Source organism: Bufo bufo, chromosome 3 (genome assembly GCF_905171765.1).
Source record: "Bufo bufo chromosome 3, aBufBuf1.1, whole genome shotgun sequence".
NCBI lineage: Eukaryota > Metazoa > Chordata > Amphibia > Anura > Bufonidae > Bufo > Bufo bufo.
Genome location: NC_053391.1, coordinates 233,776,443 through 233,848,531, shown reverse-complemented (window position 1 = coordinate 233,848,531; position 72,089 = coordinate 233,776,443). Strand labels below are relative to the sequence as shown.

Here is a 72,089-nt window from a genome sequence, read left to right as displayed (position 1 = left end):
TAATTCGGACAGGCCTCGCCGGAATTGGCTTCTCTGTGCCGCTGGGTTCCAGGTGGTGTCCGTGACCCAACGGCGAAACTCGGCGGTGTATTCGGCGACGGAGGGTCTCCCTTGCCGCAGACCATGTAGTCGCGCCTCGGCTGTCGCACAGCTGTTGGGGTCATCGAAGACTTGGCTCATGGCGGTGATGAAGTTGTTTAGGTTGTCCAGGAGCTGACTGTTAGTCTCCACGTATGGTGATGCCCATGCTAATGCTTCATCCTTCAGGAGATTGACCAAGAATAGCACCTTCTTTTTCTCGATGGTGAAGGGGGCCGGGTACATCTGAAAATTGATGCGGCATTGGTTTAGAAACCCCCGATACTGGCGTCTATCGCCGCTGAATCTTGATGGGAGTGGCATGCGGGTGTCTGCGGCGCCGTGGACGTCCAGGAGTTGCCTCTGTAGTTCAATAATCTCCCTCTGTTGGCTTTGGACTATGCCTTGGAGCTGGGCAAATTTCTCCTGATATGTAGTACCAAATTCTTGAAGTTCGGAGACCTGCTTACGCAGAGTGGCCATTGCGGACTCCATAGTGAGGCTGATTATTCTGTAACAGTCCTACAGGCTCACCTGAGTCAGAGGACCGCTGGCTGGAGGTAGGAGTGGAGCCCAGTGGCAAGGACCGCAGGCAGGTAGTAGGTGCAGGAAGTCTGGCAGAGGCGTAGTCGGTAGGCAGGTGGTGGGTCCGGGCAGGCGGCAGTAAGCGTGGTCAGACAATCCAGATGGCAACGGTGGTAGCAGTTCAGTAGGTAGGGACAAAGCAGAAGAGTAGTCGGTAGGCAGGCGGTGGGTCAGGGCAGGCGGCAGTAAGCGTGGTCAGACAATCCGGATGGCAACGGTGGTAGCAGTTCAGTAGGTAGGGACAAAGCAGAAGAGTAGTCGGTAGGCAATTCCTGGTCAGCAGTGGACTTCCAGTAGCAAGAGCAGCAGATGAGGAGAAGCTTGATCAAGGCTCAGGAGCTCAATAATCAGCAAGCTGGAGTGCAAGGGGCTGGACTTATATAGGGAAGTACCAGTTGTGGGGAATCAAGGGTGATGAGCAAGGCTTGGCAAGACTGAGGTTACATAATAGGTTTCAGGGAGGAATGTCCAGAGAGGACGGTAGCCTAGTAAGCAGGGCTACCGCCTGGGATGTGGCTGGTCACGGGTTCGAATACCGACAGTGAGCCCTATAAAAGCCCTAGAGCTCTCCCTGACTGCTCAGCCCATGCAAAGATCTCTATGATAGAAAGTTGCATGTCCACGTACCTAGACTGAGTGACACCTGAAAACCCTATAATAGTGAGGGGACACGACCACCGTCTCCCTGCACTGAATACGGAGGGAGTCAGGGTCACCTAGGATCAAGCCAACAGGAAAACACAAATAAAGGAATATACTTATCTGAGGAACCAGCAGTTGCAACTTCTAGCAGTGAGCACAATCCAGGAAGTAGTATAAACCGCAAAGTGAGGCAGTATGGGAGGGGATATAAAGGGAGGCAATCACTGCTAATAGATGACAACTGGGAGAGGGAGAAGAGATGTCAAAGCGAAACCAAAACAAAAGCACATCATGCAGGAGGTACTGAAGAACGTCTGTCAGAACTTCTTAGAGATCTGGCGGTGACAGTACCCCTCCCTCTACGAGTGGACTCCGGTCACTCAGAGCCCACCTTCTCAGGATGGGACCTATGGAATGCCCTGATAAGACGAGAGGCCTTAATGTCCGCCACTGGGACCCACATCCTCTCCTCAGGACCATAACCCTCCCAATGAACGAGGTTGCGAGAACTGCGGATAATATGAGAATCCACAATCCTAGAGAGCTGAAATTCCAGATTACCATCAACCTCAATCGGAGGAGGGTACAGTGGGTTGGACATAAGGTTTTAATAAGGACTTGTGAAAAACAAGGCAACGGGATTGATGACGGACAAGACGGAAGGCAACGGGATTGATGACGGACAAGATTTTGTAAGGCCTGTGGGGATTCGCTCTGGTAGGCAGGGTAAGCGGACGCAGTACAGAGGCAAAAACAAGGTTGTAAACCAAAGTTCAGTGTTTATTCTCACACAGAAAGGAAACAAGCCAAAAGTAAGTGTTCATTTTTTGGTGCCTGTTCACACCACACAAAGTTCACAGTGCAAAAAGACTTCACCTGGTCAGCAGATGATTTTCACCCACAGTCCGCAGCAGGCTTTAGAGGCCTGTTTCCCCAGCCTATGGCTCTCACAAATAAATGTCTCAGTGTCTCAAACCACAGACTCCTCAGCTCCTCTGCCATGGAGGATAATCCACACCCAGCTGAGCTGCTGGCTGGGTTTTTAAACCCCAGCCCAAAACCTGGCCTGGACGTGGGGAACAGCCACCCACCCTGCTCTTTGGCTGCTCCCAATAAGAACCGGCCCGGATCGGCTTTTCAGCCACACTAAGAATAAACAGTGTCAGCAAGCACTAGCTGCGGCTGACACATAAAATAACCGGTTCTTATCTCACCGAGGCCAGGAACCTCGGTGACACGTACCTTCCGTCAATGACGGACCCTTGCGCCTTCCTACAGGCCCAATAAACTTAGGACCCAACTTCCAGGAGGGAACCTTCGATTTGATATTCTTAGTAGCCCTGATGGTGAACCACACCAGATCACCATCATTCAGGTCCGGACCAGGCACGCGTCTCTTATTCGCCACACGCTTATATCTCTCACTCATGCTCTTTAGATTATCCTGAATCTTTTGCCAAATAGATGACAAAGACGAGGAGAATCTCTCCTCATCAGGTAAACCAGAAGACCCCTCTCCAGAGAATGTCCCAAACTGCGGATGAAACCCATATGCACCAAAAAATGGTGACTTATCAGAGGACTCCTGACGACGGTTATTTAAAGCAAACTCAGCAAGGGACAAAAAAGAACACCAATCCTCCTGATTCTCCGCCACAAAACAGCGCAGATATGTCTCCAGATTCTGATTGACGCGCTCTGTCTGGCCATTCGACTGCGGGTGGAAAGCAGAAGAGAATGATAACCGAACCCCCAAGCGAGAACAGAAAGCCTTCCAGAATCTGGAAACAAACTGCGTGCCTCTATCAGAGACTATGTCTGAAGGAATGCCATGCAATTTGACAATGTGATCAACAAATGCTTGCGCCAGCGTTTTAGCATTGGGCAACCCAGGAAAAGGAATGAAATGCGGCATTTTGCTAAAACGGTCCACCACCACCAGAATCACAGTCTTCCCCGAGGAACGAGGCAGGTCCGTAATGAAGTCCATGGACAGATGTGTCCATGGACGGGAAGGAATGGGTAATGGGAGGAGAGGACCTGATGGCTGTGAATGAGGGACTTTGGCACGAGCGCAGGTCTCGCAGGCTGCCTCAAAACCCTCAACCGACTTACGAAGAGCCGGCCACCAGAATCTCAGAGCAATGAGATCCACTGTGGCTCTACCCCCCGGGTGCCCAGCAAGGACAGTATTGTGGTGCTCCTTAAAAACCTTGTGTCGTAAGGCGAGAGGCACAAACAACCTCCCAGGAGACAACCACCCCTTCAGCCAAAATGGGACCCGGGTCTTCAAAGTTCCCCCCTCCCGGAAAACAACGTGACAGGGCATCCGCCTTCACATTCTTAACCCCAGGGCGGAACGTGACAACAAAATTAAACCTTGAAAAGAACAAAGACCATCTGGCCTGTCTCGGATTCAGACGCTTGGCTGACTCCAAGTAGGCCAGATTCTTATGGTCGGTAAACACGGTAATAGGGCGTCTGGCTCCCTCTAGCCAATGGCACCATTCCTCAAAAGCTGTAGAGAAGTGAGGAACCGCACTCTGTTCAAGTTGTATCACCGCTGCCGATCAAGGGCTTATTAGGCCGTATCCAAGTGATAAAAATTTGAGGCACTCAGTCTGGAAGTTTTACAATTCAAATGTATTTTTTATTTTTTCATTTTTCTGCATCATCCATATGCCCGTGGTAAATTAAGGAATAACAGATTATTTCTGACCAGATGTTTCGGTCACGGTGGACCTTCATCAGTGGTCATGTTATCTGGAACAGTATTAAATACATATTTAGAGTGTTTTTATATGGATGGCAGAGCATGAAGTCACATAAATAATAATATAACATAACAAGACAATAAATAATTTACAAGCAAAATTTTATAAATTCATGGAAAAATTCATATATTCATAGTAGTCGAATGTAGTTTGTCAAACAGGATTATTTGAATGTGAACCAGAGGAATTATAATGGAGGGCAAATGATGAAAGAGGGGAAAAAAAACATGATTCTATGGGAATTTGAAACATGATTATACAGATCGTTGTTGTATCGTCTATGTTAATTGCACTAAAAAGCATCTCATCTGTGTCAGATGTGGCAATATTCGTGAAGATTTGCTTGCTCAAACTGCGTATATTTAGTTCCATGCCCATGGATGCTTGTGCAATTTGCATAGACGGTTAATCGAACATAGTATTTATATCCAATGTGGAGAAGCATGTTGGGAGGACGTCCCAGAAAAAACAACATACTGAGAAAACATACTGAAAAAATAGGCTATAGATCCCATGGGGGATGTCATATAAACATGTGGATATTCACAGCTATAACATATGGAGAGAACAGGCTATAGACCCCATGGGGAATGTTATGTAGACATGTGGATATTCACAGATATAAAGTACTGAAAAAACAGGCTATACATTCCATGGGGGATGTCATATAAGCATGTGGACATTCACAGTTATAACATACTGAGAGAATAGGCTGTAGATCCCATGGGGAATGTCATACAAACACAGGTATAGAAGTAAACATGATAACACAGTGGCAGCATAATAAGTCAATGTAGTTTGAAGATGAAACTTCATAGAGGCTACCTGTGGAAAAAGGATTAGAAGTAGTTAGCTACCTGTGAACTGGATAAAGGTTTGCCTGGGCGCTGGATGCAGGAGTGTTAGTAGTCTAAAACGCTGTTTAAATAGCGGGTTATCTGGTGATTACGCATGTGGAAGTCATGCGCTGCGTGGAACGCACGTGTGCGTTCCATAGGGCGGAAGTCTCAGCTAAAGCTGTGGGGCACGATGATTCCGGTCACATGACCGGATGTAGCAAAGTGTGGAGTTATTCATGCGTTCCATGTGGTGTCATATGGGCGGAGTTAGTATAATTATGCGTTCCACTGCGGATAGAGCTAGATAAACGTTATATCCCACCGTATGTGATTCGATCTATATAGTATGGGGTAGTGGAATATGATAGGAGGGGAATGGGATGCGATCTGCAAGCGGAATGACGTTAGTCTAGAATGAAGGTTGTTGGGGAAGAATAGAGTGTAATAATATAGAATGAGGATGGATTGCTTTGGAGGTTGTTAGGAAAGGTGACACTAGCCTTTTCTAAGGATATTAGATAGGGAGGGGAGGTAGGGTGGTGGGTGGCCTCGTGGGTGTGGGATTAGGTTACACGCATGGTATATTAATATCAGAGTATTCTGTTATTAATATACCAGGAAGCTCCCAATCAAGCACAGCGCGGATCTTCTCGGGGTCCATGCGAAAACCAGAAGCGGAGAGAAGAAAACTGAAATTGAATTTCTGGAACCGCAAACACACATTTTTCCAGTTTAGTGTACAATTTATTCTCCCCCAGAATGAGCAAGACCTGACGTAGGTGGTCCATATGAGTTTTGAAATCAGGAGAAAAAATCGAAATGTCCTCTAGATACACCAGTACAAATTTCCCCATTAAATGATAAAAAATGCTGTTCGCAAAATGTTGGAAGACGGCTGGAGCATTCATCAAACCAAAAGGCATAACCAAATTCTCAAAATGGCCCTCAGGGGTATTGAAGGCCGTCTTCCATTCATCCCCTTCCCTGACCCTGACTAGGTTGTATGCCCCTCTTAAATCCAACTTAGAAAAAACTTTAGCCCCAACAATCTGGTTAAACAGGTCCGGGATCAGAGGAAGCGGATAAGGGTCACGAATTGTGATACTGTTCAGCTCCCTGAAATCCAGACAAGGTCTTAAAGAAGCATCTTTTTTCTTAACAAAAAAAAAAACAGCGGCAACAGGTGACTTCGAGGGTCGTATGTGTCCCTTTCTCAGCCTCTCAGAGATATAAGTACGCATAGCGACCCTTTCAGGTTGTGAGAGATTGTATAAACGAGATTTAGGCAGTTTGGCGCCTGGGATGAGATTAATAGGGCAATCGTACTCCCGGTGAGGGGGCAGCTCCTGAACACCACTCTCAGAAAACACATCCGAAAATTCAGAGAGAAAAGGTGGTACAGTCTTAGTAGAAACCTCTGAAAGAGACGTCGAGAGGCAATTCTCTCTGCAAAAGTCACTCCAACCATTTATTTGCCTCGCCTGCCAATCAATGGTGGGGTAATGTTTAGTGAGCCAGGGTAGCCCCAACACCAGAGGAGTAGGTAATCCGCTTAGGACGAAACATGACACATCCTCAACATGAGCATCACCCACAGTAAAATGGATATGGTGAACTATGCCCTTTAACGATTTTTGAGAAAGTGGAGCGGAATCAATAGCAAAAACAGGTATGTCCTTTCCCAAAGTGCATACCTGGAAACCATGTGTTATAGCAAATTGATTATCAATGAGATTGACAGCTGCTCCACTATCTACAAAAATCTCACAAAAAATGTTCTTGCTCTCTAGCGCCACCCTGGCAGGTAGGACAAAATGGGAACTACAAGCAAACGGAAAACCTTCAATTTCCGCATCAACCTTGCCAATAGTAACAGAACGTTTTTAGAGGATTTTTTTCTTTTTGTTTCTTTATTACCCTAAAAAAACTCCCTGAATCTCCTAGAGGGACAAACATTTGCCAAATGATTTATACCTCCACAACAGAAACAAACCCTCCTCTGAGAGCTGAATCCTCTATTGTTAGAGGCAAGCAAACCCAGCTGCATGGGCTCCTGCTCAGAGGGGATTGAGATAGACTGAGGCTCCTGCGCACTGAATGAGACCACCCCACTTTCCTTGGACTGAGTATGACAGGAAGGAGTGATCTCTCCTCTCTCTCTAATACGCCTGTCAATACGAACAGCCCGAGACATGGCAGTCTCCAAGGAGGTAGGTCTCTCATAAAAGGCAAATGCATCTTTCAATTCCTCTGAAAGACCATGGCAAAATTGACTTCGGAGTGCAGCATCATTCCAACCAGTATCAGCTGCCCATCTCCAAAATTCTGAACAGTATATCTCTGAGGACTGTTTACCCTGGCATAAAAGACACAGTTTAGATTCAGCCAGAGCAATACGATCCGGATCATCATATATCTGACCCAGGGCTACAAAAAATTCATCCACTGATCGGAGGGGCCGTGCCCCCACTGGCAGCGACAAGGCCCAGGACTGAGCGTTATCCCTGAGCAGCGAGATGATGATCCCCACCCTCTGCTCCTCATCACCAGAGGAATGGGGAAGCAGGCAAAAATGGAGTTTGCAAGCCTCTCTATAACGAACAAAATTCTCACTACCCCGGCGAACGGGATCCATGCTTAAGACTGTTTTGGCGGTTTATAATGTCACGGATAGTGTTGCAGAAAACAAGAAGTAACAAATAAAGATCCGACTGACTTGATCCCAAACTAAGGAACATATGGGTGAGCCCTATAAAAGCCCTAGAGCTCTCCCTGACTGCTCAGCCCATGCAAAGATCTCTATGATAGAAAGTTGCATGTCCACGTACCTAGACTGAGTGACACCTGAAAACTCTATAATTGTGAGGGGACACGACCACTGGCTCCCTGCACTGAATATGGAGGGAGTCAGGGTCACCTAGGATCAAGCCAACAGGAAAACACAAATGAAGGAATAGACTTATCTGAGGAACCAGCAGTTGCAACTTCTAGCAGTGAGCACAATCCAGGAAGTAGTATAAACCGCAAAGTGAGGCAGTATGGGAGGGGATATAAAGGGAGGCAATCACTGCTAATAGATGACAGCTGGGAGAGGGAGAAGAGATGTCAAAGTGAAACCAAAACAAAAGAACATCATGCAGGAGGTACTGAAGAATGTCTGTCAGAACTTCTCAGAGATCTGGCGGTGACATATACTTTTATAGGAACTTAGTTTCTCAGGAGGCAGACTCTTCTCCTGGAGCAACTTCTGAGCTTCTTTTGCTCAGGACCCTCAGGCAGGCTAGACTGTACTCACTAACCTCCTGGAATATACTGCACTAACTCCTTCCTGTCTGGGCCTAACTATATATACTAGAGGGTTCCCTAGCTCCCTCTACAGCTCGGGAGGAGAAACTACACCCCTGACAGGCCTGGTACACAGGAATTAACATGGCATTACAATGCAATACAAAATACCATTCTCCCACAGGAGGTGGGAGCAACATAACCCTTAGTAGTGCCCACTGTTACGTAGTGGGACACTACATAAATAACTGCCTTTTTTTCTGAAAAGGCAGTGTTTACATTAAAAAGCTTGCAGAGACATGCTATAGACACCAGAACTACTACGTTTTGGTTCTGGTGACTATAGTGTCCTTTAAGGCCTCATGCACATGGCCGTTGTTTTGGTCCGCATCTGAGCCGCAGTTTTGGCGGCTCGGATGCGTACCTATTCACTTCAATGGGGTCGCAAAAGATGCGGACAGACTTCCGTGTGCTGTCCGCATCCATTGCTCCGTTCTGTGGCCCCGCAAAAAAAATATAACATTTTCTATTCTTGTCTTGCGGACAAGAATAGGCAGTTATATTAAAGGCTGTCCGTCCCGTTCCGCAAATTGCGGAATGCGCACGGACGTCATCCGTGTTTTGCGGATCCGCGATTTGTGGACTGCAAAAAACACACCACGGTCGTGTGCATGAGGCCTAATATAGAGGGGAAAAAAATAATCAGCACAACAGTATCAAATAAAATGGCTGCATCATATTCTAAAATTTGAAAAAGCACAACTTCTGACACAAATATATAGTATTTTGCAGATTACTTTTTTTTACAATGTGCAGATAGTACTGCACTACTAACCCCTCCATCCACCCCTACATACAGGGTACTACAGCGCCACATACCTCTTAGGCTGGGTTCACACGGGCGTGACGGATTGGCTCAGGATGCGTTCAGGGTGCGTTCAGTGAAACTCGCACTATTTTGCAAGCAAGTTCAGTCAGTTTTGTCTGCGATTGCGTTTAGTTGTTCAGTTTTTTCCGCGCGGGTGCAATGCGTTTTGATGCGTTTTTCACGCGCGTGATAAAAAACTGAAGGTTTACAAACAACATCTCTTAGCAACCATCAGTGAAAAACGCATCGCACCCGCACTTGCTTGCGGATGCAGTGCGTTTTTCACGCAGCCCCATTCACTTCTATGGGGCCTGTCCTGCGTTACAAACGCAGAATATAGAACATGCTGCGATTTTAAAGCATTGCAGAAGTGATGCGTGAAAAAAAACGCTCATGTACACAGATCCATTGAAATGAATGGTGCCGGATTCAGTGCGGGTGCAATACGTTCACCTACCGCATTGCACCCGCGCGGAAATCTCGCCCGTGTGAACTCAGCCTTACATCCAGTGACGTCTCTGTGATGTAGATTTTCTCTTTCCTTATCTTCTCCTCTCAGACCTTCAGACCAGACCACAATTTTTCAGCCATTTCTCGTCTCTGCAGTTTGACAAACAAAATCTTAGTTTACTACTTTTCCATCATCCTCCCATCTTCTGGACAAATCATCCTACCACCCCCAATACTATGCCGCTGTGCTCCCCAATACTATACTGCAGAAACAGATAAACCCCCTGATAATAGTAGTACCATGCAGATAGTACCCTTCAATAATTATTAGCACACAGTGCCTTAAAATAACTGCGCCCAGCAAATTATGCCCCTGACACTAATAGTGTAAACATAACATCCCCCCCAAAATTAATTGTGGTAAGCTGATACTGTGCCAAGGTGCCCCCACAGTAATAGTGCTCCCAAAAGTCCCACCAATAGGAATAATTCTCTGCTAGAGCACACATGGTAGTAATAGTGCTCCTACAGTGCCCCCAACATGTCCCCACTGTGCCCCAGAAGTAATAATGCTCCCATAGTGCCCATACTAGTAATCATGTTCCCCATAGACCCCCAGTAGTAATAAAGCCCATCATAATGCCCCCCAGTAGCAATAATTCTTCTTATAATGTGCCAGTGCAAAAAAATACCCCCTTTCAATGCCCCCAGTTGAGCTAATGTCCCCATAGTGCCCCCATAATGTGCCAGTATAAAAATACCCCTATATAGTGTCCCCAGTAAATGCCCCCATAGTGCTCCTCTCCCCCCTTCTTCCTAGTGCCCCCCATAATGTACCAATATGAAATGCCCCATATATAGTGCCCCAGTAGATGCCCTCAGTGTCCCCTATAGTTTGCAAGTATAAAATACCCCTTCTTAGTGCCCCCCATAGATAAGACCGTAGTACTCCTCTCTCCCCTTCCCCATAGTAGCCACCATAAGGCTGGGTTCACACGAGCGTGTCCGGATTAGTTCCGGATGCGTCCCGGTGTGTTTTGCGGCAAACCCGCGCGAGTAGGAATGCAATTGCAGTCAGTTTTGACTGCGATTGCGTTCCGATGTTCAGTTTTTATCGTGCGTGTGCAATGTGTTTTGCACGCGCGTGATAAAAAACCGACTGTGGTACCCAGACCCGAACTTCTTCACAGAAGTTCAGGTTTGGGTTCGGTGTTGTGTAGATGTTATTATTTTCCCTTATAACATGGTTATAAGGGAAAATAATAGCATTCTGAATACAGAATGCTTAGTAGGTGATCAGTTGAGGGTTAAAAAAAATTAAAAAAATTAACTCACCTTCTCCGTTTGTTCGCGTAAGTCCCGGTCTCTTCTTTACTTCTCAAAAGATGAACTATGGGCTAAAGGACCTTTGATGACGTCAGATCACATGCTCCAATCACAGGGTCCATCACCGCGGTGATGGACCATGTGATTGGAGCATGTGATCTTACGTCATCAGAGGTCCTTTAGCCCATAGTTCATCTTTTGAGAAGTAAAGAAGAGACCGGGACTTACGCGAACAAACGGAGAAGGTGAGTTAATTTTTTTTATTTTTTTTAACCCTCAACTGATCACCTACTAAGCATTCTGTATTCAGAATGCTATTATTTTCCCTTATAACCATGTTATAAGGGAAAATAATACAGTGTATAGACAGTCACCTAGCAACCGTGCGTGAAAATCGCACCGCATCCGCACTTGCTTGCGGATGCATGCGATTTTCACGCAACCCCATTCACTTCTATGGGGCCTGCGTTGCGTGAAAAACGCAGAATATAGAGCATGCTGCGATTTTCACGCAACGCATAAGTGATGCGTGAAAATCATCGCTCATCTGAACAGCCCCATTGAAATGAATGGGTCCAGATTCAGTGCGGGTGCAATGCGTTCACCTACCGCATTGCACCCGCGGCGGAAATCTCGCCCGTGTGAACGCAGCCTTAAGGTGCCCCAGTATAAAATGCTCCTATACAGAGCCCTCCATATAAAATACCCCTTCATTGTGGCCTCAGTAGAAGCTCCCATAGTGTTCCTTCCCCCACTTCCCCCATATAAAATACCCCTTCTTTGTGGCCTAAGTAGATGCCCCCATAATGCCCCCAATAATGTGCCAGTAAGAAGTGCCCCCATAGTTCCCCCATAGTGCCACCCAATAATGTGCCAGTAAAAAGTGTCGCCAATAATGTGCCAGTAAGAAGTGCCCCCATAGATGCCCCCACAGTGCTCCCCAATAATGTGTCAGTAAGATGTGCCCCCATAGATGCCCCCCAATAATGTGCCAGTAATAAGTACCCCCAGATATGCCCCCCAATCATGTGCCAATAACAAGTGCCCCCATAGATGCCCCCAATCATGTGCCAGTAACAAGTGCCCCATGGATGCCCTCAATCATGTGCCAGTAACAAGTGCCCCCATAGATGCCCCCCAATCATGTGCCAATAACAAGTGCCCCCATAGATGCCCCCCAATCATGTGCCAGTAACAAGTGCCCCCATGGATGCCCCCCAATCATTTGCCAGTAACAAGTGTCCCCATAGATGCCCTTCAATCATGTGCCAGGAACAAGTGCCCCCATAGATGCCCCCCAATCTTGTACCAGTAACAAGTGCCCCCATAGATGCCCCCCAATCATGTGCCAGTAACAATTACCCCCATATATGCCCCCCAATCATGTGCCAGTAACAAGTACCCCCATAAATGCCCCCTAATCATGAATCATGTGCCAGTAAGTAGTACCATATAAAAAAATAAACACTTGTACTTACCTCCATTAGGCTGGCAGCGATGTGATGCAGGCCTATTCCGGCCTGTGTCCCACGCTGTACGGCTCAGGCGGCGCAATGACGTCTGCACCGGCCTGCAGCCTATCAGAGGAACGGGGAAGGGAGATGCCTCTCCCTCCCCTGCCCCGCCGCAGCACATCTATCTGTATCGTTGTCCTGAGGACGGCGATACAGATGACTATGGAGATGAGCGCTTCCATTGTGGAAGCGCTCACCTCCCTGTGCCCTGCCGCCGACCCCCACTTGTCACCAGGGCTGCGCCGCCTGGGGCCATCGACTCACTTAGCCTAATTGGCCGTGCGGCCCTGCTAGCGCCCCCTGAAATTTTGAGCCCGGGGCAACGCTCCTTCCCAATGCTACGCCACTGGCCAGCATGGCTCAAGAGTCAGCTGCCTTGGGCCCCCCAGGAGCATCTGGGCCCGGGGCAGCTGCCCCTTTTGCCCCGCATTAAAGACAGCCCTGGTGAACTCACCTTAGGACTCATACACACAAGCATACTTGCTCAGTGCCCATCTCGCGGACAGCAAATTGCGGTCCGCAATGCACGGGCACAGGCCACGTGAACTCTGCTTACAGATGCACTGACTTGATTGGGTCCGTGATTCTCAACATACGGCCAAAGATAGAACATGTTCTATCTTTTTACGGTGTGGAAGCCAGGATTAGAAGCCCACGGAAGCGATTCGTAGTGCTCCCATGGGCCTCCGATCCGTGCCTCTGCACCGCAAAAAGATAGCACTTCACCTATCTTCAATCGTATCTGCATGATGCGGACCCATTCAGGTCAATGGGTCCGCATCCGTGATACAGAGTGCACACACAAGTACGCTTGTGTGCATGAACCCTTGAAGCGGTACTCCTTCCATTTCAAGGGGGCTCCACGTAGTATGGGGCCCAGCAGTAGGACCCCCACCGAATCTAATAGTTATTCCCTATCCTACATATAGGCGATAATTTCAACCAACCGGAATACCCCTTTAAGGCCATATTCACATGATCAGTATCCTGACCCATAGATTTCTGTCACGGATGTGCCGCAGTTCGCACTGCGGTTGCAGAGACCCAGTTCACATGCATGTGATGCAGACTGTATACGGATTTCACATTAGTTTTGGCGCAGTGTCCATGACAATTCCATGGTGTGAACATTTCTTGACATAACTTCAGCTCTAGTTTAAAAATATCTTGGAATATGTGCAGGGAGGAGAGCTGTAATGTAATACACCACCTGTGAATTTTAGGTAGACAGTAAAGTCCACCTAACGTACCGTATCCCACCACCTCACGTTCATGTGTGTGCTGAACTAGTGGAGTGAAGGCGTCTTTATTAGGAGATTGTGGAAATGCTCAGTAACTGCAACGCTTCCTTGAACAGTATTTTAAGCAAGGATCTTCAGTGGCCTATTAAATCTGGGCTGCAATGAGTTAACACCGTGCGGCATTCCTGATGTACCTGCACATGTAGCAGGTCCAGGCTGGAGTCCTTTGATTGGCTGCAGGAACCTGTCTGGCCGCCCCTTCCATGACCAGGCACTGGGAGAGCGAGCAGGTTATGGAGGGAGGGACAGACAGGTGAGTTTTAACCTGTGTTGTTGAGTTAGGAAGATCTCAGAGAGAACAGCCGGAGTTATAAGAAAGGATTAGATCTCCTGAGGATCCTGTGAAGGAACTTGAAGCCCTTTCTGGTTGAGGTTTTGTGGCTGTGGTAAGTTAATAAGCAACACTCTATCTGGAACCTGTAGGCACAGAATATGGGGGAGACCTTGGATTCTCCTCAGAGTTGTCCAGTCTGACTTCTTGGAGAGGAAGATACCAGATTGCTTAATTTCTTAGCAGCGAAAAAACTTTTCCGAGAAGTGAAAATACAACGTCTCAGCATTTTATACTTCTACTTGAAGGAAGGAGAAAAAGTTCCTCCTGTCTATAGGGCAGACTAAGCTTGTGAGAGCAGTCAGGGAGTTAACCATATCTGTCCTGGAGCAACACTTCAGGTAAGATTTCAGACGGCGTAAAACTTGATCCCGCTTTCTGTACTTTAGTTCATGTCTACAGTGGAAGCCTAAAGTCCATCTCTCTAGATGACTGTAATCTATCGATCTCAGGAAGCAGCCATTTCCATCTGGGGAAAGCCTCGTAGTCTTCATTACTGACAGAAAGCTCAGAAAAGTGTCTCCAGCTGAGGAAACTCTACATTTTTATATGTCTTATTATGAATGTTATCTTTTTATAAGCGTATCAGTTTGCGGTTTCTGTTCCTTTTAATCATATTTCACTATAAATATCCCATTACACCTACAGCATTACAATTCTAGGCTATGGTGTCCTTGTAGTCCACTGACGTATGTCGGTGGGAATACACCCTTTCCATTAGAATTCAGAATGCCGTCCTGGAATGACTTGGAAACCTGTAGGTAGATATTGTGTAACCATATGGCAATAAGATAAATAAGGCGGGCCGCTGGATCCTTATCTTCCAGTAGGCTTGCCCACCAGGTGACTTTATAATGCCAAGCACGTTTTCTTGAAACTTGATCACCCATTATATTGTTAGAGGAGTACGCGAAAATGGTGTAATTATATGGGGAGCCTCTCAGCTACACATTACCGTACTAAAATATATATATAGTTTACATTCCTCAATTTTCAGCCACCTGACACGTAATGCGCAGATTTACTAAGGCCTTGTTCACGTTTCCGTGCTCGTTTGACATCTGTGTTTGGTCAGTGTGTCCATTTTTTTGCCCTCTGTGTGTCCTCCCCATTCCATGGACACTGCTCACCCTGCTGACCCACCGTCCGTAACAAAAATACTGAGATGTGAACAGACCTTTTAAAACCAATGGGTACGTGTTTCTGTAGACCGTGTTGATGTAGATCTGTCACAGTGGCTCTTCCTGAGTGATACATTTGGTGTATGCTTAGAAACTCTTGTCTATACCACCCATTGTTGGCCTAGACCAGGGATCAGCAACCTCCGGCACTCCAGCTTTTCTGAAACTACAACTCCCAGAATCCTCCTTTCACTTCTGTGGGAGTTACAAGAACAGCCAAGTAAGTTTGCATGCTGAGAGTTGTAGTTTCACAGCAGCTGGAGTGCCAAAGGTTGCTGATCCTAGGCCTAGTTGACACTTCAGTGATTTGGTCAGTGGATTTCCATCAGTGTGAGCCAAAATCAGGAGTGAAGCCCACACACAGATAAGGTAAAATGGAAAGATCTGCTCCTGTATTGTGAGCCAAAACCTGATCTATACAATCGCCTATGAAAATCACTGACCACAACAGTGGGAACTAGGCCTTAGGGCTCATGCACACAACAGTATTTTGCGTTCAGTACACTGGCCGTTTTTTGAGTTCAGTATGCTGTACATATACTGAACCATTCATTTCAATGGTTCAGCAAAAAAAACTGAAGTGTCTCCATGTGCATTCTGTTTCGATATTTCTGTACCGTGAAAAGATAGAACATGTCCTATTCTTGTCCGAAAATCAGGGTGCTTGGCTCCATTCAAGTCAATGAGTCCACAAAAAAAACGGAACACATACGGAAATGCATCCGTATGTCTTCCGTATCCATTCTGTTTTTGCTGAACCATCTATTGAAAATGTTATGCCCAGCCCACTTTTTTCTATGTAATTACTGTATGTGGCAAACGGAAACACAACAGAAACGGAACAACGAATCCGTAAAAAAAGCCATACGGTTGTGTACATGAGCCCTTACTTTGAGCCAGAATTCTGTGCCTCCCTTCTGCTAAGCCACACCTCCTTTGATGATCAATTGATTTTGCCAAAAGCTAGATGTGTCAAATTTTGGAAATGACATTAGTAAATGAGGGCCAGTGTTTCTATAGATCCTGCTGGGCAGGGTCACAAAGTCCACATTCCATGCAGCTCATTCAGTTTTGCTACCACTGTACTTATTGGGCCTGAGCTATTTTAAGGCTGTAATGCGTTATGATCTACTTATTTGCCATTGTCATGCTCTGACTGCTAGGAGTACCTGCTGTATGGCTTTTATACTACATGTATGTACTTTGTATGTTCTTGTCAGCAGGTATCGTCAAATGCTTATCAGAGTTGTCACAAGGCTTTCAGGCCGTCTGCTTGTGCACAGGCCACGTCACTTGTGGCGCTCTTCTTCATGTTCAGTTTATCACTGGGCTTAGCACTAAGCAAACTTACAGGTGGGGAACATAGAAAGGTCATTAAGCCCTAAAGGAGCTGAGGAGTTAATAACCCTTTTACTTAAAGAGGTTATGCTATGATTAATGTAAAAAATGAAAATCGGACATCATATAGTCCATGAGTATCTCTTTCTAACAAAGCTGGAGCCAGCCCTGTACCTCACATGGATCCAGAGATCTTACATTCATTGCTCCATTGCTCTGGTAGATTTTTGTGTGGTGGTTTTTAGTTTTATTTTTTTAAACTGACCACTCAGGGGGTGTGTCCTTTTCTGCTGCAGCTCTCTTCCTATCACAGCTCAGACGGGTGTGTCCTTTTCTGCTGCAGCTCTCTTCCTATCACAGCTCAGAGAGGTGTGTCCTTTCTGCTGCAGCTCACTCCCTGGGAAAGCTTCTAACAGTAGATAGGGCTGGTAGAAGGTGAAGGGTGGAACTGTGGATGTGTCCTTCTCAGCTATGGTGCTGAGGTGGATGGAGAATATGGAAAAGAAAAAAACAGCAGGTGGTGCTATACAGATTGTATGGAATAACTGAAACATTTTTAATTACATGCAGTTAGAAAAGTATTCAGATCCAAAGTAGAATGTTTTCCATGGCACAACCCCTTTTAAGGGTCCATTCACACGTCCGCAAAATGGGTCCGCATCCGTTCCGCAATTTTGCGGAACAGGTGCGGACACATTCATTTTCAATGGGGCCGGAATGTAATGTCCGGATCCGCACTTCCATTCTGCAAAAAAATAGAATATGTCCTATTCTTGTCCGCAATTGTGGACAAGAAAAGGCACTTTCTATGAGAGTGGCGGTGATGTTAGGTCCGCAAAATACAAATAGCACATTGCCGGTGTCCGTGTTTTGTGGATCCGCAAAACACATACAAACGTGTGAATGGACCCTAATACTACAAGAAAATTTAGACTAGCACATTCATATTCATAGTCACAGGTGCATATCCATCAAGCAAACATGGCTTATAATAAAATGGCTGCACAACATTTCACATACAAACAACAGAGCTGAGAAATGGGGATCATTCTAAATGATTATTGTTTGTATGTGAAATGTTGTGCAGCCATTTTATTAACAACCCCTTTAATATTAAGGGGCTGAGAATGCAATGGATTTTTTATTTATTTTTATTCATTGTTTGTTGCTATGGGCACAGCCTTCACTACTCCTTTCCACTGATTCTCATGGATATCCCTCAAACATTGCTTTCATGCAGCCCAGAGGCATAACATGGCGGTAACGGCAAGATTTGTTAAGTGCTTCCACCTACAAGGTGCCATTCATAATTCTGATGTGTTCTCATAAGGCCTCTTGCACGCGACCGTATGGTTTTAAACAGATCGTTTTTTATTAATTTTTTATTATTTTTTGTAGTGTTTCCGTTTTTTGTTTTGCCATTCCGTTTTTTTTTTTTTGTTTTTTTTTTTCATTTGGTTTCCGTTTGTGATCCATTTTTTGCGGATCGGAAATGGAAGCATACAATAATGTTTAAACGGTAAGTACATAAAAAAATTGGGCTGGGCGTAACATTTTCAATAGATGGTTCTGCAAAAATGGTACGGATACAGAATACATACTTATGTATGTATGTATGTATTTATTTATTTTTTTGCGGAACCATTGAAATGAATAATTCCGCAAAAACAGAATGGAAATGGAAAAAATTAAAGTTTGTGTGCAAGAGGCCTAAGGCCTAGTTCACACGAACGTATGGCTTTTATAGTTTTTTGCGGTCCATTTTTCACGGATCCGTTGTTCCATTTTTGAGTTCCGTTCCGTTTTTCAGTATGGCATATACAGTAATTATATAGAAAAATTGGGCTGGGCATAACATTTTCAATAGATGGTTCCGCAAAAACGGAACGGATACGGAAGACATACGGATGCATTTCCGTATGTGTTCAGTTTTTTTTGCGGACCCATTGACTTGAATGGAGCCACGGAACGTGATTTGCGGGCAATAATAGGACATGTTCTATCTTTCAACGGAACGGAAAAATGGAAACGGAATGCTTACGGAACACATTCCGTTTTTAATGCGGAACCATTGAAATGAATGGTTCCGTATACGGAACACAAAAAAACCGCCCGTACACTTGCAAAAAAAACTATCGTGTGAACTAGGCCTAAGGCAGAGGGAACTTTGGGCCCCCTTAGGCACTGCCACCCGTCTCAGTTTTTGCAAGCACAATTTACTTTTTTTGTTTTTGATGCTTTATGCTATTGTCACCACTTGGCTAAAAGTGGATGGGAAGTTGTATAGCCTTATGAATTTAAAGGGGTTTTCCAAGATGTTAATTCTGATGACATATTCTCTGAACAGTGGGGGTCCGACACCTGGGACCTGCACTAATCGGCTTTTTGAGAAGGCACCAGCACCTTCTCACAGCTTTTTCTAGGCCAAGTAATGACACATGGCCTAGGTGCATCACGGTATCCTAGAAGTGAATGGGGCTGAGCTGCTGCAGCGTACTCAAGTTGTGTGTAGTAGGTGTTTCTGGGTGATGTAGTGCAATATACACTAACCTGGTACAGCTGACTCTCTGCAAGGGCAGGTATAGGTAGGAATAGTTCGTGACGCCAGTGCCAAGTAAACGGTGGCACGCCGTTTGCGGATGCAGGAAATAATTTGAGGAAACGCGGTGTTAAACAGAACTTCAACTTTAGTAGGTTGCAGGCAGAGACAATATTGGAAACGCAGTTCCTCAGCATACAGTCGATTTTGCAATTCGGTCGATGCAGGCAATTCAGTACAGCAGGGTAATTACAGAGTGTAAAACGCAGGATTCTCAGCACAGGAGCTAGCACTCTAATTCTGTCTGATCCTGGAATGTAGCAATTCTTCACCAAGGCCCATTAACCTAATACTGGCTTTATATCCTTGATTATGGCTTTCATAAGTACCTCCTCTGTTTCCTCAATACCTCTGGCTCCTCTGATATTTGCCTCAGTCTCTCCTAGCTTCTGAATGGTTCCTCAGGCTAAGGTATTCCTGCTTCTGCATGTAGGAATTCAGGAGGGAATCTTCTCCTGAACAGCAGGCTTCAGGCCTGGACTGGTCTCAGACATTATCTAATCTCCATCTGTAGATTACAGACACTAGACTCCGTCTCCCTTGCACTTCCCTGTCTGGCCTTATATAAACTAGGGCTCTCTAGCTCCCTCTATGGACTAGAACCTGTAATAACACCCCTAGCAGGCCTGTGCATGCAAGTTTCAGTGACAGGGAAATACACACATTACATTGCATTTTACAAAACTGACATACAACAACTTTCCATAATTAAGAAGGGACAACAGCACACCAAGTGACCTTTGGTAGTAACGGGTATTACAACTCCCGTATACTACATACCCCACTGCTTTAAGCTGAGTACGCCCTCGTACTCCATCATGGGTCGCCCAACTGGAATCTCTACCTGAAATAGAAAAAGAGACATGCAGGCATACATACATGCAATTCAACTGCATTTACATCAGGTCCAATTGGCAAAGGTGCAGGGTAGTGACAAGGGGCGTCGTTCTCTTCTCTCAGGATAATGAATGGAACGGGGGCGCTGACCTGGCACAGCGTAACAATATAACCAGGATAGTCCATGACAATGAATAAGTCCATGATAAAACAGTAGAAAACGGTATAAAAGTTCTTGGAGGCTCAAATAACAAACATGAGTCCGTACCCAGGTTATTTCCATATTAAATCACAGAGGCTCTCATGCGGTGGAGTCCATCTCTGGGCACAATACTTTAAAAGAGTAAGAATCTCAGAGGCTCAGGTATCTTTTGAGTCTGTCTCCGGGCACGGTTCCTTAGTAACAGGTTGCACAATAAAATGGACAGCAAAGACAAGTGCTGTAATACCCCTGATCAACCTGAAAAGGGGGTGAAGGGTAAAAGGTGCAACAAAGGAACAGGCACAACTTGGTGTGGGGTAACAAAAGCAGGCAGGAGGTCCTGGAAACAAACGTGGCCTTGCTGACTTTATGATTTCAGTGGTCAACACCTACCACTGGGCCGTGGACAAACTGGCAGCTGCAACAAAGGGCCAGCAACATAGGACTCCTGTCCTGGAAGGGTTAACATCACCTTCTGAAGAAATAAATCAAGGGCCTAGCAGGCTGACTACAGTGGCACATTGTAGCTACTTGGCTCTGCAGGGAGGTATCTTCTGTAGTATTCCTCTACAGGAGGATGGGCCCACATGACTGTATCAGGGGGTAGCTGCAGGGTAAAGGGGCCCCTAATAGGTATTGGCCCCATAGGCCTAGGGGTGAACCCTCTGGTGGGCCGTGCCGGCCCTGGCATGATCACTGCAGGGTGTGACATACTTGGTACCGCCGCAGCAAGCGGTCCGGTGCTCTGGGTGCAGCAATTCACAGCAATCGCGGGTCCGGTCTGGGGCACTGACGGAGCGGTGACAACAGAAGGCGGTCGGCGGGTGGTGACAGGCACCCTTACCTCATCCTTCCTCGGCGGCGTCTGGATCCTGGCGGTGTAGGTCTTACGCAACTCCCGCAACTTCTCCTCCAGCCGGACGATCTGCTCACCAATACTCTCGGTGTCGGAGTCGCTGTTCTCTGCTGGCGCCGCCGGCGCAGGTACAGTCACCGCTGATGCAGACTCGGCCTCTTCAGGTTCTGGACTTGCCTCAGGTCTCCGTCCCATCCGGATGTTCTGGAAGGTAGCACTCAATCCTCTTTGCTGCTCCAGCTCAGATAGTGTCTTCTCCCGACGTGGCAGCTCGGGGGAAGGGTAGGGACTCACCCATTTCTCCAACACGGTTGGCTGCCAGAAGACGTTCGGCCCGATGAAGGAGCTCCGCTCCTGAAAGGCGTGATGGGCCGGCTCTGGAGAGCGTTCCGGTTCTCGCTCGCAGCCAGAGTGGTCTTCTTCTTCTGCCTCCCAATCCTCAGGTCCTCGCTTCGGACGGGTCACAGCAGTCGCATAGGGGCCTCGCAGGCCCTCGGCAGGGGTGTACTCCACTTCCTCTCCCTCGCGGAGGCTGTGCTGGTACGAAGGGAGGTAGTCTCTCTTGACAGACCTTCGATTGACATAGAGGTCTCTGCCAGTAAGATAGTCCTGAATAAACCCGTAGCCACGGGATTTGTCAAACGACAGCACCACTCCCTTTCTCCTTTCCAGGCGGGGTTGGGTGTGCGTGTGTCTTTCATGTATGGTCTTGGTTAGCTCCTCATACACGATCTTTGTCTTGGTATTCCGCTTGATAGCGGCCTCCCGAATCTCCGCCATCAGGGACGACCATTTAAACGATGGCTGAAAAAAGTCCCTCCATGAGCCATAGTAGGGCTCGGGTTCTTTCTCCCTGGTGCGGCAGGCAGGTTGCTCCGGTCCCGGAGCGTAGGCCGGTGGAGCCTCCTCTGGCTCTACACCGGTGTCGGTCATTTTTCCAATCATAGGTGCGGACGCTGCAGCAACACTCTGCTCACAATCCAACATGCTCGATCCTACTGAGGAGAGCGATAGGGTCGCGTCAATTAGAGTAGCCAGCTCCTCCCATTGCACTGGGGAGCCGCCCCCCAGGTATCTCAATATAGGGAAGGCGGTGTCCATGCTGGCAGACATGCAAATGTCCAGATAAGCCGTGGCGCCTGCCCTTGACCTTCTTCCCGCCTTTTCCTCAGAAAGGCGCCAATTTTTCCCGCCTTTTCGGGATGAAGGTGACGCAGCAGTAAATTCAGCCAGCTCAGCGGCCATCTTTAGGTACAAACGCTGTCTGTTCACTGACAGCAAGCAGGAATGTTTAAAGTCCACAAAACCACAATCCAATGCGGCGATTTTCTTCCTCTGGGTAGCGCAACCCTGCACAGCGCTTTTTAGAGGTTTTTGGAACACTTTGGGTACTATTTTCAGTCCACAAAGTCCACTTTCATTAAACAGGAAAATTGTCACTTTGGTCACAGGGCACTTGTATAAGGCACAAAGTACACGCTTCTTGCACTAGAAAGCGTGCGTATCCTGTTCGGGGACGCCAAAAGAGAGGTGCAGTGTACTCAAGTTGTGCGTAGTAGGTGTTTCTGAGTGTAGTAGTGCAATATACACTAACCTGGTACAGCTGACTCTCTGCAAGGGCAGGTATAGGTAGGAATAGTTCGTGACGCCAGTGCCAAGTAAACGGTGGCACGCCGTTTGCGGATGCAGGAAATAATTTGAGGAAACGCGGTGTTAAACAGAACTTCAACTTTAGTAGGTTGCAGGCAGAGACAATATTGGAAACGCAGTTCCTCAGCATACAGTCGATTTTGCAATTCGGTCGATGCAGGCAATTCAGTACAGCAGGGTAATTACAGAGTGTAAAACGCAGGATTCTCAGCACAGGAGCTAGCACTCTAATTCTGTCTGATCCTGGAATGTAGCAATTCTTCACCAAGGCCCATTAACCTAATACTGGCTTTATATCCTTGATTATGGCTTTCATAAGTACCTCCTCTGTTTCCTCAATACCTCTGGCTCCTCTGATATTTGCCTCAGTCTCTCCTAGCTTCTGAATGGTTCCTCAGGCTAAGGTATTCCTGCTTCTGCATGTAGGAATTCAGGAGGGAATCTTCTCCTGAACAGCAGGCTTCAGGCCTGGACTGGTCTCAGACATTATCTAATCTCCATCTGTAGATTACAGACACTAGACTCCGTCTCCCTTGCACTTCCCTGTCTGGCCTTATATAAACTAGGGCTCTCTAGCTCCCTCTATGGACTAGAACCTGTAATAACACCCCTAGCAGGCCTGTGCATGCAAGTTTCAGTGACAGGGAAATACACACATTACATTGCATTTTACAAAACTGACATACAACAACTTTCCATAATTAAGAAGGGACAACAGCACACCAAGTGACCTTTGGTAGTAACGGGTATTACAACTCCCGTATACTACACTGCGATACCAAGCACAGCCACTGTACAGCACTGCTTGTTGAGCTGCAAGGCCACGGCCCTCCCAGGAGCGCCAGTGCCTTCTCCAATAGCTGATTGGATGGTGTCAGACTCCCACCAACCAGATACCGATGACCGTTTTAATGTTACTTGTGTCTGAAAACCGGATTAAATGACACCGTTTTGCGGACAACAATAGGCAGTTATATCAATGGCTGTCTGTGCCGGTCCGCAAATTGCGCAACGCACGCGGAATGCAAAACACACAACAGTCGTGTGCATGTAGCCTTAGACGGTAGACTACTGCAAAATTGCAATCTGCTTTTAGGCTCAGAAGGAATTTATTGCTGGTGTTCTGGGGCGAGTAGGAAACAGGAGGAAGAGGGAGGTCCTGTTTTACAGGGTAGGTCACTTTCTCTGAATGTGCGGTTGGAACGTGTAGCACCCAGCTGCACATTCAGTTGCACAACTACCGTGACCCTCGGTTTTGTAGCCTTACTATTTTGTGACTGGATAAGGCGCAACGGCCTTGGTACGTCCATTACCTAGAGTTGTTGAGTAGAGCGCGCCGTCCAGTGTGGGGGTACAGTCATGTGTTCTGTTGAGTCACAGATAAGGTGCCACACAGTTTATTCCTCTCGATGGGTCTGTAGCTGAAGGGACTGGGCCTCTTCCACAAAATATTATATTTCTGCCTTCATCTAAGAATAATCCACCAGCTAGGCCTTGTAAAAGCTGTTTCATTCAACCTTCACAAAGTAAACCTTTTGTTATCGGGCTATATTTTTCCAAGTACTGTATCTCTAAGTTTGAAAGCACATGTAGGTATTTTGTTCAGTTTTTTTTTCAGCATGCGGTTTTTGGGGCAAAAACACCAGTGTAAACTGAAAGTGGCAGGGCAGAAATTTTTTTATTTTTTTGCCTAGTGGTTTGTGTGTGTGTAAAATATATTTTAAAAAAATGTAATTTTTGTTTCTAGAATTTACTTAAAAAGAATGCATCATCCACATTTGTTATGCAAAAAAAAAAAAAAGCGTAAAAGGAAAATAAGCGTGAGGGGTGGAAAAAATGCAAACTACATCTAAGGTGTGTGTTTTTTTTTTTTTTGTTTTTTTTTTTTTTAGTTGAGGAAAAACAGTAGACCAAAATCATGTTTGTAGGGGCCCTAAAACTCTTGCTATTTTCCAAATGACCGTGCTATATACAGGTGAACCCTGTCAGCAAAAGATAAGATACTGACTTTAGGAATGTCATGTGGGCACCACTGTTGGCTCCTCATAGTTGTATTGGGCTACTTTAACACTTGCATTTTGGGCGGATCCGTCATGGATCTGCAAAAAACGGATCAATTACTTTAATACAACCGCATGCATCCGTCATGAATGGATCCGTTTGTATTATCTGTAACATAGCCAAGACGGATCTGTCATGAACTCCATTGAAAGTCAATGGGAGACGGATCAGTTTTCTATTGTGCCAGATTGTATCAGGAAAAACGTATCCGTCCCCATTGACTTCTGTGTGCCAGGACGGATACGTTTGGCTCAGTTTCGTCAAGCGGACAGCAAAACGCTGCAGGCAGCCTGCAGAGCAGAATGGAGACTGATCGGAGGCAAACTGATGCATTCTGAGCGGATCCTTTTCCCTTTAGAATGCATTAGGGCAAAACTGATCCGTTTTGGACCGCTTGTGAGAGCCCATGACGGATCTCACAAACGGAAAGCCAAAACGCGAGTGTTAAAGTAGCCTTAGCTGTTAAGACCATGTGGGCACCACTGTTGATTCCTCATAGTTGGCAAAGTTAAGACTCCTCCACCCTAAGCAAGCTTTCACATACTGTGTACCTAGTTTGTGTCCTCTGCTGAACTGCAGCTGGTATTAAACCTGAACTATAGATCGAAGATCTCTGATGGGCTTTCCACTGTTCATTCATAGTACACTGTAACTGTTTGATACTCTATCCTCCTCCTTGGATCCCCTGCCCCTAATATCAAGGTTGTGCAGTATCTGGAGGTGCACAAATTCCCTGCCCAATAGTTTTGGCAATATGCTGTTACTTGTACGTGGAGGAAATATGTCACCAGGCTGCCCTCCCATCATTGATTGACAGATTTCTCCCAGCGTGGGTGACGTGTATACCCTGCTTATCTAACATCTGACTGCTATATTGAGCTGTATTACCACATTGTACCATTATTGCTGAGAAGGAGTGGTATATCCTGATTAGTTTGTGGAGCTTAGTATCTGGGTAGTAGACCCCATATCCTGTTCTACAGAGTTCTGACCCTTCTAAGGTCAGAGGAAGGTGGTGGATAGAGAAGCTCCAGTGAGCCTGAAACCTGTAGACCACCAGATAGTGAAGGCTTCTGTCAACTGGAGCGAGACAGGACCAAGATTGTAAGGAAGTAGTACACTACCTCCCCACTGTGACAACATTGGTCTAGGGCCTGTGAGACCAAGGCAGTGACCCCAGCCATCGCAGCCACCATCTTGGAGCCTAGTCACTGCCCTGGGTCACTGCATTCCTATGCACAGTAATGGGGAGAAGCTGCCAATCGGTGGGAGGGCAGCTTATCAGTACAATAGTGCACTGCAACTATTGGGGTACACATAGCGGTAATGCAGTTGTAGAAAAGCAGATAAGCTTTAATCCATCTCATGCTGCATAAAGAATCCATGGCAGAAACCGACGACATACCGTCAAACTGAATTGTCAATTTTATCTGCGGATTTTGCCCTTTGATGCATGATATAAAATCCAGAGCAGAATGTGCGCCTACAGGTTATCCTAGACATGCTGCTACAATCGGGGCGTCTGTCACTACTTCGTGCTGCCCTCACATACAGCAGCATAAACCTGGCAATGGTTGCCACAGAGAATGAGAAAGGCTTAGTTTTTTTTATTACTGTGGTCTAACCTGATTTGACTGCTACTTGGAAATAGCAGGTCATTCTGCGACCAGATGTGACCCCATTGCTTCTCTATGCATTTATGGATCATGTTTATTTTGCAGAAATTCTCCATAGTTTAGACACCATAAGGCTCCATTCACACGTCCGCAAAATGTGTCCGCATCCTTTACGCAATTTTGCGGAAAGGGTGCGGAATGGTTGCGGACAGCACACAGTGTGCTGTCTGCAGCCGCAATTGCGGAGCGCGGCCCCGATTTTGGGTCCGCAGCTCCGCAAAAAGATAGAGCATGTCCTATTCTTGTCCGCAACTTGCGGACAAGAATAGGCATTTCTATGGGGGTGACGGGCTGGTGTGTTGCGGACCCGCAATTTGCGGGTCCGCAACACATCACAGACGTGTGAATAGAGCCTAAGGGTCCATTCACACGTCCGCAAAATGGGTTAATTTTGCGGAACGGGTGCGGAACCATTTCTTTTCAATGGGGCCGCAAAAGATGCGGACAGCGCACAGTGTGCTGTCCACATCTGCACTTCCCTTCCGCGGCCCGCAAAAAAATAGAACATGTCCTATTCTTGTCCGCAGACACGGACAAGAAAAGGCATTTCTATTATAGTGCCAGTCATGTGCGGTCCGCAAAATGCGGAACGCACATAGCCATTGTCCGTGTTTTGCGGACCACAAAACAGTTGCAGACGTGTGAATGGACCCTAAATGTAAATTGTCCAGCAGAAGGAACAGTGTCTGTTTTCTTTGTCTGCTATTGTAGCTCGTCTCTATTTGACTGAATGTTGCTGAGCCGCAGTACTAGACACAAGCCATGGACGGATGTGGCGCTGTTCCTGGGAGGCGGTCTATTCTAGTGTTGGGCGCGAATATTCAAATAGCGAATATTAATCGCGAATATCGGCACTTTGAGAATTCGCCAATATTTAGAATATAGTGATATATGTTCGTAATTTCGAACAGTCTAGATTATTATATATTTTTTTTTCATCAGTAACCTCCCTTCTTGCTTGTGGGCCAATGAGAAGGCTGCAATGTCTTTGTCTGAGCTTAGCAACATCCCTAGCAACCAATAGGAAAGTTGCCTACCCCTTCACTATATAAGCAGCCCTTGTATGCAGTATTTTGCAGATCTGAGAGACAGCAGTGTCATTTCTGTGCTTTCCTGTGTCATTACATTTACGTTAGTTAGTGTATGTGTGTGTGTATATGTGTGTGTATATATATATATATATATATATATATATATATATATATATATTATATAAATTACAGATAGTTAGTGGGAGATAGTCAGTGTAGGTTAGATAGTGATATAGTGTAGCTGATAGGTTCTGCTGTCTATACATACATGCTACATACATAGTGCTGTGATATCACAAGTTCACAACAATACTTAGTGCACCAATCACTAATAAGTAGTCAAACCTGTAAAATGTGAAGTTGCACGTATTGCGCGAAAATATTCGCATCATTAGTGCCGATTTCACAATCGCGAATATATTGGAGCACTCTATCTGCATTTAAGGCTATTGTAATGTTCTGCCGTGCCAACCATTTTCTCCACTCAGGAAACTTCTAGCAGCTTGAAAAATTTAGCTATATTGACCCACGCCTTTTATTTTGCGGACATTACGCAAATATTACATTGTTGATCTTTCGCGATCAAGAAAATAATCTCGAATTTGTGAATACATGACGAATATTCTACCAAATATTTGCGAAATATCGCGAATTCGAATATTTCCCCTGCCGATCACCACTAGCATCCTTGCAAAAGTCTTGTCCATAAAATGACTGCTGATGGCGGGACATGTGACCAGGCAAATCACCTCCATGTGACGCCTCCTCCATTCAGATACACTGCACCAGCTACCTGCACTTGTTCTGTTTGGAGTTTAGTGCAAGTGCGGTGTATTTGAATGGAGGAGACATCACATGGAGGTGATTTACCTGGGCACATGACCCTCCATTAGCCGCCATTTTATGGACAAGAACTCTGTATGGACAGTGCAACATTGTCATATAATCATCTTATATACACATTGGTCAACAATAATCAGAGAGGAACCAACCCCTTAGGGACACATGACGTACCGGTACGGCATGTTTCCCGAGTCCTTAAGGACACATGACGTACCGGTATGTCATGTGTTGTTCCGATCACCGCCGCCTGGTGAAGAGCCTGTGAAGTCCAGCCCCCTGGATCTCACAGGCCCCGGAAGCTGTATGAGTAATACACACAGTATTACTCATACAGCCAATGCATTCCAATACAGAAGCTATTTCTTGTTATCTTGCCTCACAAAAAGTGTAATATAGAGCAACCAAAAATCATATGTACCCAAAACTAGTACCAACAATACTGCCACCCTATCCCGTAGTTTCTAAAATGGGGCCACTTTTTTTGAGTTTCTACTCTAGGGGTGCATCAGGGGGGCTTCAAGTGGGACATGGTGTAAAAAAAAAAACAGTCCAGCAAAATCTGCCTTCCAAAAACCGTATGGCATTCCTTTCCTTCTGCACCCTGCCGTGTGCCCGTACAGCTGTTTACGACCACATATGGGGTGTTTCTGTAAACTACAGAATCAGGGCCATAAATATTGTTTTGTTTGGCTGTTAACCCTTGCTTTGTTACTGGGAAAAATGGATTAAAATGGAAAATTTGCCCAAAAATATAAATTCTGAAATTGTATCTCCATTTGCCAATAACTCTTGTGGAACACCTAAAGGGTTAACGACGTTTGTAAAATCTGTTTTGAATACCTTAAGGGGTGTAGATTATACAATGGGGTCATTTTTGGGTGGTTTCTATTATGTAAGCCTTGCAAAGTGGTCCCTAAAAATTTCTGAAAAATTTCAAGATTTGCTTCAATTTCTAAGCCTTGTAACATCCCCAAAAAATAAAATATCATTCCCAAAATGATCCAAACATGAAGTAGACATATGGGGAATGTAAAGTAATAACTATTTTTGGAGGTATTACTATGTATTATAGAAGTAGAGAAATTTAAACTTGGAAACTTGCAATTTTTTTTAGTTTTCAAGTTTTTGGTAATATTTTTTTATTTTTATTTTTTTATAAATAAAAATTTTATTTTTTTGACTTCATTTTACCAGTGTCATGAAGTACAATATGTGACAAAAAAACTATCTCAGAATGGCCTGGATAAGTCAAAGCGTTTTAAAGTTATCAGCACTTAAAGTGACACTGGTCAGATTTGCAAAAAATGGCCTGGTCCTTAAGGGGTTAATGCTATATCCACATGATGTATATTATGCACAGCTTTTCCGCATGTGTTTTCGTGTCAAAAATCCACAGCGTAATACATCTTAGGCTACTTTCACACTACCGTTCAGAACGGATCCGTCCAGACTTTACATTGAAAGTCAATGGGGGACGGATCAGTTTGAAGATTGAGCCATATGGTGTCATCTTCAAACGGATCCGTCCCCATTGACTTACATTGTAAGTCTGGACGGATCCGCTTGCCTCCGCACGGCCAGGCGGACACCCGAACGCTACAAGCAGCGTTCAGGTGTCCGCGAGCGGAGCGGAGGCTGAACGCTGCCAGACTGATGCATTCTGAGCGGATCCGCGTCCACTCAGAATGCATTTGGGCAGTACGGATGCGTTCGGGGCCGCTTGTGAGCCCCTTCAAACGGAGCTCACGAGCGGACACCCGAACGCTAGTGTGAAAGTAGCCTAAGTAGATGAGATTTTCAAAATCTACACGGTGCAGAAATTGAGCCGTGGTGTGGATTTTGCATATCAATAGTTTTCAGTTCATATATCACCCTTTGCAATGCCGATACGGTTCCATACTGTGGTCCCTGCAGTCATGTGCTTAAGACCTTAGCCATGCAATGTATGCATAAAATGTCTTATGATATGAGGAATGTCACTCCATGTATGCTAGCTATTACTATTTATTAGACCTACATGCTATAAGGTTTAGGAAATGTGTTGTGCCTATGACACCCAATGAATAACGGCTCCTGTCATGCGTCCTGTCATAGGTGACAGAACAACGTACAGAATGTCCCAAATTGCTTTACAGAGATGGCAAGAGAAGCCTATATGTCTTGATAGACCATCAGACTGTACAGGCTGTTTTTGGGGTTGAGTTTATTATAACGGGGTTGTCTGGGTCTTTCCAAATATTTGCGTAGCGACATGCAATGTCCTAAAATAAAAAATAACCATTATGTGCTTGCTAAAATCCCTGCAGCTTCAGTGGTCGCCTTGATGCAGCAGTGACATGCTGTTCGTTCCTATGACCACTGCAGCCAATCAATGGACTCAGCAGTGATGTATCTATGGCACAAGACCACTGAGGCCAGTGATTGGTTACATTGGTCACAGTTAGGGCTCATGCACACGATCCGCTTTTTTGGCGAGCCCGTTCAGTGATTGTGGGCTAAAACCAGGTGTGGGAAGAAACACAGAACAGGGGCAGATCTTTCCCTTACACCTTATGTCTGTGGAGGCTCCAATCCTGGTTCTGGCTCACAACCACTGATGGAAATCGCTGACCAAAACACTGACGTGTGAACTAGGTCTTAACTGAATTATGTTCTTTGTCATCTAGAAAGAATTGTCGTTCCGTGCTCCTATCTACTGAGCCAATCCTAATGCACTTTCCAGGAGGAAAATACATTACTTGAATCCTGTGCGTTAAATGCTCTGACCATTTGGTGTGTTTGTATAACTGCTGCTTCGGTTACGTTCCGGTTAGATATTACCAGGATACTGTGGTGATTCGGTGTTATATGAAAGCACTGCAGTAACCGACTCCGTCCACTACAGAATAGACCAGGGGTCCGCAACCTCTGGCACTCCAGCTGTTGTAAAACTATAACTCCCAGCATGCTCCATTTACCTCTATGGGGATTCTGAGGACAGTCAAGCAAGTGTGCATGCTGGGAGTCAGTTTCACCACACCTGGAGTGCCAAAGACTGCATATCCCTGGAACAGACAGGACCAAAGGGGTACAGGTGAATCAGCCGGTGGGCCCCTAGTCTCCCACCCCCTGCACAAGTAGCACATAACATAGTAGACTTACTGCACCCATATAGTCAATATACAGCACCTCAACCAGCCTATGTTCATATAAAAAACCTAAAAGATTTTTAAAGAAACTGCCCAAATTATTATTATACACCCTTTCAGAGCTGAGATAGCTTCTAGGTATAGAGGAAAGCTACCAGTGTCCTCTTCTCCCCAGGACCTACCTTCTCAAAGCTGCTGCAGGGACCCCCATATTCAATCATCTGGTGGAATCTTGCTGCTGTGTGAGCAGGTAATATTTGAATGTATCCGCCCCCCAAAATAAATTTTACTGGTGGGCACCAGGCATCCCAGTCCGACACTGGACAGGACTGTGTGTAGATCCGGTGCCAGAGCTACTTTGAAACAACTGATCGTTGGGGCTGGGGAGTGACTGTTCTCCCACTGATCGGCTATTGATATCCTATCCTGAGAATAGGCCATCAAAATACAATACTGGAAAATCCCATTTGAGAAATTACCTCCTATACACCTCCTGTAGATGCATATATCAAACTGAGAATATTTTCCACTTAAGGGGTTGTCAGTTTTTTTATTCATTTTTTAAAGGCAGGGATGCTATTAGAATGATGATGATAATAATAATAAAAAAAACTTACTTTTACACACCATCCCAAATCCCCTCTTTTCCAAGGTTGCTGCTTTGTCCTCTCTGCCGGGCTTTGTTTTCCTGACTCCATATTAATGTGACCACTGCAGCTGTCACTGGCCTCAGTGGTCTTGAGCCATATACCACTGAGGCCAGTGATTGGCTGCAGTGGTCACGTGAGGTATATGCAGCCAAAACATGACATCAAGGCTGTAGCAGTTGTTCTGGACAGGATGAGATTCTGAATAGCGAGTAGAAGCTTTATTATTCAATTAGCATCCCTGCCTTTTTGAAAAAAAAATAATAATAATAATAATTCAGACAACCCATTATAAGTTCCAAACTTGACATCTGTTTGCCATTTCTACTCTTTCAAATGTTGGGTTTTCCGAGTCTCAATCTCCTGCTGGGGAGTGGGGTTTCTGTGGGTGAATCACTTGTCTTCCTAATATATACTGTACTGTATATCCTGTGCTTGGACAAGCAAGGAAAGTTCATAAGGTGGTTGTCACTGAGAGCTCTGCAGGATGAGTAATAGATACACGTGACTGTCAATTGTACATTGAGCTCTTGGAAATACAGTAACTGGTATTTTCCATCGGTCGCATTACTAGGGTATTGTAGAGTACTTGGACACACAGTCCAAGTTCCCCCTACCCCAAAATAAAACACTAGGTGCTATGTGATGACGGCCTCTTTCTAACATGGAAAAATAAATATAACTTTTCCATTCATATCATCAAAACAGATGAATACCATGATCATTTTATGCCATGAGAAGGATTGCCTAAAATATCCCCAGTCACACTATGCAGCTCAGTGGTCACAGATTGACTAGGCCCTGGTTTGTTTAGAACATGTTCCACATGTTGCTGGTTCAAGCTCAACAGAGGGAATGAAGGCTCCTCGTATCCTGTAACTGTCTTCTTCTCCCCAATGTTACCATCAGCTTAGTTCCTGCCAAGTAGACCATTTCCTTCCCCTCCAGATAGCCACTTTTGTTTTAAATTAACCCCTTAACTGTCTTCCCACTCCAACCCCTGCCATCTCAGGCCTCCATCAGCTGTGCCTGTTTCCTTTTGACAAGTTAGGTTTGTTGATCTTTTGTAAAACTATTGTGAGTGATGCATCCAAAGATGTCATTGCATCTTCAGTTTGTGTTTTTTAATAAAATTTAAGTTTTACAATTTTGATGCACCTTCTGAAGTTTCAAGGGGTTCTATACTTAAGTAAACAGTGTACTCTCTGTTGCATGTCCTATGTAGGTCCCGTATAGAGAACAGTGACCCTTCCACCAACCTTACCCCCTTCACATCCATTGAAGGTTCATTCATACTAATTAGGGAAGCAAAAACAGAAAGGAGACCCTTATTATATTGTGATCATTAGGCTCTTTACAAGCCTGTGCCATTTAGTAACCTAGCCTACTTTCACACCTGCGGCATGGATTCTGGCAGGCTGTTTAGGATGCAACCTTAATTTCCGCTAGCCCCATTAACTGTAATGGGGTCCGGCAGAGATCCAGCCGCAATCCGGCAAATATGCCAAGAATTGGCCGGATACAAACTGCTGCAGGCTGCGGTTTGTGTCTGGTCGATTCCTGGCATTCTGTCGGAACCGGCAGCTGAATCGTAGTGCCGCAGATGTGAAAGTAGGCTGACGGTTTATAAGGCTGAAAAAAGATATCCGTCCATCAGGTTCAGCCTGTTATCCTGCAAGTTGATCCAGAGGAAGGCAAAAAAAACACATAAGGTGGAAGCTAATTTTAGGGGAATAAATTCCTTCCCAACTCCAATCAGGCAATCAGAATAACTCCCTGGATCAGTGACATATCTCCATAAATCTAATAACTTGAACCTGTAATATTATTACACTCCAGAAATACATCCAGGCCCCTCTTTAATTCCTTTATTGTGCTCACCATCACCACCTCCTCAGGCAGAGCGTTCCATTGTCTCACTGCTCTTACCGTAAAGAATCCTCTTCTATGTTTGTGTACAAACCTTCTTTCCTCCAGACGCAGAGGATGTCCCCTCGTCACAGTCACAGTCCTGGGGATAAATAGATGATGGGAGAGATCTCTGTACTGACCCCTGATATATTTATACATAGTAATTATATCTCCCCTCAGTCGTATTTTTTTCTAAAATGAATAACCCTAATGCTGATAATATTTCTGGGTACTGTAGTCCACCCATTCCAGTCATTACTTTAGTTGCCCTCCTCTGATCCCTCCCCAGCTCTGCTATGTCTGCCTTGTTCACAGGAGCCCAGAACTGTACTCCATGTGTGGTCTGACTAGTGATTTATAAAGTGGCAGGACTATGTTCTCATTACGGGCATCTATGCCCCTTTTGATGCAACCTGTAATCTTATTGGCCTTGGCAGCTGCTGCCTGACACTAGTTTCTACAGTTGTGGATTCTAGGATACATCAAATTTAAGTCCTTATCCATGTCCGTGTTACCCAGTGTTTTACCATTTAGTATGTACTGGTGACTTGCATTATTCCTTCCCATGTGCATAACCTTACATTTGTCAGTGTTAAACCTCATCTGCCACTTCTCTGCCCAAGCCTCCAATCTATCCAGATCCATCTGTAGCAGTACCATATTTTTCGCCCCATAGGACGCAAAAGTGGGGGAAAATGCACCTGCGTCTTATGGGGCGAATGCTGCCATTTTATATCGCAGTCTGCAATGCTGCAGCATCGCAGACTGCGATGTATTAGTGGGAGGGAGGAGGGGCCGGTGTCGTGCAAATGCGGCGGGGCCGGTGTGGTCACTGTACTCCGGCCCCGCTGCTCACTCACTGCTTTATTGCCTAAACCTTTTATAATAATACCTTTTTAATTGAAGTTCCGATCCCCAGCCCCATCTGTACTACTTACTAAATGTCCTGTAGCAGGCAGAGCAGGTCGGGCGGGTTTAGGCAATAAAGCAGTGAGTGAGCGGCGGGGTCGGAGTACAGTGACCGCACCGGCCCCGCCGCATTTGCATGACACCGGCCCCTCCTCCCTCCCCCAGGTTTAGCTAGGGCATCTGTGGATGCCACTATTATGGGGTGGGGGATATGTGGATGGCACTGTTATGGGGTGAGGGATCTGTGGGTGACACATATATAACAGTGCCCTCCACAGATCCCCCCCCCCCCCCCAATAACAGTGCCCTCCACAGATCCCCCCCCATAACAGTGCCCTCCACAGATCCCCCCCCCATAACAGTGCCATCCACAGACCCCCCCCATAACAGTGCCATCCACAGACCCCCCCCATAACAGTGCCATCCACAGACCCCCCCCCCCATAACAGTGCCATCCACAGACCCCCCCCCCATAACAGTGCCATCCACAGATCCCCCCCCCATAACAGTGCCATCCACAGATCCCCCCCATAACAGTGCCATCCACAGATCCCCCCCATAACAGTGCCATCCACAGATCCCCCCCCATAACAGTGCCATCCACAGATCCCCCCCCCATAACAGTGCCATCCACAGATCCCCCCCCCATAACAGTGCCATCCACAGATCCCCCCCCCCCATAACAGTGCCATCCACAGATCCCCCCCCATAACAGTGCCATCCACAGATCCCCCCCCATAACAGTGCCATCCACAGATCCCCCCCATAACAGTGCCATCCACAGACCCCCCCCCCCCCATAACAGTGGCATCCACAGCCCCCCCCCCCATAACAGTGGCATCCACAGACCCCCCCCCCATAACAGTGCCATCCACAGATCCCCCCCATAACAGTGCCATCCACAGATCCCCCCCATAACAGTGCCATCCACAGATCCCCCCCATAACAGTGCCATCCACAGATCCCCCCCATAACAGTGCCATCCACAGATCCCCCCCATAACAGTGCCATCCACAGATCCCCCCCATAACAGTGCCATCCACAGATCCCCCCCATAACAGTGCCATCCACAGATCCCCCCCATAACAGTGCCATCCACAGATCCCCCCCATAACAGTGCCATCCACAGATCCCCCCCATAACAGTGCCATCCACAGATCCCCCCCCATAACAGTGCCATCCACAGATCCCCCCCATAACAGTGCCATCCACAGATCCCCCCCATAACAGTGCCATCCACAGATCCCCCCCCCATAAGTGCCATCCACAGATCCCCCCCCCATAAGTGCCATCCACAGATCCCCCCCCATAACAGTGCCATCCACAGATCCCCCCCATAACAGTGCCATCCACAGATCCCCCCCATAACAGTGCCATCCACAGATCCCCCCCCATAACAGTGCCATCCACAGATCCCCCCCCATAACAGTGCCATCCACAGATCCCCCCCATAACAGTGCCATCCACAGATCCCCCCCCCCACATAACAGTGCCATCCACAGATCCCCCCCCCCCATAACAGTGCCATCCACAGATCCCCCCCCCCCATAACAGTGCCATCCACAGATCCCCCCCCATAACAGTGCCATCCACAGATCCCCCCCATAACAGTGCCATCCACAGATCCCCCCCCATAACAGTGCCATCCACAGATCCCCCCCACCCCCATAACAGTGCCATCCACAGACCCCACTCCCATAACAGTGCCATCCACGTATCCCCCTCACCCCCATAACAGTGCCATCCACAGATCCCCCTCACCCCCATAACAGTGCCATCCACAGATCCCCCTCACCCCCATAACAGTGCCATCCACAGATCCCCCTCACCCCCATAACAGTGCCATCCACAGATCCCCCCCACCCCATAACAGTGCCATCCACAGATCCCCCCCCATAACAGTGCCATCCACAGATCCCCCCCATAACAGTGCCATCCACAGATCCCCCCCCATAACAGTGCCATCCACAGATCCCCCCCACCCCCATAACAGTGCCATCCACAGACCCCACTCCCATAACAGTGCCATCCACGTATCCCCCTCACCCCCATAACAGTGCCATCCACAGATCCCCCTCACCCCCATAACAGTGCCATCCACAGATCCCCCTCACCCCCATAACAGTGCCATCCACAGATCCCCCCCACCCCATAACAGTGCCATCCACAGATCCCCTATAGTAGTGTCATGCACAGACCACAATTAGTTCAAAAGCACACCTTTTGGTTTAAAAATATTTTTTTTCTAATTTTCCTCCTCAAAAACCTAGGTGCGTCTTATAGATATTGTCCTCTTTCATGTTAATTACTTTACACAGTTTAGTGTCATCTGCAAAAATTGACATTTTACTGTGCAAGCCTTCTATAATTTACTTATACGTGTATTTCCATTTTGCATAGTCTACACACTGGCTATGATATTAACTAACATGAGGGAACCTAGACCTTGTAAATTGTTTTTAGAAAAATTCAACTACTCCTAGTTCAATGAAGGGGTATGACCTTTCAATGAGAGGGTATGCCTTAACAAAGATTGGGGCAGGGCCGAACATGACGTAAAATTCAGTGTCAAAGCAAGTGGTAGGAAGTAAGACAAGTGTCTAGCCATGCACCAAATCATGCAGCTTGAGCCACTGCGATAAATTTGGTGCAAGTCTAGATGGCCTAAGTTTATGCCGTCTACGGGATTAGTAAATCTGCTCCACTATTTGTGCCAAATGAATGCATAGAATTCACAGCATTTTTATGTAAGGTTTTAAAATGCATTTATTGGGTTTGCCACTTTTCACCTGTATTTAAATGTCCTAACTACATAGTCCAACCCCAAGGGTGTAGACCGAGAACTTAGTGCTTATAACTTGTAAATCCAGTTATCCTCAGTTAAGATGTGCATACAGTAATACTTGTTTATAACCTTTCCATGTGTGCTTAGAGGTTAAGTAAGTAGTTCCATGAAGTAAAACTGAAATATTTAGAAAATTCTACTCATTAGGGCTTGTTCACACGAATGTGAGATGCCCGTTGCCGTATTGCGGACTGCATTTGCGGATCCGCAATACACTGGCACCGTTCCGTGGCCATTCCGCATCACGGATGCGGACCCATTCATTTCAATGGGTTCGCAAATCCGGAGATACTGAACACTACGGAGTGCTTTCTGGGGTTCCATTCCGTGCTTCTGCACCGCAAAAAGATAGAGCAAGTTCTATATTTTTGCAGAACGGAAGTATCGCGGAACCATTAAGTGAATGGGTCTGCGATCCTCATGCGCTTGCCCCACGGACGGTGCCCGCGCATTGCGGACTGCAATGTGAACGAGCCCTTACTTTGGTGGTCCAAAGGCTAACATTGGTGTATACCTAAGGCCCCTTTATAGATTTACCAGAAACTGTGGCCCTATATCTAGCACTACAGTCACGCACGACCAATGGAACAGAGTGGCCCCTTTTTTTGTAAAACCATGACTAGGACTGAGTGCCATGGCCTCTTAGTCCTGAGGATTGGTGGGGGTCATCCCTGGAATTAATTTTTTTGTAAATACCTTGGTTTATGATTGCATCTTACATTACTGTTACAGAATTTACTGTATTTGGACTTTTTTGCATTGTGATCAAATGATTTCCTAAAATAATGACTAACTGTGGAATATTTTATGGAAAGTAAACCTAAACTTATGATATTGGACATGGCTTGGCCTTAGGTTTCTACCATCATATAGGCCAGTGGTTCACAGCCTTTTCTGTTACAAGATCCACATCCACATTACAATAATTCCTTTTATTCTATGGTTACATTTACACATTGCAGATTCTGCATCATACAGTGCATGTGAATGAAGTATTGAAAAAACAATCCACATGCAGTGGCCAAAAAATCTGCATGGAATTCCAGGCAAGCTGCAGATTTTCTAATGTAGAGTCAGTGATGGTCACTGGTGGAGATTTCCTTAGATGAATGCCCCAGAATTCTGGCTTGCTTTGCGCCACAAAAATGGTATACAAGCTTTGCACCATATTTATTATATCATTTAGACACCTTTCTTGGTGCCTTGTTCAACAATGGGAGTGACTTAAGATGCAAATATAATAATAATAGATGAAAAGATGAATCTGATAGACTCCTAATACAATGGGGTCACAAATAACCAGTAACCTACCTGTCCTATTGATGATCTGTCCTGTGTGGGCAGAACTAAAGATTATGATGAGATTAGTAGGGGGTGTGCACAGCTTCTGTATGACTGGATCGCCCCAAAGAACCCCAGTTTGATGCTGTTTGAATTCTGTTTTTAATTAGTTATTGGTTATTAGATGTTTTTCGAGCAAAATTGTATACTCAGGGACCGAGAGATGCAATGGTATACATGTAGATGACACTTAAAACTTCTAGATGGCCACATACAAACTGTCAGGCATCTAGGGGGGGAGCAACTAAAATGGGTCATATATGGGGCTATCTATCTCTAAAAAAAATTGGCACTGCTCACAAAACAAGTGGCAACATGAAACCAGAGAGAGTATGCTCTTAACTGGTGGTCAGGAAGCTGAAGTTGAGGTTAAATATTAACCTAGGATCATGATCTCTGTCATAGGTACAGAAGACTTGATTGCTTAATGTTCTACTTCCTGCTGAGTAGACGGCACATGAGGCTTTTTCATATTTACTCACTGGAGATTCTGATCTTATGATTTCATTGTCATGCCATACGCATACTGCAGGTATATACTGTGAGATACATTAATTCTGCTAATTCTAAAATGCCAGACAAGCAGTATAGACCTCTAATGAAACATTCGGAATATCAGCATATCTCATACATGTTGGAGCTCACCGGATTCTACCAAATCCCTTGGCTGAACATAAGCCCGACCAAAGAGTGAAGCTCAGCATCACGAAGAAAGCAAAGACACTAATTAAGCTTGTCAGGACAGCAGAGTCAGATATTGCAGAGCTGAGTTTTCCTGCCATTTTAATGCTAAAGCTTGCTGGAACCAAGATAAAGCCTGAAATCTGCTTTTTAAAAAAAAAAAAAAACGTTTTTTATCAACCAAAGCTGCCATTGAACTTCATCTCAAGGTCTGGACTCAAGTTCTTCCTTAATCCCTCAATGATTCCCTTTATTTATTGCTTCGGAGCCAAAGTCTGGGGTCCAACAGTATCCAGGTAGGAGCACCGTGACACACATAAAGTGACATTCGGGCCGTGCCATTACACCATTCGGCATTTCCTACACCTGGGATGCACGATATACAGGGCCCTGGGGTGCCCCCGCCCATTGCAGATATGCCATAAATATCCAGATGGGACAACCCCTTTTAAAAGTCTTTCCCTTTATGTCAAGACATTACGCTACCAGGAATGTTACGAGATTGGACCAAGTACCAGGAAAGCTTCCAGTTGCTCCACATAAATACAGTATTTCTCATCCTGCTTTAAGTTTCATTACCTCAGCTTATGTCACACCCAGGATAATGTGTCTGTACACATGGCAGCAGTAATATACAGTGGCAGATTGTGATATTTATTTGAGCTTGTCACCTTGCATCCTGTAGGTTTATTCCTTTATCCCGGTTGGACTTTTGGACTTACATAAGCAAGGATATTGTAACTTTGACTTACAATACGTTTGTACCTTTTAATAATTGGAAGTTATTTATATACAAGTCACTTGTACACACCCATCTGTGTGAGTATAAGTCTCTTCTGTTTTTTTCCCCTTATTCTGCATGGGTAATTGAGATTGTAGTTAAGTAGGGTGAGCTGCACTAATGTAAGTAGGTATTCTGTAGTGAGTCAGGACTCCACCTCACTCAGAATCGGTTATTTCAAGACAACAAGGAGCTATTCACCTAAATGTATTTTGACAAAACTATGATTACTATTACAGTGTGATGTATGACAGTAATGGATCCTTTCTCTTCCCAGTATATGGCTAATTTGTCCTTTTTTAAAGGGGTTGTCTCATCTCAGACACATAGTGGCATATCAGCATTAGGGTATGCCATCAATGTCAGGCATATGCCACCTCTTGGAGGGTAACTGTCATGTTTTCATCAAAAAATCTATTTTAGCACATGTTACTGCTGCAGCAGCATTATGCATAAAGCAATCTTTAGTTTCTTCGCATACCACTGGTTTCCTTGAGTTTTTCCCTTAGTTACGGCTGTTTAAACACTTGCAATATGAGGACCTTCTCAAGATGGCTCCTCTGCCAGTTCTCTGAGGCCAAAACTGCTTTCCCTCACTTCCCATACATACTTGCTGTAGCCAGCAGCTTCCTGCCAGCCAATCAGATTGGATTACTGAGAGACACGCCTCCTTACTCTGAAGCCTAATACAGGCATGCAGTGTGAAGGACCGCCCCTCCGTCTTCTGTTTATACTAAAATGAAGACAGACAAGCCCTAACAATGGTCTTTTAAGGGAGCAGTGGAAAGGGACAGGACATTAATGAAAGCTGTTATTATAAGGTAATTACAGATCTTTTCACACTCATTGACAGACTATCATATTTTTATTTTATTTGCTTATTAGAGCTAGTCAGTATACCTGAGTTAGTTACCCTTTAAAGTGATCGTTCATACTTGAGCCATGTTTAATATATTTTTTTTTTATCTAAATAAATCTAAAGTTACGTAAACATGGAGTTCAATGATGCCTTTCTGGTTGCCTGCAGTCACCACTAGGGGAGCATACTGTCTCAATAAAAAAACAGTCTGCATTAAGCTTCTTATTGCTACCTTTTGGTGGTTGCCGGCAGTCAGAACTGTACTATGTAACTGTGACTAGACAGGGAATTAGGAGCTTTGGATCTGAAATATGGAGCTCCAAGAGTGTGTTCACACAATGGATTTTGAATGTAGATTTTGGTGTGTATTTCATAATCTGCCTCTTGTTGTTGTTGTTGTTGTTGTTGTTGGTATGAACTATGGCGTGGCACTAAACTGATGAGCTCATTCTTGCTCCGGTTTTCACATGGAAGCCATGGTGAGTGGCAACATGTCTGCTGTGGTTGCTGAGTAGGCTCAGCATGGAGAGCTACAAGTCAGTGACAGAAAGGGTCAGCCTTGGATATCTGCAGCAGATTTCCTTTAAAATTCGCTATCCTACAGTACTAGCTAGATTATTTTATTATGGAAATGCGATAAGTTTATTGAATAATTGGTTCTAAAGTCCAAGAAATGTCAATTCAAAATGAGAAGCTTTTAAGATTAAATAAAAAAAATAACCACACAACGAATACAGATAAAGCAAGTCACATGTAGATGGCAATGCAATGCAATCCATGCTGCAGTACAGGTAGATAGCGGTGCAGAACATGCAGTACAGATGGGACATCAGGGGGGAAATGGCATATGTCAAACCTGCGCAACTGCATAGTTGCTCAGAGGGAAAGGGAGCACACCACCTTAAAGGGGATGTCCCATTACAAACAATAATTGTCTGATTTAGTGATTGTCTGACCACAAGGGCTCTGCCAATGACTAGAATGAGGGCCTATGTTCCCCTGTTTGGATGGAGCGGTGGACATAAATGCATTCTGCCACTCCTTTCAACTCTCTGGGACTCCCTGAGATAGCTGGGTACAAGTGCTCTGCTATCTCCGACAGCCCCATGGAGTTCTAGAGTGCCAGCATGCATGCGTGTCCACCACTCCATTCAAACAAGGGCCTCCGTTCTAGTGATCAGCAGGTCCCCAGAGGTCAGACTCCTATTGTTGTAATAGGAGACCTCTTGTGCCTTAGATTGCATGCAAAAGACAGAATTCAAGAATGTCCTAGTAAAAGATTCCATGTACTCTTAAACATGGGGCTCACCGCTGTTTGTGCTCCCCCTCAGTGCAATACCTATAACACTACAGTGAAGTGCCACCATACAGCCAGTGAATCCATCATTTCATTCCACCTAATAGATCTACTCGTCCACAGTGACTCCTGAGTATTTTGCCACCATTGACTGGATCTACATTGGCACTTAACTGTGATACTGTATGAGGTTTCAAGTTACAATGGCCCGGTGGAACAACATTGTAATTATGAGAATATTGCACTTCGACCTTTGTATTAGAAATAGATGTAAAATGCAGTTTGAGAATTCTGCTTGCTTCAATTTAACTTTCTTTTTACCATAATGTTATAATTCAAGGATTTGTTTTTTATTGGCAGCTTATGTAGATTATCTTCGTTTACAACTGAACTTGTCATTAAATGTTTCTGGTTGAAACCTATAATATTGCCTGTAGGTAGTTGGGCAAGTCATAACCATTTGGTGGAGGATGCCAGTCTAGCAGGGATGTAACTATCAGTCACAGGGGGTGTGACTATGACCTGGCTCAGAGGTGAAAGAGGGCCTGGGCCCACCCCAAACCATGCCCGGGGGCTGCTTACAACTGTACCCATATCCTCAGGATGCAGATCCAAAACTACGGTGAGCAGGGAGCCTTTTGCCCCCTGCCCAGTCACTTATTGGTCAGGTAAGCCAGAGCCTGCTTTAGGCCTGTGCCCTACCAGCGGTGCATACATCTGTGTATGTACAGAATACTCTACATAACCTCAATATACTAAGTTACCGCACATACACAGATCTGGGGGGAGGTCCAAAATTTCTCCTGGGGCTCTTAGGCCTCTAGTTACAACCCTGAACAGTAGTTCCTTGGGAAATCGAAAAATGGTGATTGGTACTGCACTGTATAAATTGAAATCTCAATGAGCCCCTCTAATATTTATGCTGGATTTTGTGTTGCTTTTCTGTATAATCAAGTTTATAATTTTTTTATTTTTTCCCTCCAGCATTCGGGTATAAAATTGCTCAAATCTTCTGTGTTTTGGGTAATGCCTGAAAAAACCCTTTCGACACGGCATGTAGGGATGGAAGCCTTGAATAGTGTGGGCAGCACTGGAAGCTGTGACAGCATGGAAAGCATTTCTTCCAACCATTCAGCATTTGTAAGTATTCTTCAGAGATCCCTTTGTTCTGATTGAAGCTTATAATTTCCACTAAAAATGGTCATAGTCTTAAGAGAGGAATGCACACTCCTTAGATCTGTATGAATGAGGAGGGCAGATATATAGGTTAGTGGGCTAAAGCTGGATGACAATCAGTAAGTATGGGTGACAACAACTCCCAAAAGAGACTGTAACTAGCTTTCCTAGACTACTGGATGAAAAACTTGACCTAGGTCTGCATTGATGTTGGAAGCTAGGAGGAAGAAGGTCAAATTACTCCATAACTTGACACCGGAGAGTCTTGGTAATGGAAGGTTGGCCATATTGGTTGTAACTCAGCTTTCCTGGAAATGAAATAAAAACTGTGCTAAAAAAATTCATGAAGAAGTAAACTGTTGATCTGTTTGCGTCTCTGAAACCTATGGGAACATTTAAAATATACATGTATGTACTCCATATTTTATTTTTTTAGGATACTTTAATTTTGCCTAAGATTTCTTATGAGTAGACCCTTATCTTCCTAGACAAGGATAGGCTATAAATATTTAACTCCTGAAAATGCCTCTAAGTGGCGCGGCCCCTTCAAACAGCTGAAGGGGGGGGGGGCCCTTGGTAGTCAGACTCTCGATCAGATATTGATGACCTACCGTATCCTGAAGAAAGGTCATCAATATTTAACTACCAGAAAACCCTTTTAATTTCCTCCGTGTTGTAAATGGCACTGAACCAGAGCCACAGATGTGTGTTCTCTGCCTACAGCAGCCAAGCACAAGCTTTGCTGTTCAATGATTAACCTGTTCTGCGGAAGAAATTATCATATAATAAAGTTCAATATCTTAAATATTTTTCTACAGCAATCTTTAATATTTACACAGAGTAATGGAAGTAAAAAAAAATTGATTTGGTTACTAAAAATAATCTTTGCCTTTGTTTGCATTAGTATATCTGTGTAGATATGGCTTGGTGTTTACTTTCAGCGATTGGGTCATTTTCTATAAGTGTGCCACTTCATAAAAATGTTAAATTGGAGGAACATTGGATGAGAATAGGCTATGCCAGGGCTGGCTTTAAATGGGTTGTCAGAGTTAGTAATTTTTTTGTTCTTTCTATGTTCCTAACTAAGCAAATGTAACAGCTTTACAATTAACTCACTTTATCTCCAGTGGCTGGTTTCTCAGATTTGACTGAGGGTCACATGACCTGTGATGTCAGCTTCTCTCCCTGCTCTGATAAAGGTCGTTTACAAGCCTGTAAACAAAACGTCACTGTGCTGGCCAGGCCCCCTTCACTGCCGGGCTGTCTGCTCTCTCCTAGGATTCCTAACCCCTTCAGCTGCACAGACTGGCTAGCTGCAGCAGTGACAATTCTGGGCACAGGAGCTGACAGACTAGAGAGAGCACAAGAAGGTAGGGGGAAGATCCTGTGTGTATTAGCAGTGTCATTATACAAGTGGGACTTGTAGTTCTACACTTACAACATGCTGCTGAGTCTCCCAGCACTCAGGGCAGCTCTTGTATCCACTCCCTTAGCAGTGTCATTATACAGCTGGGACCTGTAGTCCTACACATACAACATGCTGCTGAGTCTCCCAGCAGGCAGACATGTCACTCAGCGCAGCTCTTGTATCCACTCCCTTAGCAGTGTCATTATACAGCTGGGACCTGTAGTCCTACACATACAACATGCTGCTGAGTCTCCCAGCAGGCAGACATGTCACTCAGGGCAGCACTTGTAGCCACTCCCTTAGCAGAGCAGGGGGAGGGGCAGAGATTGTTTTTATTGCATGTAAACAAAGGGCCAGAAAAGAACCAGGGAAATGAGGAATATATATATATATATATATATATATATATATATATATATATATATATATATATATATATATATATATATATATATATTTATTTTTTTATTTATTTTTTTGCATAAAACTTGCTTAGCTCAGTTATATATCTCTGCCCATCAGATTTTTTTTTTCCATAACTCGGACAACCCCTTTAAGGCTAGATTCACAACAAATTTTTCCCATAAAGTTGATGCAACTTTTCTTATTTATTTTTTATTGTGGATTACAAAATATATGTCAATTAGTAGAAAATAAGAAAAGTGCAATTTGCCGGCTCCATTAAAATGAGATTTATTCCACATTTGACAAACTTGGCATAAGCTGGTGAAGAAAGATACGCATAATGGAGCCAACCACTTTGGGTGTAACTGCGTTTCCTTGAGATTACAAACAATTATGGTAGCAGTATCACCAGATATTAACATGTCCGCATCGGTGCCATAGCAAAAGTATGAATAATATGAAGAACACACAACTTATTTCTGTCTACATGTCCTGGAGGCCCCAAGCATGGGGATCAAACTATATATATATATATATATATATTTATATATTTTTTTTTTTGTAATATTCTTTATACCTTTGTGTAAAGACTACTTATAGTCTACCATATTATGAAATATTCACAGGGCAAAACATAGGGGCACATTTAGACACTGGCCATAATAAAGCCCCATAGCTGTCGGAGGATCCGCCGAAGGTATGAAGAGGAGCAGGCCTCTCCATAACTTCGGCACATCCAGCGCCAGTTCTAAATGTAAGCCAGCTTCCGAGCTGTCTTGCGTTTAGGCCATTTTCCATGCCTACCGGCCCATCATCTTCCCCCGCCTATGCCACACAATTTTAGACCTGCAGGAAGAAGTCGCCATCTGCACCTGAAATACACCTAATTCAGGCAGAGTTACTTCTCAGAGTGCTTCTGCCCGTTTTGAGTTTCTTCAGCTTTGCTCGTCTTTTCCAGCATGCGAAGCATGGGTCCATAGAAAGTATATTGGGGGGGCGTGGCCTGGACGTCTGCAGAGATGGCAGCGTGATCCCTGAGCTCCGCTGCTCTTGCCGCTAAAGCAGGCCGATTCAGCTAGCAGAGACGCGTCACATGGGGAAAAAGTTACCCCTAAAGAAGCCCACTACCCATCCGTCCTCCCGAGGGGAAGGAACACTGGACAAGTACCTTACTCGCGGCTCCCAGCTTCAGTCCTCCCAGGGCGGCCTTCTCCAGCGGTCAGCAGCAGGCGCCATTACAGTCCAGACGGCCCCTGAATCTTCGGCCACAACAGGTGAGCGCAACAGCAGGGAACTTTCCCTTTGCCCCCTGGCTGTGAAATTTATACCGGAGCGGCCCACAGACACCCCTGACCTAGGCCTGGGGCCCCCTAGCTGGCTACAGGGCTCCCAGGGCATATACGCTAACATGCCGCCTAAAATGGCGCCTAAACAAGCTAAACAGCCTGCGGCTACACCGGCACGCCGTCGTGAGTGGGGAGACAGCTCTGAAGTTGAAGCAGACACAGCTTCTACCACTTTACACCCCCCTGATGAAATAAATGTGTGGAGCCAACGTTCAGTGTCTGGGGATGAGAATGGGGATGAGCCCCCTTGTGCCTCCCAAGATATGAAGTCTTTACAGCAAGCAATACAGCAGATGCCCACAAAAGAAGACTTTAAAGTAATGGTAGCCGGGGTACATGATGCCTTTAAAGCTGAAATTTCCTGTTTGAGAGTGGACTTTCAACAAATGTCTGCCCGAGTGGATCAGATTGAAACGGAGCATGATGACACCAGAAGATACGTGTCTAAATTACAGTCTATCATAGCCACTCAATCCCAAGCTATTAAAGAAAATACTAATCATCTGGAAGATTTAGACAACAGAGGACGCCGTAATAATATACGGGTTAGGGGTCTGCTAGAATCGGAGTCTGATGAAGATTTGGACATTATATTGAACGAACTGTTTAATTTGATTTTAGCGCCTCAAACACCACTAACCATCAAACTGGATAGAGCCCACAGAGCGCTTAGGCCGAAAAATACTGCGTCACAGCCACGAGACGTGATTTGTTGTTTGCATGACTTCCGCCTGAAAGAATCCATCATGGCCAAGACGCGTACCTTACGTACGATTTCTTTTAAAGGCTCAAGCGTTCACCTGTACCAGGACTTATCTTGGATGACCCTACAGAAAAGGAGAAGCCTTCAACCTCTATTAGCATGTTTGAAAGATCTCAAAATCCCATATCGTTGGGGCTTCCCCTTCGCTTTGATTGCTACGAAAAATGGCAAGACCTCTATATTACGCACACATGCGGACTTGTCCCGTTTTTGTTCCTCTTTGGGTCTTAGCACTCCGGCCCTTGATAATTGGGAGATTCCAGACCCTCCTTCAGCTCCAGCTCCACTATGGCACACAGTCCAGCGAAAAAGAAACCGACCTCCATCTCAACCGGGAGCATATGGATCTCCCCTACGTGACGCGCCTCCTTGAAAGCTTATATTTAAGGGATTGAATCCCTCTGAGGCCTTCAGTTAACTAATTTTTTGAGCAGCAGCTCTTACAATTGGTACAATTGTTTTCATTGCATTGTTTTTCTCTTTTATTTGATCTTTCTTATCTCAGATATTCTCTGAGTTACCATTCTGGCCTTGCCTGCTATGGTGTTCAGTCAGGTCCCTACCAACAGGACTCTATTTGTTGCCCTCTCTCTATCCCTCACTCTAGATTTTGAGGTGGGACAGACGTGGGCTTTACTGTTTGTTTTTGCTCACATTATATTGAGTCTTGACTGGGTGATTACACCCATTGTTCGGAATTGTATACCATGTTCTTTGTTATATATGTTGTCTTTTGTCTCCCCCTTTTCCCCAATGTTTCTTCCTTTCAGGTTCCTTATTGCTGGTATATTGAGACAGATTTCAGTATATGGAGATGGATGTTCGTTAGGGGACGCCACTCTGGTCATTGGCAAGTACTGTTACACCACATACACTCATGATTAAATGCATTTCCTTGAACGTTAAGGGACTCAACTCTAATGCAAAACGACGCCTAGCTCTCACTGAGTGTAAATCTCACAGAGCAGACGTTGTTTTCCTGCAGGAGACACATTTTGATAGAGAGGGCTCCTTTAAGTTTGCGGCTAGATCCTACCCACGAATATATTCAGCTAGTGCTGATACAAAAACTGCTGGAGTTGCTATCCTTTTATCTACTACATGTCCTGTACAAGTGGAATCTGCGCAGATTGATGATCATGGTAGATATGTAATACTCCAGGCCTCTCTCCATGGTGCTCCATTTATTTTATGCAATATTTATGCCCCAAATTCAAACCAGATTCCATTCCTGAAAAAGGTCTTCCGAGAATTGGAAAAATATCTACCGGCAGCGCTTGTTATAGGCGGAGATTTTAATGTCGCTTTTTCAGAGCATTGGGATAGACTGACACTCGGAGAGGCGACACCATCTAGAGCCCAGCGAAAATTATCTCGTTTTTTTAGAAAACTCATTAGACAATATGCCCTATATGATTTGTGGAGGGTCAATAATCCATCGGCTAGGACGTATTCGTTTTATTCTCACCCTCACAGAACTCATACTCGCATAGATTATTTCTTTGGGAATGCACCTGCCCTTAGGATGCTAACAGATGCGGAATTGGGAAATATCACGTGGTCAGACCACGCGCCAATCTCGGTCACGTTTAACCCAAAGAATGCTCGTACTAGGATATGCCACTGGCGACTTAATGAATCTTTATTAACTAAATTACCGACTAGACAGGAACTGGGAAGTTCCTTGGAGGAATATTTTGCTTTTAATCAACCCACGGCCCCGTCTGTAGCTATATTGTGGGAGGCGCATAAAGCCGTTTTCAGAGGCAAATGTATTAGTGTAAGCACTAGATTGAAAAGAGACTATAATCTCCGATATAATAACACCCTTGCCCAATTAAAACAGTTAGAAACCCGTTTGGGGACTCATCGCTCTTGTCACTTATTACGGCGTATAGTACTTCTCCGTGCTCGTCTGCGGGAAATGGCCTTTGAAAAAACTGGCAAACTCTTATTATATTCACGCCAACGGTTTTATATGTGGGGGAATAAATCACATACTATTTTAGCTCGCCAGCTGCGAGAGTCAACCACGACTAGTGCTCCAATGTCTCTGAGAATGAACAGTGGAGACATGATATATGACCCCAAAGCGATACTTGATCAATTTCAGCAATACTATGCTTCCTTATATTCTCTTACACCACAGGCACCCTCTGACCCAGTCGACCGCCAAGCACTATTTGACTCTTTTTTGGCTCAAAGTAATATACCCAAACTATCACCAGAGGCAGGGTCTGCACTTAATGCTCAGATCACAGCTGAGGAGATTCAGGGTGTGATTTCCAAATTACCTAATGGCAAGTCACCTGGACCAGATGGGTTGCCCTATTCTTATTATAAGACTTTCTCATCTCTCCTTACACCCCATCTATATACACTTTTTAACTCATTTCTACAAGGCTCAGCTATACCAGAGACCATGCTGCATTCCCATATAACGCTCATTCCAAAACCGGGAAGAGACCCTCTAGATTGCGCAAATTACCGCCCTATTGCTCTTCTAAACTCGGATTTAAAAATATTCACCAAGATATTGGCAGATAGGTTGGCATATTGGCTCCCGCGACTGATACACGCGGATCAAGTTGGCTTTGTGAGGGGCCGACAGGGTGGGGATAACACGAGAAGACTTATTAATCTGATAGATATTGTCAATAGGAAACATCAACAGGCTCTATTATTGAGTTTAGACGCTGAAAAAGCGTTTGATCGCTTAAGCTGGCCGTTTATGTTTTCCACCCTGCGGGCCTTTGGATTCTCTGGTCCCTTTATCTCAGCCCTCAACTCGTTATATAGTCATCCTACAGCGACAATTAAATTACCATATGCAAATTCAGCTCCTTTCCCGATAAAAAACGGCACCAGACAGGGATGCCCGCTCTCTCCTCTCCTGTTTGTGCTTTGCATTGAACCCTTAGCCGCAGCAATTAGGTCCCACCCAGATATTCATGGAATCATGGTTAACCAAGTAGAATATAAGATATCATTATTTGCGGACGATGTTTTGCTTACCTTATCAGACCCACATATTACTTTGCCCAACTTATTTAACATGTTGACACTGTATAGTCGACTCTCCGGATATAAGATCAATTCCTCGAAAACAGAAGCCCTTCCCCTAAACTTACCAGTAGATGTATTAGCTCCGTTAAGATCTAACTACCGCTTTCATTGGCAAGATGCTACCCTACGTTATCTAGGAGTGAATCTAGCAGCAACATATTCTTCCACATATTCCCATAATTTCCCTGCCCTTTTTCGAGAGCTTAAACGTTTGATGGCTAAATGGATGTCTCTCCCCATATCCATGTTTGGCCGCATAGCGGCAGTTAAAATGTCCATTTTGCCAAAATTACTCTATTTATTTGAGACCCTCCCGGTACATGTACCGAGGACGGAATTACGAGCATTACAGGCTGGTATATTTAAATTCATATGGAATGGGAAGAGACATAGGATAGCAAGTAGTACCCTTGTAACCCTGAAATCTCAAGGGGGGTTAGCAGTTCCAGACATTACCAAATACTACTGGGCCACACATCTTAGACGGATACCAGCATGGTCTAAACTTTATGCCTATTCCAGGTGGATGGAAATTGAAAAATTATGGATTGCCCCGATACATCCTAACTCTTTGTTATGGTCCCCAATATCACACACTCAATTACCAGAGCTATTAGGACCAATGCTGCATACATATAAAATATGGCAGCATTGTAAACACCGCTTCTCCTTGGTCTCTGGGAAGTCCTCCATGACATCTTTTCTGTTTACACCGCTTTTTGATGCGGGATCTCAAATCTCTTTTTTTAAACCTTGGTTTTCAAAGAAGATATTTAGGTTTGCGGATATGATCGACTATAGAACGTTACAATTACTTTCACTAGATGAGCTTAGAAGTTCTAGGTCACTTACGGAAGTCACTGAATATCAATACATGCAGATACAACATTTGTTCACTACACTGTTTCATTCAAAACAGGTATCTATCCCCACGTCTTTTGAGAAGACATGTAAACTTTCGGAGTCTACTGGAGGTCTTATATCTGAAATATATGTGCTCCTCTCCTCCCCGGCCCCTACAACGTCGGTGCGTCATCTATATATGTCTAAGTGGGAATTGCTCTTGCACCGTTCTATTTCAATAGAGGAATGGAGGATAATTTGGCAAAGAGCTGCGATGACATCAACGTGTGCTATACATAGAGAAAATACTTACAAAATAATGATGTTTTGGTACCACACCCCCCAGTTATTGCATAAGTTTAACCCTGATATTTCGGACCGCTGCTGGAGATGTAACGCGGAGGTGGGTTCACATATCCATATTTTTTGGGAATGCCAGATTTTAAATCCATTCTGGAGTATGGTACAAGAAATTCTACACAGTTTGTTTGAAATAAGATTTCCATTAGACCCTTACATATACTTATTAAATGTTCCACACATACCTTTGAAGAAGCATTTATTAAAGCTAATGTTATATGTCCTGACTGCGGCTAGACGTCTGTTGGCAAGATTCTGGAAAAGAGTAGATTGCCCGTCACGGGTTGAACTCATAAATAGTATACTGGAAGTGAGACGTCTCGAACATATGTCGGCTACAATGCTTGCTTCGGTTGACAAATTTGACCGGATTTGGAAACAGTGGGACTTGGTGTTTGACGTCTCATGTTGATCTACTCCATACCTTACCTTACCCATCCTAACCCTAGTGTGTCGAGTCTTGTCATTCCCCTATGTGTGTCTGAATCCTTCATATAGTAAACTTTATATAGCTTTACATGATCAAACACCATGTATGTACTTCTTTAAAACTACTTAATGTGGAGATATGCATACACGAAAATAAGATGTATGCTAATTTTCTCTCTACTGTTCAAATGACTTCAATTGTATCTTTATATGAGAAATAATGTACACCAAAGTCATGTTTTCTTTTATGTATGTACATGTTTATTCTTGGAAAAATCGTCAATAAAAAGACAATTGATAAAAAAAGAAAGTATATTGGATCTGTACTCTGCAGGATAAAAAAGCTGAGCAAAGTCCATGAAAACCAAAGGTTCAGAGCACTCTGAGAAGTGCTGCTAGACCTTTGTGGTTTAAGCAAAAGCTTTGAGACACCTTTTTCTTCTAGCTAAGGAATTGGAAGCCTATTTCTCACCAATGCCCCTTATTAAAGTATTACTATGTTGAAAGGTGACATGCGGTTTTGGACTTGCCACTTCTCTTAAATGGGGTTTTCTGGGAGTAGATTGATGACCTACCCTCAGCATAGGCCCTTAATATCAGATTGGCAGGAGTTGGACACGACCAATCAGCTGTTTGAGGAAGACCTGATGCTCCAGTGAGCACAGTAGCCTATTCATAGGCCAATGACATTACATTCAATGGTCACTTGGCCTAGTTGCACTAAAATCCAGTTGGGCCTATACAATGAATGGTGCTGTGCTTGGTATGCATGAAGAGGTGCAGTGTTCATTGAAACACAGAGGTGGTGCTGGGTGTCAGAACCCCAACAATCAGATATTGATGATCTATCTTGAGGATAGATCATTATTTTACTACTGGAAAACTCCTTTGAAGAGGACCTTTCACCACTCGTGACATTCCTGTTTTAATAGCTTCATGCATTCCCCATGTAATAATAGATGTTCCAGAATTGTTATGACTATGTTGTGCCATTTCTACTAGAAGTTATGAATGAATTGCTATTGGCCTTCAGTAAGGGTACAGAGGGATGTAACCAGTTGGGGGGGGGGGGGGGGGGTGTACCTGCACAGACTGAAAATGGCAGCACTGACTGGATAGAGTGAGTCTGTGCAGTTACACAACCCCAACTGGTTACCACTCCTCTGTACCCTTACTGAAGGCTAATAGCAATTCATTCATAACTTCTAGTAGAAATGGCACAACAATTCTGGAACATCTATTCTTATTACAGGGGGAATGCATGAAGCTATTAAAACAGACATGTCAATAGTGGTTTAAGGTCCTCTTTAAAATGGTCTCTCTCATTCATATGCCAATTCTTAAACATAGCTTTCATTATTAGATCCACTAACTGGTTACATTTAAAAGAGAAACTAAACCGCTAATCTATCATTCTGGCGCTTGGGAGCGGCTCAACTTACTTACTTTGTTCTTTGCCTCATGTAGTAATTTATCAGGATATCCTTTCTGTAATAGTCACGTCTTACAGCAGTGAAATGGTGAAGATGGATTCATTCAGCAAGCAACTGAATGAAACCTAAAACTGTCCTTAAGCGTTCTTTGTATGATGGGTGTGGAAGCTAGCGTATTGTAAAAATGTATTGGTAGCTATAGGCTTCCTATAACTGGAAGTAATGCTCAGGAATTCAGTTCAGTGCTCAACGATGAAGAGGTGAATTTCAGGTCTATTATTTGTGGCACATATTAACAAGGATTCAACAATGGAAAGTGTATGTTAATGTTATTGTACTTGATCATATATGATTCAAAGTCTTCTTGGTCCTGGACCAGAGGCAAGGGGTGTACCGATCTGTCTGCTGTGCACCACAGGTTTCCTTATGGGCCCCATGTAGAATCCTGAGTAATACTCGTAGAGCTTTTCCAGCTATCTTCTTTAGACTATTGAAAAAAACATAAGGGGGCAGATTTACTAATCATGTCTATATAAAATGCTCCAAATTTATCACAGTAGCTGATGGTGGATGATAACTCTGGTACACATCTAGACTGTCTAGTCTGTCTTTTTTTAATTAACATTCTAACCACATGTACAGGCCATGTCATCTTGATGAACAAACTTCTCCCTTCACACAGCCATGGAATGGGAGCCATAATCGCACAGCCATAGAAAGTGGGAGAGCTATTCGGACAATCGGGGAGAGTAAAGGCACATTTACACACACACAGAGCTAAAGCCAATTGTCTGGATAGAAGCGCTCCTTCCCAACAGTCGGCTGCTTGTTCATTGGAGATGAAGCGCTACATTTACATGCAGCGATTACCTCCACAGTATGAGCGGTCACTCTTGCGATCACTCCTCTTCATACAGCTACATTGTTTCTGGGCAGCAGATCACTGTTTACACAGCACGATCTGCTGCCCAGAAACAATAATTTATGTGCCTGCACTGATGATCATTTCACCTGATGAATGAGCGTTTGCTCAGCAGTACCTTTACACGGGCTGATTGTTGGGAACGAGCGTTTGCAGGTACCTTCTGACCTTTCAGCAGTTTTAATCTCCACAATGTAGTTTAAATTTTTTCATGCTTGCCTAGCAAGGAATGCACCAATATAGAAAAAGTATAATATATCTGACGTGTTGCTTGTACAAAAGAAAAATCGCAACTCTCTAGGAGTAGTCTTTTTTTTTTTTTTTTTTTTTTCTGCAAGCCAGCTTTACTTTGCCTGTACTCTTGCAGTGCTGAGACTTTTTTTTTCTTTGTGTATTCAGCTGGACCTCTGTATATGCCCCCTAGTCGTTGGCACCCTGCTACTACCTGGAAGTGCTGCTTCCTTGGACTTATTTGCTTATTACTTTTTGTCTTACAGAGTGGAGATGGATATGATCATCTTTCAGCTGAAGAACGGGAATGCTTGATGTTTCTGGAGGAAACCATAGACTCTCTGGACAATGAAGATGATAGTGGGGTATCCAATGATGAACTGGAAACGACTGAAAAATCCACCAGTCATGTAACAGAACAGTCAAAGGTTCCAAGTTCAGGTGGTAAGACTATGCAAGAGTTTTTTTTTTAACATATATCATCTCGTATAAGATATCTTTGCCCAATGTATTTGTCCAGTGCTGGCCCCTGACCTTAAAAAGTGTCTTAAGAGCTGTAATACAGCCATATAGTACTGTGAACACTGCTATATATTAATATAGGCAATAGATAATGTGTGGGTCATGATGGTATAGAAAATTCCATATGCATGTTACTGTGCTGGCTCTACCTTTTTTGTGTAGGATTTAATTGTGCTAGCACATTTATGAGCCTTATTACAGATGCAAATCCCATCCCAAATTTGGGTCTAATGACCCAAACCAATAGCATTAAAGATCCCTAAGATGCATTTGATTTGTGTCAAAAAAAAAAAAAAAAAATATATATATATATATATATATATATATATATATATATATATATATATATATATATAATTTTTTTTTCAAATATTTCTTTTTCTAAATTTAGTTACCTGAAGAACAGATTAATACCCACTGAAGTAGTTGAGTAGTGATGAGGAATTACTATAATAAATAGTGTTGATTGTACAGGAGCTTCCTAAGGGGTGTAGCAGCTGTACAAAAGCTTTGATTCTTAATCCATATGAGCATTCTCTGTAAAAGTTAAGCTCTTTCACATTATTATATGGCGAGAAGTCTTGCATAAGGCTTACATCATGTAATTTTCAGCAGGTCTGTATGACACATTTCAGAGGTATGAGATATCTAAATATATCTGCAAGGGTGTGATTAAACACCCAAAAATTTCATTTGCCATCATAGCAAGAGGATCCTCCCTTGCTTTAATGCAATGTTCTGTGCTGTTGGGAACACTGGGTTCTGGGAACAAATCCATGATATGTTAACATTTTAATTTTGTACATCTATTATAAATATTTACTATTGTTAAACTAGTATTCCTGTAAGTAGAAGTAATCCCCGTCCACTGGATATGCAATATTTGCTGGTTTAATGTCCCATCCCCCTGTATAAGTGGAGCACTGTTGCTCTATTCATCTCTGAGACTGCTATAGATAGCAGAGTATAGCGCTCAGATATCTTTGGCAGTCCCATAGACTTTGGATACAGATAGGGATTTGGTGTGCATACTTGAACATCCCTTCATTCAAACAGAGGGCATGGGACTCCTATTCTTGTGATTAGTGGGGGACCTGTTTAAAATGGAATTCCCCTTTTAATAACATTTTAAGTGATGACATGTTGTATGTAACTATTAAAAGGGGAAAAGTACTAATTAAGCTTTATTTTCATAGGTAATGATAAAACAAGACCTATTGCTACTCCATTCCCAAAATTAGAGGAATGGGCCTCTGGTCCCAAAATTCCACAGGGATACCACAGTTTCCCAAGGATAATACAAGCATCTCGGGAGGAAACCACAAAGCCCAGCACTGAATCAAAAGTTCCAGATTCCAACTTGGATCAAACTAAGCCATGGTATGGGAAACCAAAAAGCATGTCTTCAATTAACAGACCACAAACAGGGGAACCTTCCATATCAGACTTGCTGATTATACCACCACCTGAACCATTCAGAGATCCCCAGGGTAATATAGACAAGAGACGTTCTGTTACTGATCCCACAGATGCACGTGAAGTAAGATATGACAAAGCACTATTAAGACCATCTACAATCTCAGAATATAAAGAGATTCAGCATGTAGTAAAGCCAATGCCTTCACTGTTCCCAAGGGTCTCCTCACCAAAGACTACCACATCTTCACAAGAAACTATAAGCCAGACTGAAGCAAAATCTGTGGACAGCAAACAAGGCCCACCAACAGCACCAAAGCCACGCACACTGCCACCACACATAATCATTAAGTCAAGCTCAGGAGTGGTATCTAATCTAGATCCACAGAAAAGACCAAGAACATTTTCAGCACATGAGAGGCTCATGGACAAAGCTCATGAACCTACAATCTCAAAAGTTCCTCATTCTAAGGAAAAAGAGCGTGCTAGGTTTGAAGCACTACAAAAATTAGGTTTGGATGGTAAATCAAGTTCACAGGAGAATCTTTCATTTAGGTCTTCAAAAACTGATCTGTCTATGTCACCAGGTGTTGTTGACCAAGGCTACAAAGATGTTAACAGAAAAAGTGATGTTGATCAGCCAAATAGACCAGATTTAATGGGGTCTGTCCCTTCACAACCTTCAATTGTTATTCATCAGACAGATGATAGTCATGTAAGAGTTGAAAGCCTGAGCAAGAACAGATTGAGCATGAAATCAAACCCTCTAGAAAAAGATGAGCCTGTGCGCGGAAAAGACCCTAAAGCTGTAGAAGTACCTCCACAGCATCATATTAAAAGTAGTATTTTTGGAAGGAACAGGCCCAGCATGAAAGTCAATGCACAAGAAAGAGCAGATGATGTAGTAATTCAGACGCCCAAACCTTTAAATGAGGTCCACACAGTCACTGATTGCTCTCCTAAAAACACTGAAGCAGACACCCCAAAACACATGTCGCCATCACATTCACGTCCTCAGTCAAAAGTAGATATCAAATCTGATAAAACTGGATATGCAGCTAATGAATTACATACTGGATCAGGCGTACTTTTAAGAAGTCCAAAACAAGATCGGGATAGATCCTCAACTTTGATAAAAAACCCAGCTGAAAAAAAAACTGATGTCCCAGAAATTAACCCTACACCAGTCAAACCATCTGAACGTTTATCCATAGGTGAGAAGCATCAGGAAAACTTAGGTTCCTATGAAAATATTTACCAAATCAGTACCAGTCCTGGAAAAACCTATAATATTCCTCGACCAAAGGAAATTGTGGTCACTCACAACAGTTCAGACATAATTAGAGTTAAAACAAATGATAAAGTCCTTGATAAGAGCAACAGGCACAGCACTCATTTTGAACCTTCCAATGAACCTTATTTGCACTTTCCTCAAGGGTCAGTTCCTGGCATCCGACAAATAAATATGAAGTCATACACATTGGAAAGGTCTGGTGTGGGCCTTCATGGATCCATGTCTAGCATTGAAAAAGAGCCTCAAAAAGGAAGCAATTCGTTCTTCAAAAAATCACTGTTTTCTGGAAATTTCTTGCGTAATAGCAGGCCTAGGCCAGCATCCCTTGGTACTGGAAAAGACTTTGCCGGCCCGGAGCCATTTACAACAGACGGTGAAACTAGTGAAAAGCGCTCTATCTTTTCAAGACCGGCTCGCCCATCTGCTCCCATTACTAGTGTTAAGATTACTCCTAAAGGTGCTTCAGAAGAGCACCGAAAAGAAGCCTTAATAAAACTTGGCATTCTAAAGGAATAAGCAATGGCAGAAAACATACCCTGTAAATTGACTGAGTAGTAATGTGCCATTACAGAGCACTCTTAGTGATAATGTGATCTTATTTTAGTCATGGGATTTTTGATAGTGACACTTTTCTCCTTGTTAAAATGGCAATTTATTATCTACACCTAAAGGAATCTTGGTATATCCTATAAAAACTTTAAACTCTATTAATCCTGAAGCTGAAATTCAAAATTAAATATAATTGATGGTAAGAAATGTTGCTATTACATACAGCTTAATCTTTGTACATAACTGTAATACCCATGGCACATATTAATAGGGATTCAACATTGTAAAGCACTTGTTAATTTTCTACTTGGCCTTATGTGCGGTCTTGTTAATGTATGGTAATATTTAACACTTGACAAAAAGGCATAAAAATACCCCCTTTTTTTTTCTCGAATGTATCCCGATTCTGCATTAAGCATTTTATTTAACTTGTTACTAACCAGTTGTTGGTACAAGGGTAATGTACAGTCCTAACGCATGAATGTAAATATATTAAATGTTAACCCTTTATGTTATAGAAAGACTGAGAAAATGGTTTTGTTTCGAGAGGTGATATGGAATGAGCATTTAAGTGTGACTCATGTAAACAGGTAATTGTAGACTTTCATCTGCCAATTCACTTGGAACTGTGAAAGCCTTTAACATTTTTGTTTGTATGTAGGCTGTAGGAAAGCCTGTTCTATACAGTATAATTCTGAGATGCTCTTGGTTTATGGATGTTTTTTGTTTTATTGCACACTGTATTTACCTGTACATTTCCTCATTAATAAAAATTTTATTGAACCTTTCTGAATTTGTTAGATTTTTTTAATTCAGCACTTACCCACTCTACAACTGCTACCTATATCCATGGATTTCTGCTAGATCCATAATATAGTATGCAGTGCCGTCTACCAAACATTTCTCTTACTCAGTTAGTGGCAGTAACAGTGTTAGTTCAAGCTATAGTACAGCTAATGCCAAGATTGCCCACTTCTCATTATGATAGACGTTACAATGGTGTAATATGTTTTTCTTGGATAATATTGAAAATTTTAATTTAAAAATCGAATTGACCTATAGTATATAACAGTCTACTTTCTATAATTATGGCACTTCATCATGCGTTCTTACCGTGTTGTAGATTGGTCACTGCTGTGACTGTTGCGGCTCGGTCAAATAAAACTGAGGGGTGCCCTAGCTTATATACAGTGTGGAAGTTCTATAGCACCCACTGATGTAATTTGAAAGACAATTTGTTTGGTTCTATCCAGTAGCACGTTTTTTACAAATTTGCAATTCTACCAATTAAACGCAGAAATGAATAATCTTCATAAAGATTTATACGGATATGTCACATCTCTTTCTGCCATTTAATAATCTTCAAAATTATAACAATATTGCAGCCACACCTTTGCCCTCATGGGGAACCAAAAGGTAAAGTTGTCTTCTCATTGATAGTTACATCATACTGTTGGTACCCACCAAGCTAGAAATTTTTATGATTTTCTATCCTATTCATATAAAAGGGGTCTGCAGCAATCAATGGTCCTCATCTACTATTGTGAGTGCACCTGGGGTCTGGCATAAATTGCACCAAAAATGTTTTTGATTTTAGCATCAGGATTGTGCCACTATTCTGGTGTAAACTTCTATCTCAAACTAAGCCAACCAATAGTTGGTATACAGTTAGACAAGTGTCTAGCCCTGAACCAAATTTATCATCCATCCTCAGGCACTCTAATAAATTGGTTCTTGTCTAGACAGCCTGAAGTACCTATTAGTCTTCACAATTTTTCAATTATCAGGAACAAGCTTTCATATGCGCACTCATTCCTGATAACTGGCCTGTATAATCTATGCTGACAATCAATTTGTAAATGCTTGTTTGTTGATTGATTTGCATCTTTGATCAGAATGAAAGATGCACCATTATTAGAAAATACAAGAAAAGGTACATGCCAAAATACGGTGTGCACCATGAATAAATTCATTAGATACGTATAGCTTAATTGGACAAGGAATTTTTGAAAAAACAAGTGCAAGGTACAGGGTGTTCCTATACAAAATATAAACCAGGGAACCACTCTCCACAGCACTAGCCTCAAAAAGACAATATAAATAGTACTAGGTCACAGTTCATCCAATTAATATATTCAAATAAATATATTAACAAATGAGTGATATAAAGAAAAATACACATCAACAGAATGTGAATGAGTAACTATCCAAAATGCAGTAATGTGACATCACATAAGACAAAGTGCATAACGTGCAAGTGGCAAAATATGCCAGGTGAATAAATATTAATACGACCTCCAAATACAAAGGATTTAGGAGCACTGTGGGAACGAAGCCCACGTGTATCGTTGCCCCTCACATGCAGCTTCCTCAGGGGTGAAATGGAAGAGAAAGCCAGACAAACTTGTAATTATAAACAGTTATCTCTAACATAGATAATTAATCAATTATGGAGGCATCTGCATTGGGAAAGAAACGGCCGTGCATGTCCTAGATGGAGCTTTGGTGGCAGAGTGGAGCTCCGGTAATGAGTATAATAGTGCGCAGTACTTACTGAGTCCTCAGTGCATTCAGATAATAGAGCCCAAGAGGTAAAGAGAATATATTATCAGTAGCACATCTCTCCGTGTAATCAGGTATTTGCTGCCAGTAATCATTAAAACTGAATGGGGGAAGAACAACTCTGGTACCAGTTATTTCTCCCCCATTAATTTTCCCTCGACTTGTGTAATAGGGTGATGCAAATGAGCAGTGATTTAAACGTTTATCATCAACTAGTGCTCGTCTGTCCGAACATCGGCAGTGTAATGGGGCCTTTAGTTTATGCCAGCACAACCCAATTCAAATGAATGTGACTTGTTGATTATAAAGGGAACTTGTCCGCACAGAAATTGCTCATAAACTACAGTAAACTGTGAATAGCCTTAGGGAAGTTTAATAGGAATCTAACTTTTATCTTTATACTCAACAGAGTTCCCCCGCTGTGTGCTTGCAAGCCAGTAGCGCAATCAATTGAGAGGACTGCCAAATGCACATATATGAAGACGAGGACTCAAAGGAGTCCTCTGAATGCATTACAATGCCAGTCTGTGGGTGCACAGTGGGGGATGGGGGGGGAGTTCTTTTTAGCTACATGCAAATGAGGTGCTCTGAGCACTAAGGGGCTTGCTAGCCCCTTGTAGCCCACTGCTTCATCTCTGCCTCTCCGCAACTCATTCAGTGAGCTTGACAGGGCCAGACATCCTTACTACTCCAATGTCTGCCCCTAAAATCTTGTGCTTGCATTAGAACAGTGAAAATCTCTGAGGGGTTGTCTTCACTCTGAGATCTTCACTGCACATGTACTTATGGTAGGTCATCAGCAAATGCGCATGATTTAACCCCTTCAGGACACAGCCTTATTTCACCTTAAGGACCAGGCCATTTTTTGCAAATCTGACCAGTGTCACTTTAAGTGCTGATAACTTTAAAACACTTTGACTTATCCAGGCCATTCTGAGATTGTTTTTTCGTCACATATTGTACTTCATGACACTGGTAAAATGAAGTAAAAAAAAACATTTTTATTTTTTTTAAAAAATACCAAATTTACCAATAATTTGTAAAAAAATTGCAAATTTCCAAGTTTCAATTTTTCTACTTCTATAATACATAGTAATACCTCCAAAAATAGTTATTACTTTACATTCCCCATATGTCTAGTTCATGTTTGGATCATTTTGAGAATGATATTTTATTTTTTGGGGATGTTACAAGGCTTAGAAGTTTAGAAGCAAATCTTGAAATTTTCCAAAAAACCCAATTTTTAGGGACCAGTTCAGGTCTGAAGTCACTTTGCGAGGCTTACATAATAGAAACCACCCAGAAATGACCCCATTCTAGAAACTACTCCCCTCAAGCTATTCAAAACTGATTTTACAAACTTTGTTAACCCTTTAGGTGTTCCACAAGAATTAATGGAAAATAGAGATCCAATTTCAAAATTTCACTTTTTTGGCAGATTTTCCATTTTAATATTTTTTTTTCCAGTTACAAAGCAAAGTTTAACAGCCAAACCAAACTTAATATTTATGGCCCTGATATTGTAGTTTACATATGAGGTCGTAAACCGCTGTACGGGCACACGACAGGGGGCGCAGAAGGAAAGGAATGCCATATGGTTTTTGGAAGACAGATTTTGCTGGACTGTTTTTTTTTGACACCATGTCCCATTTGAAGCCCCCCTGATGCACCCCTAGAGTAAAAACTCCAAAAAAGTGACCCCATTTTAGAAACTACGGGATAGGGTGGCAGTTTGTTGGTACTAGTTTAGGGTACATATGATTTTTGGTTGCTCTATATTACACTTTTTGTGAGGCAAGGTAACAAGAAATAGCTGTTTTGGCACCGTTTTTATTTTTTATTTACAACATTCATTGACAGGTTAGATCATGTGATATTTTTATAGACCAGGTTGTCACGGATGCAGCGATACCTAATATGTATACTTATTTTTATTTTTTTTATGTAAGTTTTACACTGATTTCTTTTTTGAAACAAAAAAAATCATGTTTTAGTGTTTCCATAGTCTGCGAGACATAATTTTTTTCAGTTTTTGGGCGATTACCTTGGGTAGAGTATGATTTTTGCGGGATGAGATGACTGTTTTATTGGCACTATTTTGGGGTGCGTGTGACTTTTTGATTGCTTGCTATTACACTTTTTGTGATGTAAGGTGACAAAAAATTGTTTATTTAGCACCGTTTTTATGGTGTTCATCTGAGGTGTAAGGTCATGTGATATTTTTATAGAGCCGGTCGATACGGACGCGGCGATACCTAATATGTATACTTTTATTTTATTTATGTAAGTTTAACACTAATATCATTTTAAAACAAAAAAAATGTTTTTAGTGTCTCCATATTCTGAGCCATATATATTTTTTTTTTTTTTAGCCGATTGTCTCAGGTAGGGGCTCATTTTTTGCGGGATGAGGTGATGGTTAGATGGTTAGATTGGTACTATTTTGGTGGGCAAACGCCTTTTTGATCACTTGCTGTTGTACTTTTTGTGATGTAAGGTGAGAAAAAAATGGTTTATTTAGCACAGTTTTTATTTATTTTTTACGGTTCATCTGGGGGGTTAGGTCATGTGATATGTTTATAGAGCCGGTCGATACGGACGCGGCGATACCTAATATGTATTTTTTTTTTTTTACTTTATTTGGGGAAAATGACGACGTTTTTGTTTTTTTTTACTTGAAACTTTAAATTTTTGGGGGGGAAAACTTTTTTTTTTTTTTTTCACTTTTTTTTTTGTCCCACTTTGGGACTAGATCTTTTGGGGGTCTGATCCTTTACAATGCATTCCAATACTTATGTATTGGAATGCATTGGCTGTATGAGTAATACTGTGTGTATTACTCATACAGCTTCCGGGGCCTGTGAGATCCAGGGGGCTGGATCTCACAGGCTCGTCACCGGAAGGCAGCGCAATGCCTTCCTTAGGCATCGCGCTGCCTTCCATGCCATAGGGTCCCCCCTACAGCCGCATGGGGACCTGATGGCACCACCGATCGCCGCCGCAAACCGCAGGTCTGAATTGACCTGCGGTTTGCGGCGATCACCGACACGGGGGGGTCACGGGACCCCCCCCCCCGCGCATTTAGCCGAGGTGCCTGCTCAATGATTTGAGCAGGCATCGGGTTCCGATCACCGCCCGCCGGGTGGCGGTGATCGGAAATGCACAGGACGTACCCATACGCCCTGTGTCCTTAAGTACCAAGACATCAGGGCGTACCGGTATGCCCTGTATCCTGAAGAGTTTAAGGGCCAGATATCTAGCCCTGTCACTCTCACTGGCAAGGAGAGGCGGGGGTGAGACGTTGCTCCGAGGGGCCAGGCCAGCCACTTGGCGCTCTGAGCACCTCGCTTGCATATAGCTAAAGATGAGAATTTCTCTCCATCTGTAATTGTAGAGAAAAATAACTCATTTTAGTCACTGCAAAAAAGAATGTCCTGTTCTTGTCCGTTTTGTGAACAAGAATAGGCATTGTTACAATGGGTCCGCAAAATACATACAGTCATGTGAATGCACCCTAAGTTTAGTAATTTCTGAAACAATCTGCCTATGGGAAACTAATACTTAACTCAAAAATTACTTTAAGATCCAAGTGATAGGGTATCTAATTACTTTACTAGTTATTGTGCACTGGCCATATCCATTATAAGAAAAGTTTTAGGCTATTTTTACTTTTTAACACTTTGAGGTCACATTTATATGTGCATGAAAATGTGTAAAATGCAGACACTGAAAATATGAATGCCAAAATGTTTATTTGCAAAGATATTGCTCAGTTTATTTCCAGACAGAAATGGGTTAAGGCCTAATTAAATACTTCTATTTAGAGCTTTTACTTTACCTCCTACCTTTCGTACATATGTGTTTGAAAGGAGGAAACGCCTTCATTAAATATGCATTATGGATGGAATTTTACTGACGTGCCCCTAGGGTAAGAAACTCTGGCTAAACTGCTCTGGCTGGTCTCAAGTGAATGTTGTGTAGCTGAGATTTTACATGACTGTCGTCATAGCATACGCACATAGTCATTGCATAGTTTTCAGTCCAAGCCTGCCGCATTTTATTTTTATTGGCAGATGTATCTAGATTATTGTAAACCTGTACAGAGCTACCTCTTGTTATAGACGCATAATCTAATATTACAGAAAGTGTATAGGTATGGTATGGAATGACAGGCAAAAGTCATAGGTGTAAATGAGAGAAGAGGGCGTTGTCATTTGCCGTTTCCTAAACAAGTTTTGCTTGCCACAAAAACATCAAGTAGTAGGAGCATTATTTTTTGGGAATAGAGGATTGTCAGAACTATAAACCCCCTCAACCACCTCCTAAACGCACCACAAAAGTAAACCTAAAAGGATGAGAGATTAAAGCAAATTCCAGCTAAAACGATTTATGTAAATTAAAAATGAAGTAAATCAAAATACCATAAAATGATCTAAACTGCCCAATGGACTTTGAGTAGCTCAGTAGGTGGTAGCGCATTCAGTACTGCAGAATAAACACTATTCTGCAGCACTGATATTATACAGTAACTTGCCATGGAGCCAGGTGCTGGGTTAACTCCACGGTCTAGAATAAGTGCACATTACTTGGCTTCTGAGAGCTGCGGTCTGCACCACACTGCTAAAGGCAATATGGAACAGAAGTTGGGTGAGTATTGCATTTAATTTTTGACACTGTTAATATTGAGGTTCTTATAGGGGTTGTATTACTAATTGGACTCAATGGCACAGTTACTTTTGGGGTTACCCTGGTAGTTATTCTTGTGTGCACTGTGCTTGACAGTGGCACTTGCTTTTACTGCTATAGGGCCACCTAAATGTTGTCTTGGCAGTGTTTGCTGGGAACAATTATTTTTTAGGGTGATGTGTGGCATGAATTATCACCGCGCAACAATGATTTTGCTACTGAGATAAAACATATGTGATTTTATACTAAAATGAGCGCGTTGATTTCAAATATGAACTCTGGATTTGCCTGACACGTCTAGATTTTAAGTTATACATGCAAAGCCTATTCAATTATAATATTAATGCATTATTTTGGAGATATACCAATGGACATGTCCAGACCTGTTCGGATGCACTCAGGCTGATGTCAGCAGTAAGTATATAAGGCAAGCTCGACAGATTTTGATAAAGGGATCTGTTATAGTGCTATCAGTTTTGAAACTTAAGATGGATAAATGCAAATGTGTTAACGATCCAGACAATTTCTGCTACATATGTGGTAAATACACTACTTATGATCAGCGCAAGAATCTGACAGTCTTGCAGCTTGGGATGCATTTGTGCTGGTAGTGCAGAACTTCCTTGGGAACAGACGAGCTGCCAACTATGCTGAATTAGTAGACAACATGCTTACAGCATATGAACAACTTGGCTGCCGAATGTCATTGAAAGTGCATTTCTTACATTCCCCTCTTGACTTTTTCCCACCCAATTTGGGACACGTAAGTGACGAACATGGAGAGCGGTTCTATAAAGATATTTCTACAATGGAGAATAGGTATCAAGGCCGCTGGAATCCCAACATGATGGGGGACTACTGCTGTTTTTTGCAACGGGAAAATATGACCGTTCACAAACACTAAAGCAGATGCCTGAAGCACTTTTAACAGTACTGGGCCTTTCTCAAGTAAGACTTTTAAACTGAAAAACAAGACTTTTTGAAATTTTGTTATTCCATTACATTTTCATACACTGTTTACTACGTAAACTTTGATGTAGATCAGGTAATTGTAAAACTCGTTGTCTTCAAAATTATTCAATTGCTTAATTCATTTAGGCATACTTATGCATAGCATTATTTTGGGACGTGTTTCAACAATTCTGACTTCGGATTTGTAATCCGCGCACACTATTTAGTATAGGAAAAATGTTTTTTGCCCAGTAGCAGACGAAAAGTTTTTTCTTTTTTGGCGTGTTTACTACCAGATTATTTATATCTTGTTGTTCTGCATGCTTGTTCATAAGATGGAGGGGCAAGTGACTAAATGCAGGGCTCTGTGCTTCAATGGAGGATGCATAATGTTTGGTCAGATGTCCCTCCGTTTGTAGCCATCTTAGGGATGGAAGCGTCATCCACATCCAAATGAAACAGTGGGCTAACCAAGTGAGGATGGGGACTGATGACCTCAATAATTTCAAATTGGGCTCACACATTGAATAAAAGATATGAGTAAATGCCATATAATTACATTGAAAGACCTTGAGAAGTACATCTCTACCACTCTCTAGTTTGCATATCGATTTTAAATAATCTAGTCATTGATGGAAAAAAAATGGTTCTTTCTAAGGATGAGCAAACCAGTTCGAACCCGAATATTTTCAGGTTTGTTTCGGACAAATGCACTAAAACTGCATGTAGCTCCATTTTAGTGCACATGTCGGTGGGAAAAAGACACTAGGGAAGAATGTGCTGGGCTGTAAATGAGGGTGGTTGACTGGTTGGGTCTTAGTTTTTATGGCAGATTCTATCTTAGGGAGTCAGGGAGAATAAAAGATAAAATAAAATAAAATCCAGGGACAGTCAGTGTTCTGTTGTCTTACACGTACACACAGTGTGCAGTCTGACATACAGCATAAACAATTCCTGTCTTCCAAATAACAGGACTGTTCTTTGTAGTCTAACTTGTTTATTGTTCAACAGGCTGCACTCTCTGCATGGTACACGTGATTGGTAAAACTACAAGAATACAAATAGCATGTATAAGTTTTAAGTATAGGACAGCATGTACTACAACTAGTGTTGGGTGAGCATGCTTAGCCAAACACAAATTTTACTCAAGCATCGCGATGCTCAGCACATCGTGGTGTTAGGCTGAACACCGCTTTTGCTCGAGCGCAATGCTCGAGTCTCCTCCCCGCACGTTTGTTGGCTGCTATGCAGCCAATAAATGTGCAGGTAAGTACTGCCATTCACTGTAATGCTGTAGCCATGTTGGCTACTGGCATTACAGTGATTGGCTGGCCGGAAAGCATCATCAGGTGTTGTATAGCACCCGATGACACGTGTTCGGCTCAGTGTTAGTGTGGGAGAGCTGTGCTGAAGAATGGTCAGATAGTGTAGGGAGTGAAATACTAATATTTTTATTGAAAAAACTTGTTAGAGACCCAAAAGTCCTTTTTAATGACTATTTTTGTATCTGGCAGCAATATAATTATTAGCGAAACCTGCGCTAAATTGCGTGGAATTGTTTGGCTGCTGCAGACAGCGACATTATCTGCGCTACATCTCCCGTCTTACGTGTGCACAGCCTAAAAATATCTGTGACATCCAGTGTACTTTTTCCGTAGACGGTGTCTGCTGCAGACAGTTACATTACCTGCGCTACATCTCCTATATAACATTTGCCCATCCTAAATATCAGTGACATTAATTCAGTGTAATTTTTTTTATTAGCCGCTGGTGATAGCAACATTACTTGCGCTATACCTCCTGTATAACGTTTGTGCATACTAAATATCAGTGACCTTCTTTCAGTGCAATTTTTTATTAGCTGGTGGTGACAGCGACATTACTTGCGCTATACCTTCTGTTTAACGTGTACGCATCCTAAAAATATCTGACATTCTGTGTACTTTATTTGCGCATACACTTACAAAACCTGCGCTACTATACGTGTGACATACTTGCCAGCATATGTACCATTTAATATGTGCAAGGCGAGCAGTAAGGGACGGGGAAGTGGCCGTGCTGCTGATGGTGCACGCAGAGGCCGTGGTAAAACTGTGCCTGCTGAGCACAAGAAACACACTCATCCACGATACCTAGCTTCATGTTCCAGTTTGCAGGGCGGCGCAGGACACCACTCTCTAAGTTGAACCAGTGCGACCAGGTGGTCGGTTGGATTGCAGCAGATAATGCTTCCAGTCGGTTAAGCACCACCCTGTATTCCACAAAGTCCAGTCTCAGTAGCCAAGAGTCTGGTCAACAGCATCCTCCCCCTCACCCTGATCCTCCTTCCTCCCACCATGGAGTCTCTTGGCAAACAAGTGATCCCACACTCGGATATTCTGAGGAGCTCTTTTCAGCGCCATTCCTTGATTTGGCCCTCTTGCCAAGGCCGCTTGAAGAGGGACAGGAGGAGATCTTGTGCCCTGATTCCCAAACTCTTGAGCATCCACAGTCACAAGAAGATGACGGTGGGGAACGGCAATTAGTGTTTCACGAGGTGGGTGATGATCAGACACAGTTGCCTTTAAGTCAACCGCAATTAGTGTCTCAAGAGGTTGAGGATGAGACACAGTTGTCAATAACTGAGTTTGTTGTTAGGTCAACAAGTCAGGAGGATGACCAGAGTGAGGAAGAGGAGGTGTTGGACGATGAAGTCACTGACCCAACCTGGGAAGGTGGCAAGCCAAGCGAGGACAGCAGTACAGAGGGATAGGGATCTGCAGCACCGCAACAGGCTGGAAGAGGCAGTGGGGTGGCAAAAGGGAGAAGGCGGACCACACCAAACAGGCCCACAACTGTTCCACGGAGCACCCCCTTGCGGCAATCTCCCTTGCCTTTTTTTTTGAGGAAAGTGCAGACGATAAAAGAATTGTCATTTGCAACCTGTGCCGTACCAAAATGAGCAGGGGTGTGAACACTAGCAACCTCACCACCACCATCAGGATCCGCCACATGGCATCAAAGCACCCTAATAGGTAGGCCTGGGTCCACAATCAGTGTCTGCGGGTCACACCACTGCCTCCTCTTCCTATGTGCTGGCCAATCCCCTGTCCGAGACGCAGGCCTGGAAGCCTCCCGCCATGCACCTGGACCTTTGCAAGCACCATCAGCTAGCACATCCTCTTCTGTGTCCCAGCGAATTGTACAGATGTCTATACCCCAGGCCTTTGAACAAAAGCGCAAATACCCAGCCATCCACCCATAGGCCATAGCACTAAATGTGCACCTTTCCAAATTGCTGGCCCTGGAAATGTTGCCATTAAAGCTTGTGGACACTGAGGCTTTCTGCAGCCTGATGGCGGTGGCCGTCCCGCGTTACTCTGTCCCTAGCTGCCACTATTTTTCCCGGTGTGCCATCCCCGCCTTACACCAGCATCCGCCTGTCAACTGTAAAAGCTGACCGGTTGACTCATAAAAATGAACAAGGCCTGGATTTCCCCTGACTTCTCTACTCCACCAGAGGAAAGTGGCTGAACATAAAGGCACTCTAAATGTGGCTTTTATGGTGTATTGAATACACTGTATTCCCATGCACCCCTTCCACCACTAAAAAGGGTATATGGTTCAATCTCCCTTTTCTTTTCCTCCTCCTCCTCCTCCTCCTCCTCCATCATATCAACATGCTTATTAGGCTGCCCTTGCTCCTAATGTTTTAGATGGTCATATCAGCAGGCCCTTCCTCCAATAGTTTTTGAGGGTCACCAGCAGGCCATCAATCATAATTTTTCAAGAGTGTGTATGATGCCCTCCTTTATGTGTAATAAAGGGTGTATTGTAGCGCTGGTTCCTTGTAATTTTTGGCAGCCCTTTCCCTTAGTGCATAGGCTTTATGAGTGTAGGAGTCCCACTACCGGAACAATTGTACTACAATGTGAATGTGGCCCTCCTTTATGTGATATACAGGTTGTATCGGATTGCCTCTTCCTTGTAATTTTTGACAGCACTTGCACTTTATATACAAGTAAATATACAGGAAAGAATGTTTCCTAACCATTTTTCTTCTAAAATCGATTTTATCTTCGGTTTTGTGCGTATTATTGTCTGTCTGTAAAAGTGGCATACTACTCGGACAACATCGTTTCCAGCAGCGACCTGGGAGTCCAAGATGCATCCAGACATCCTCCCCATGCTGTTCCCGAACCATTTCAGTGGTGTTTCCATCAATTTCTGACCTTTTCCTATAAACCAGACACCCTCCCCTCTTCAGAGCAGGGGGTGCCTGGTTTAATGTTCAGGTTCTCCCATTGACTTCGATTGTGCTCGGTAGAGCACCTGAGCATCCCGAGGTGTTCTACTCGAGCACCCGAGCAACAGGAAAACAAAGTGTAATACAATTTAACACCATAAGATGCTATAACCACACTGAACACTCTGAAATACCCTGACTGTGGCAGAACAGTCAGAAATCAATCAAGCGTTTTTGTTCTACCATCAATCTAGCATAGTATATACAATACTATTGAGAACCCTGTGTCAGGTTATCTTGCATATTTAATAAATACAAAATTATTATTTATATATTTATATTTTTTTTTGGTGGGGGGGGTCACTGAATGTACTGTATTTTTCAGACTATAAGACTGGGGGAATGGGGGAAAAGTGGCAGTGCGTCTTATAGTTCAAATGCTAATGACTGCTTCCATTATGGAAGCAGTCATTAGCATGCGGGAAGCATAGGGAGGTGAGGGCAATGCTGTTCTGCTGGCTGTACTTGCCTTCCCTGGTCTTCTTCCAGGTCCAGACTGTGCATAGCGATGGATTGGTGTGTACGGGATCTGCAGCGCTGTCCATAGCAAGCTGTAAAGTTATTACTTTTTTTGTAACATCTGATGGGGGTCTGATGAGGGCTGGGGGTCCGATCTGAGGCTGATCACACAGATTGGTGTCAGGCAGGGAGAGAGAAGTATGTGCAGATACACAGCTCTCTCGCTGATCGGGCAAAGCGCTGTATGTGCACTCTGCCAGATCATTAAGACAGCAGCGAGGGGGTCTGGCCATGTATTTAAATTAAAATACACTAAT

At 43.8% G+C, this 72,089-nt stretch overlaps 1 protein-coding gene across 2 annotated transcripts; it reads left to right on the top strand.

The window, feature by feature from the left end:
* Positions 1 to 13,892: 13,892 nt before the first annotated feature.
* C3H1orf116 (chromosome 3 C1orf116 homolog) lies at positions 13,893 to 59,616 on the top strand. Of its 2 annotated transcripts, none has more exons than XM_040424037.1 (4): positions 13,893 to 14,048; positions 43,651 to 43,806; positions 55,315 to 55,492; positions 56,767 to 59,616. In XM_040424037.1, exons 2-4 carry the CDS (start codon positions 43,693 to 43,695, stop codon positions 58,794 to 58,796), a joined length of 2,322 nt encoding a protein of 773 aa, XP_040279971.1. In that variant the 5' UTR covers positions 13,893 to 14,048; positions 43,651 to 43,692; the 3' UTR covers positions 58,797 to 59,616. The 2 variants fall into 2 exon arrangements, with proteins under 2 accessions (XP_040279971.1, XP_040279972.1); XM_040424038.1 differs by lacking the exon at positions 13,893 to 14,048 and adding an exon at positions 14,058 to 14,334.
* The last annotated feature ends 12,473 nt before the right edge of the window (positions 59,617 to 72,089 follow it).

Excerpts from the sequence above, each read along its gene's own strand:
- C3H1orf116 (XM_040424037.1), top strand. The coding sequence starts at position 43,693 with ATGCCTGAAAAAACCCTTTCGACACGGCATGTAGGGATGGAAGCCTTG. Across the intron at positions 43,807-55,314 it reads CTTCCAACCATTCAGCATTT|AGTGGAGATGGATATGATCA; the intron begins GTAAGTATTCTT and ends TTTGTCTTACAG. Across the intron at positions 55,493-56,766 it reads AAAGGTTCCAAGTTCAGGTG|GTAATGATAAAACAAGACCT; the intron begins GTAAGACTATGC and ends TTATTTTCATAG.